This window comes from Melanaphis sacchari, unplaced genomic scaffold, assembly GCF_002803265.2.
Source record: "Melanaphis sacchari strain LSU unplaced genomic scaffold, SCAv2.0 Contig48_pilon_pilon, whole genome shotgun sequence".
NCBI lineage: Eukaryota > Metazoa > Arthropoda > Insecta > Hemiptera > Aphididae > Melanaphis > Melanaphis sacchari.
Genome location: NW_020271327.1, coordinates 1,785,076 through 1,857,164, shown reverse-complemented (window position 1 = coordinate 1,857,164; position 72,089 = coordinate 1,785,076). Strand labels below are relative to the sequence as shown.

At 29.2% G+C, this 72,089-nt stretch overlaps 1 protein-coding gene across 1 annotated transcript; it reads right to left on the bottom strand.

Annotated features, from left to right (window-relative positions):
• Nucleotides 1-21,902: 21,902 nt before the first annotated feature.
• On the bottom strand, nucleotides 21,903-68,831 carry LOC112598578 (uncharacterized protein DDB_G0283357-like). The gene is made up of 6 exons (XM_025345101.1): nucleotides 68,819-68,831; nucleotides 67,895-68,040; nucleotides 25,925-26,458; nucleotides 24,995-25,088; nucleotides 24,657-24,787; nucleotides 21,903-24,406 (listed from the first exon to the last, which is right to left on the bottom strand). Exons 1-6 carry the CDS (start codon nucleotides 68,829-68,831, stop codon nucleotides 23,396-23,398), a joined length of 1,929 nt encoding a protein of 642 aa, XP_025200886.1. The 3' UTR covers nucleotides 21,903-23,395.
• Nucleotides 68,832-72,089: the final 3,258 nt, after the last annotated feature.

The window sequence follows — 72,089 nt, the reverse complement described above, 5'->3', positions numbered from 1 at the left end:
AATGTATCTCCAATCAAAAACATTTCGGAATATAATTCATTGTGAAGCCTTAGGATTATTCCGTTATAATTATAATATTATACATATTCCTATATAAGATCACATAATATAATATGTTGTGTGCAATTGAAATATATTTTTAAAGTGAGTATCCGACTTCATGTAATTAAGTTACCAATTCACGAACTATGAATTTTTTCAAATAATATATACTTAAACACATTTCAATTTTCAGCATGGTTTAAAATAAAATTTGATTATTTTAATTTTGTTTATCTAGCCATATATGTAAATAATCCAAGTGCATATAAAAATAATCACAACACTACATTTTTTTTTAAAAAAATTCAACTATTTTTAGTTTTTTATTGTAAATATGTAGTTAATTTGAAACATCCATAAAGTATAACATAATACTACTTAAGCTCAATCCATCTACTCGTATAATGAATAAAACACCAATCAGAAAACGATAATTTTTTGTTTGACGAATTATTTCTTAGCTACATTTTTACGATTTGATAAATTTGATTATTTTATAAGTTATCGTAACTATGAATGTCAAAATACTACTATATATTTTAATTTGTTGTTTAATTGTTGGACTCGGCATACATAACTTTTGTCACATCATAACATAAAATATTCTACGATACCTAAACTTATAAATTATTATAAGTATTTATTCATCACGCAATTTATGAGAGACTTAGTTATTTAAGTTTTCTCTGATTTTCACATCTTGCAATTTATTTGGCTTATGATATTTTTATACGCACATTTATGCTTATCTGTATATTTATATATTACCTATTTACCAATTATATCAAATCGGATATTGTTTATTAATGTCTGTTATAATTTGTATACAAATTTAATAACAGTATAACAATTTTCGTATTTTGATCAAAATGTCCATATAATATCATTATATTATTGAATCAACGTTTGATGTTTTATATATCACCCCGACTAAATATTGACATTGTTTTGTAACATAGGTACGCCGGTACGTGTCTCTTAAACCTAACAAAAAGTAAATAGCGTTATCTATAAAGTAATGATAACGTCATATGATTTTTAATATTTGACAGCATTGTAAACGGTGACTCACGATCATTTCCGTCCGGTGTACAAAGATTATCCAAATATTATAAATTAAATAGTATATATTTTAGTATGAACTTTAAACCATGTTTTTCCTTTTATGAATTCCAGATAACTCAGATAAGGCATATTATGTTTCAAGAGATAATTGGAAAATAAAACCAATACTTACAAATGAATTTTTCATTCAAAATTTAGCACTGCTGTTTCAATGACGTAAGCATATAAGATACCTATGTATAATATGTACTATGGACCTTTTTTGTCCATTTTTGCCATTGGAGGGATCAGAGTGTGCGGTTGTACTCTTTACTTTTAAAATAATATACTAATTGGCTGTGCCCTGCTGAGATAATGCTTAAAATTAAATCTTCTTAAATTGTATTTTAATTTTTATAATGACATTTATCAATATTTGTATATAAGTACAGTTAATTATTTATTATATTTTAGTTTTTAAATTGATTTTTACTGACTATTTATATTGATGCAATGATTCGGTCAATGAGATGTATGGAAATAATTGAAAGCCGGATAATGCGTACACATACGTACATATATCTGTTTTTATATGGCCCGGTGAAATTTTAAAATGGCCTACTTGAAACCTTGCACACCTAAAAAATAACCTGAAATGACGCCTCTGCTATGGACGCTATGGTTAAACTTAACCCGACATAATAACAAAAAAATTTTTATTCTAACGCGGAAAAACTATTTGGCACATCAGTAATGCTAAAAGAATATTTAAATATAGATTATTGAACCGATTATTTTTTCTCCGCAATAATTTCATAAATAAGACGGGTGTGATATCCTTTTGTAAATGTTTACAAAAACCACCATATCAAAAATCAAAAAATATATTTTTATTTAAAAGTAATTTTTGATTAAATTATTTTTAATAATTGGAGAAAATCAGATGTAATTTTAGTAAACAAATATGTTAAATAAAAAATGAAGAAATAGAAACTATAACCTATTTTAAAAAACAGTCGCTCATTTTTGGAAGAAAATTTTTGCGTCCGTCTTTACAAGTTGCGCACTTGTCCAATTTATTTACAATGGCTTACTAATAGATGATAGTGGAACTAAAAAACTTTTTAAATAGATACTTAAAATTCTATATGGCTATAAATCAATCACTTACTTTAATAAAAATAACTTTTAAATTTAAAAAAAAAACAAATGTTTATTGAATTTCTATTTCTACTTTCGTCTTCAACACAGATATACACATATCTACAAAATATAATCTAAAATAAAAAAGGAGGTAACTTTTACGTGTGTATGTGATGGGTAATACGCTAACCCAGCTCACTATGACGTCATTTGGATTTTCTTAATTTTTTATTTCATAACTAAAATTAATAATTAATAACGTACTAGTGTATGTGAGGGTAGAAATGTAACACTTTTATTATTTTTTTTTTGAATAGAATAAACTTTCAAACAAAAATAATACATTTTTGTGTATTGTATTTCTATGAAGGGTTGAAAGTACGCCTTTTTTAAGAATTAAGTATTTGATATAGTACTATAAGCAATTATTTTAACGCGTGTAATATTTTTATCTATAACAGGTAGACAATAAAATATAAATCGCTTTGCGAATGGCGGCGTAATGTCGATAAACTAGGTTATCTGTAAATAGATGAACTTATACAACTAATACAAACCAAAAAACTTCTTCATTTTTTTCAGATTAAAAAATGATATGCAAAAAATAGCATGATACTTTATAAAAATAGCCAAAAAAATATAAAAATCCAAAAATATACAAAAATATTCACTAAAAACTTTTAAAACTGCATTCCTTTTAGTATGAAACGGATTTGTGGCTTACTCTATTACTTTTACATGCTAGAAATAAATATGCAAATACTAGAACTGTATTCGTAGTGTATGATTAATTATACACCAATTTACCTTGAAAGTTTTTATCTATACGTTATAACTTAATTGTGACCAGTTTAATCGTGGTTTACGGATGACAACCGTCTAATTTTCAAAACGAAAACATAAATATGTATACCGCAACCGTTTAGTCCAACTTATGGGATTTCATTGATTCAAGTATTCTACCACATTTGTTTTAGACTTAAACGATTGCTGGAAAGTGTATATAAACTACAAGAGTACAAAATCATAAGCATGCTCATTTTATCGACCTTAAGGAAAATATTGACAGTGTTATATTTTGTTATTCCGGAAATTGTCAAACCCCGGCACTTTTCATATTTTAATCATCATAATTTCGCTAAATCTGATCCTGCTTAAAAAGCGTTCTTTTTAACATTAAATTACCCTTCAAAATGTACGTTGGTACGCTTGCAAGCATTAATTTGAAACCAAAATATTTTCATCTTTTTTGTTAAAAATAATTATGAAACAGAATACTTAGTTCAATTAATTTTATCAACTCACTATTCCATATATTTAAATATCTGTTTATTTTTTTATATAAAAGAATATTAAAGTTTTTATGATTTTTTGGTTATTGTGTATGTAAGTATAAGTGTTAAAAAATTAATTAATTGCGTACCTCTTGTTTATTTTTAAGAAAATATTGGTGGTTAGGTACTTACTTAATGTTTCCGTTATATTATTCATGTTATTTTATTTCAAAAATAAGTCAAAAGTAAAAAATTTAAGAATTAAAACTTACTAAGATTATAGTTTTTATACGCACAGGATACTCAAAATATAATGGAGATTATAATACTTTTTGCCATTTGAAGTCGTTACTACAGTACTCTAAATATTTTGTACAAAATAATAATAAAAAAAAATTTATAGAAATTTACTTTAGTGTTTTTTGAGTATTTGCATCCTAATATAAATTATTATTATTTTATTGACTTTTTTTATTTACATAGAATTTGCATAAACATGATTTTATATGTTAAATATTTATCTATTGCTATTTATGTATAGTATATTGTAATTAATGATACGTAAATTAAAAACTATAATAATAAGGTGTAATAATATTACAATAAAATGATTTTATTAATTTAATTTTCATTTGTATAAAGTTGTTTTACATGTTTATTTATTATATTAAATCTTTAAAAATATTAATCGATATTTTAGACTTGCACTTTCTTATGAATCAAAAAATATTCTATTTAATGTTCTTAACTTTTTTATGTATTTGATGTTGATGTAAACATTTATTTTAACATCAAAGCTTTTATCGATTAATTATTAAAATTCGATTATTAATTTATACAAATATATTAAATCTGTTTTTTAAACATGTTAGATATTTAATTGGGTTAGGTAAAAAATCTCAACTTTAAAAATGATAAAATCACTCTTGTCATAACTCACAAGTCTAGTTTTTTTGGAAATTTTAAACTCTAACAATACAAATAATGATAAATAATTTGATTTATGATATTAATTTTTTCATTTATCTGCGCACGGGCATCCAATTATTCAGATAATTATTTATATAATTATTATATATGTTTGTTGTAAGCTTACTACTATTATTATTAACATAACGTCGTTAAAGAACGCACTCTTATCGACTAGGTTTTTTAAGATCAACTAGTCCATCAACTTTCGACTGCGTAACATCATTACATCTTCCTCTATCCATGTTTTATACATCGCTTGTGGTCAGTATAACGCCGTTTCGACGTTTAATGTAGCGTTCATAATTTATTGTGATCGGAAAGAGTAAAACATGATTTTAAGCATTTTATTTAGCAAACCTGTTTTTAACAATTATATTTTGTGATATGTACTGTAAAAATTATTATTTTTTGTGTATTTTAATAAAAACAAATTGAAGATTTAGCAAAGTATAATTTTAAATCAACAAAATATCAGTTTATTAGATTTTTAATAATGGATATCGTATCAAACAATTAATCATTTTAAATATTCATTGGATAATTTAATTAACCAAGTTTCTATTTATTAATTGTATATAATCAAATATTTTTATATACCAACCTATATTTTTATTGAAATAACACGCGTACTTTTCATTGATTAATATAAAGTCCCCAAGCGTTCCTTTATTTGCGTCAATGAGTAAATAATGATATGATTATTTTATTCTAATTGCTCATATTTGGGATTCAAATTAACTATACTTTGAATACTCCTTAATGGTTAATGCTCAATTTTGAATTTTACTACCCGTCAGAATAAATCCCGGATGCTAATGTGGTACATTTTTTGTAATAAATTATTTGATGCAATAATTATTCATATAATATAATATAAGATTTATGAATAATGGACCATTTCGTGCATTGTTTGATATTATTGACAAAGACGTTTCGGAGAGTATGTTAAATGAGGTTTTTTTTTTAGTGCGCAAAGACGACAACGTTGAATTTTCAGTGTCGCTCGATCGTCCCGTTCGACCGTCGGCGTTAAAGTATACATTATACGGTAAACAACCTCCGAAAACGTCAATGCACTCGGCGGTTCTCCCTCGTTGCCACCCCTCAGTCTACCATCGTACAGTTTTCCGTGTCGTAAAACAGATGCCGCGACGAAAAATTGATTTCCCAGACTAGTAGATATTTATATACGCGACACGCGTATGCATACAAGGACAGTATATTATATTTTGTGTAAACATACACATACGACATACACCTTACATATAATATAGGCTATAACTATATATACACAAGCATATCATTATTATTATACATATATTATACTGGACTTTATACAGGTCTCTCCGGAGTCATTTTGAAAAAAGGATTTTGTATTTGCTGTATTATATGCATGGTATTCTTGGTTTTAAAGTATATAAATTTAAATTTACATTAATACAATAATATAAATGATATTATTCGTGCAAAGTTTTTTATTCATGCGGGGAGGGGGTGCATATATTTTATCATCTATAGGTATATAGTATTCATGATTCTATTTCTATATTATATACTTATATCATACAATTATACAAATTTCAAATCCCTCTTAGTTCAGGTGATGTTTTTTTGAAACGACATAGTACGTCAATTAATCATTTTCGATCGCCTAATCGACTTGGGTTATAACCACCGAATAGACTTTAGATTCCAGACAACTAACAATAAAATAGAAATACACTTATCACGCTATCTAGCTGTCCGTTCTGACCGATGGCATTTTACAAATTTTTGCAGAACCACTTACCTAACCGTGTTAAAACTTTAAAGTATGTGTTGGTAATATTTGTTATTCATTTTTTCTTGGGCAGAGTTAGGAAGTACATAATACATAGCCATATACCTATATAGAATTTATAATATACTTATAAGTTATAATGTGTATACTGTATAGTATATGAGTACTTTATAATATTAAATATTATTGGTTATAGCCATTGAATAATGAGTATTGTAATTTGTAATGGCTTATGAATTTTCATGTAATTATTTATACCATAGACTAAGATACCTTAAATTAGTGTTAGTTAAGCAATTTATAAGTAACCAAAATATATACGCCATATACCTATCTATATTTAATTTTGTGAAGTATAAAAATATTATATTATAATATACAATGCAAAAAATTGCTTTATTATAATATCGCGAATAAATTATTTTTAAACTTCTATATAAGATTAATAATTATTAACATTTATGGCGTAATACAATTATTATTCTCAGTTACATTAATTAACATGATGAGTTATAGCTTATATAGACAATAGACATGTATATTATACACACACACATAATATATATTATATTTATTTTATATATATATATATATTTTAATGTGTTACTGTATTATAGTGTTGAAAACCTATATAGCTTCATATATTCTAAATATTTTGAAGAATAAGTATTTCTGAAATATTGATTGAAGTGTAGAATTTGGGGGTTTTTACATTTTAAATGACGCGCAAAAAGTAAAAAATAATTTATCAATTACAACTTACAGCTGTCCAAAGTTTTGCTAATTTCTTCAATTTCTTGTTGAGAACATTTCATAGTTCTAATTTAATAAATGCATTCAATGGATTATAAATTATTCATATTACGAATACTATTGATTTTTAAAAAGTAAATGATATTGATATATTTATTTATATATTTTATAAATTATAACAAAATATCGATAATCATAAGCTTACACGTGTTTTATTTTATTTTATTTCGTAAAAGTTCTCAATTTTTCAAAACTAAATTATGTTATAGATGAGTTATAAATTTGGTTACTGGAAAAAAGTTACAAATATACACCTGACACGTGTGTGTGCTAAACCATAGAGTAATGCTTGAAACAACAGTTGTAGATATATATAAAAGAAAATGTATATATTTTCTATTTTTTTTAAGCTCATTTCAGTTGGAATAATATCTTGAAACTTATACCCAATCTTTTTCTGCATTAGTCGATAAATACTCGTATATTAAAATCCTTGGATTATATTATAATATAATGATTGTTTTACTAAAATTACACGATCGTATGCATATTGTTATATGAATTATGATGATATGCAGCTGTGGTTTTGAGAGGGGGCCGATATGGGTATTCCCCCTTCCTGTCAATATTTTTTTTTATTCAAACAAGTTGACCTATAGTCACTGGCGCCTCACTACCAGGCTACAGCTGTCTTTGCTGTATATAACGACGACAATGCTATTAATATGCAGGCTAGTACAATACAGTTTACCAATTCGTAGTAATGTAATGCCTATCGGTAAAAAAAAAAAAAAAATTCTAGGTTAGGTAAATTGGATCCGTGAAAATGTGTGTACATTTTAAAAACAGTTAATTGAGTCCCAGGTATAAAAAGATAATAGGTCGATAAGTGGATTTATAGTCAGGATCCAAAATTATAAACCCTCTTACCAACTTTGCAATATGGGTTGAGAGCATATAGCGGTACATTGCTCGAGCATTAATTAATTATACGCACCGATAGATAACAAACAGATAATAATAACAGCGATGGTATATGTGTAACCAGCTATTCTTACCGGAGGTTTCATTACTCTGGCCGTAACCAATTTTTTCCAAAAAATGAAATATCGTAATGCTGTAACTTTGATTAAGCCTAATTAAAATATGTAAATTTAAATGCATACATACGTACATATACGTTTATCGTATTGTGAATCAGTTATCATTAATTCTAACGATGATTACACCTTACACTCAGACACACGTACGATATCTGGACTATTTCACTATATTTTCAATAGCGTGTTGTACGTCGACTTACGACTATATTGTGTTTTACAGTTATTGTGATTTTTCTTAAATTTTGGATAATGGAAATATGGCAAGTGAAAAACAAAATTGTGATTGTAAAATATGGTCATAACTCATAAGTTTAGGTTTGAAAAAATGTTTCTAGCGAGCAATACATAAACTGGCAAAAACTAAGTAATAATTTCAAGAGAAAAGCTGCAGTAGAAGAGATATAGGTGTTGTCATCGAAACTTATTTGCAGAGTTAAAAATCTTTGATATCAATAGCTTAACTTTAAATGATACTTTTTAAATAAATTTATACATATATATATATATATACGTAAAAGGAAAGCGCGTTTATCTGTTTATTCAAAATTTACCAAAAAACATAACAAAAACGCATGCTGCTATAAATGAAATTACAGCATTAATTACTAATAAAAATGATTAATTATTATTAGTTGATGTTAATAATAATAATGTCTATCATTGGGTTTTCAACAAAAGGTAATCTAGAACTGTTATGTGACATCAGTACAATATTTATTGATGGCACTTTTAAAAGTTGTTAAAAATATTTTTGTCGATTTTTTATCATTCATAGCCGCCTTGTTGGAGAATTATACATTTCACTTGTGTTTTTTTTGTTTTTTGTAACCTAATAAAGGAACTGAAACATACATAAGTTTGTTTGAATATATCGTAAATAATTGTGCGCAATACCAATTAATATTTTATCTTTTTGTAGTATTTATAGACTTTGAGATTGCTATGCGCCTGCAAAGATTGTTTGGTCTAAAATCGATATAAAAAGATGCTATTTATATTGAGGACAAAATTAATAGAAAAAGATTTAAGGTCTTGGTTTAGTAACCTCATACAAACATTTAAATACAGAAAAAAAGCAAATATTTTGTAGAAGATGATAAATAATCTAAAAATGACAAGTTGCAAGTACAATAATTTTGAGATTTTATACTAAACACTTATATGTTGTAACGATATACATGTTACGGACGCGTCATTTATGCCGCACTCTGCGATTTTGCTTAGGTCATAAGAACACAGAAACGTAGAGTACTAGTTTATACAAATAATTTTGATATAGCTAATCAGTCGAGTTTGGTTCGTGAAATAGAGACAACAGTAGTCTCTATATTTTTAAGTAACATTTTTAATTTGATTTATTATAGGTATTAAACCGACGTTTTTATAGCCCTCTTCCTAATATTTTTAATTTTGTTTACAAACTATTAGAAGTACAGTTAGATTCGTATGTAAAATTACAAAGCACAAAACAAAAAAAAAAGTATGCTTGATAAAGAACAACACTTATAGGAACAAATCACAAAGTACACTATTAATATGATAACCTGATTTGAGTTTGTTAAATCTTTATCATTTAAGTTTTTACCGAGGACATAATATTAAAAAAAACACATACCTATACTTTAATTTATACAATTTAAATCATGTTCATAAAATTTGACTTCTAATTAAGATTATTATGGTCTATGGATATTAAAAAAATGGAATAAACGTACTAACTTTTTTTCTGGGACTTAACTTACCTTATACCTTTTTTTTTCTAGGACCCAATTTACCATTTCCAATAAGAGTATTAAGAAATAATAGTGATAAGTAATAACGACTACGAAACCCTAAGTTCGGAGTAGAGCGGCTTATAGTAACAACTCCTCCCGCTCTCGCCGAAGTCTGCACGATTTGATATGTAGACATCGAGTCCACGTCCGTATATCATATTGAAATATTTATACCTATACCGGCTATACCAATGCTAAAAGAATTTGTAGTGGATCGACTCTTCCACGTTTCGTCTCTTTCTATATTATCAAACTATATATATATATAAATTAATATAAGTAAAATATTTATAATAGTACATCGTGTTTACTACATCTGTTACAAATATAAGTAATAGTAATAAATAATAATTAATAATGGCCAAGGTGTGTTTGGCAGTAAACCGAACTCACCTCCACCCACAAGCTTACTATTTACTCAATGGTGATTCTATAGCCAGCTGCAGCATGGTATATTTACATAATAACATAACATATTTTAGACCATAGATGTTACTGGTTTACTATAAGTATTAAAATTCGATCGTCCATTCACAGTCACGCGTGATGATAGGCAGATCGCGCGTGTTATACATAATATAGGTATCGTATATTGTTTATACACGATGTATTGAAATATATTGTATGTACATACCATAGGTATACCTATACTATCAGTTGCATTTAAGGTGATTTTTTTAATGGAAAATGATAAAAAAAATGTATTGAAAAGTTTACTACGAGGTATCGGTGGTCGCATACAATAACAATGCAATATATAAATACACATTAAAATGCTATAAACATAATTTTTATGCTATGCCTTGTACATAGAAAAAAATTTATAATTATTTACTGATGTATACACTATATAGTTTGATCACAATTTAACACAAAATATTTTAATCGGATAACTTGAAATTTGATTTTAGTTTTTATTTTTAATGCATAAAGGACTTTATACTTGTTTTTGAAAAACATTGATTTTAACTGTACTTCTCCAACTTTTATAAATTAAAATATTATTTTTTTTGAAGAATGTTAAAACTTGATTTTAAATTTATATAGTTTATTTCATCTTAAATTCGACTGATTGAGAGTGAGTTCAAGTTTCAATAAATTATATAGAATTTGTAAAATATTATATAACCAATATTGTTTAAAATGTGATAAATACATACATAAATCAAAAGTTTAACTCTCTCAATTAGTTAATTTTTACATAGAAAAAGCTCTACCTACTATCTTGTATCTAATTTATGTATAAAATATTATATTGTTTTAAAATCATGTTTTTTATGTACAGAAACGGTAAGCGTATAAAAAACACTCATAAATCAAAAGTTTTTGTAATTTTTGATTAAAAAAAAAAAAATTCATAAGAGGATTTATTCATCTATCCCCTCCCCAAATAAGAACACTTATGTCTAATATTAATAAAAATGTAAGCATATTTATTTTTTATTATATTTATGGTGGAGAGGCAAAGACAAAAAGCACTAATTAGGAACGAATTTTAATAATGGAATAACAATAGGAAAATCGGAATCGAGCTTCTTCGATGTATAGTGGGTCCTAGATAATTTTATTTATTAGTTTAGGATTCTAGCCTGAGTTAAAAACATTTAAGGTCGATTAACCAATTGTGTTCTGTGATTTTTCAGTTTTTTGGATTGATAGACAAATTACTCTAAATAGTATAGCCAGCCAATGATTATTAAAATTCAAACAGAGAAAAAATATTTTATTTGTCTATTACAAATTGTAGTGTATAGTTTGAAAAATAGATGTGGTATTAGGTTTTCATCAGTTGATAATATTTTCTAATGATATCTATAATATTCGATAACAATAAATTATTAAATTACTTTACTCGAATGCAATAAAAACATACAGTAATGAACACTTATTAATAAAATATAAATAAATGATGATTGTATATAAAATATAAATGTATCTTAATGTCGTCATTGTATTTCTCAACTATATCAAATAGTACCTAGTGTGAAGTATAAGTAGTGCAACGAATTAATACTAATTAGGCAAATAAATAGAGAACGATAATGAAAATTTGATTTTATCCATAAAGGATAGCCGTAAATGCATCACTTAAATAGTCAATTTAATACGCGTTCAAAATACTGTTATAAAACATTTGCTGCAAATCATAACCCAAAATTAAATTTTAAATCAAAAATATATTTTTTTTTTTTTGAAAATAAAATATATTCAACCAGTTACTCAATTATATAAATTCATCAATGCACAAGGTATTTGATTTTCAATAACTTTAATAAAATATAACGTAAATATGTCAAATTGATAATAATTCAATGTTGATGGAATTAAATTGGATAAGAACATATTTTTCACACCGGAAAATAAAAATCAAAGGTAGGATAATAAATTGGGCTCCAACCGAATTGCGTGCCAAAATAAAAAATGTCCGAATTGCATGTCATATACCTACCCACTAGTTTATCTTTATTTATTAAGCACTTATATGCAAAACTTAAAGTTTATTTTTGGTTTTTATAATTAAAAAAAAAAAAAATTATGAATAAAAACGCTTTATGATAGGGTTATTACAACTGATTAGTTTTTAGATTGAAATATTTTTATATCCGAGTAAACATTTAACCAAACTGTACCTAATGCAGTGTATTGTGGTCTGTTTCACAAACATATGTATCAGTCACTTTTATAATTGAAACTAATCAGTTTCTATTCATGCGTTATTTTTTAAAAAATAGAAAAATCAAAAATAAAGTTTAAGTTGTGCACAAAGGTGCATATGATATATAAAGATAAACTTGTGAGTACACGGCATGCAATTCCGACAAACCCCTTTAAGAGGTGGCATACAATTTGAACATTCCAATTTATGTTTATTTTTTTGGCATGCTATTCGGATGCCTCGATAAATTAGTATATTGGCCATAAAATATGAATTTTCTTTTAAACGCAATTAGCTCATGTCCTTCTAGCCAAAATACAATAACAAATTTCAAAATCGATACGCAGACACGCAGTAATAGTATATGCATCCATAGCATTCCAAATTTAATAATAAACATACCATATTAGGTAAGTAAAAAACAAATTATGCATCAATACGAAAATCATACCAAAAATACACACTTAACAATTTTTTACAAATTGGATTTTTAGCTTTTTTAAGCGTATTTTTTTTTTCCTATCAGAACAATATTAACATTGCGGGAGAATATAATACATGTTTAGTGCGCAATCGAAATTAAAATATTATAGCGTTTAAATTTTATTTGAGATTGTCTATCGGGAATTTTGTTTATTTGCTGTGTGGTGTCCTGTTGTCAGTCATGACCCCTGACCGCGCCCTTTACAACGTGCGTCATCATCATTATCATCACATCACACACCGCTCAACTAGACAAGACTATCATCAAAAATGATTACCGAATGATAAACAAACATAAATAACATTATGTATTTATATTTAATAATTAACAGACGTACTATAATAATATGTACAAACATAGTGACACACGGTGTGTACCGTGCACGCGAATGAAGTATTCTTACGTAACAACTAACATCGCCGTATAATGTTGTACCGGTCATAACTTCGATCGGCACCGAATTCGCGAGTAATACACATTTACCGTCATTCGTGCCTAACCGAGCGCGAGGACCCGTATAATTAGACGTTATGTATATATTACATTATCATAATATTCATAATATACTGACGCAGCGAGCGGGCAAACAAAAACGGCTGCGTATGACAACTGCCGCGCCAAAGGGAAATCCGCCGCCGATCGTTTAATGACTAGAGGTATAATGTGGCCATATTCAAGTTTCGGTTTGGTGCCATCGTCGCATACTACAGTCCACAATACGATGTAGGTAAACGTGTGCCATGCATATAAAAAGCCTATAAATTATTTATTTATTAATTCAATAAAATAAGTGTTTAAATTCAGTACGAAGATTAATTTTTTTGAAAATTTAATTTAATTTTTATTTATAAAATGTAATCTAATTGCATAAACATACTTGCAAAAAATAAATATAATTTTTTGACATTTTACTGTTTTGAACGACGACAGACGTGTACATTTTTAATTTTATATGTTGAATAGGTAAGTATAGGTAGATGTACATTATATAATACTTCGATACATTTAAATCAAATTTCACACGGATATAACAACACTTAGTTTTAATAATGATATTTAGAGAAGCGGAGAAGAATGGCATAGTAATAGTAGTACCTATCATTGTCAAAATGTTGGTTCGCTGTTCAGAAAAAATATCATACGTGAATATGATAAAATTATTAATGTATGTTGTCATACCTTTTTTTTAAATTTTGTTTTGCAATGACATCAAACTATATCAAAATGATATTTTCAAGACATTATTTTTTTAAATAATTAGTATAGACACTTAAAAGGATCATTCTGTATAGGATATACATATTATTTAAGTAAACATTATATTGCGCTAGCGAGTGTTTTATCCTCTGAGTAATAATTACTTTACACGGTTTTAACCGATAATAATGATATCTGCCCATATTTCGTAGACTACTTATACTACATAATATAGGCATAGATAGGCCGCACATACGTTGTTATATATAATGAATATAATATATCAGTTGTGCGTGTTCACCGAAACGTGTGCGTTGTGTGTATAGTCTGTAGAAAAAAGAAGAAAAGATACTTTGATCCCCAGACATTTCAATTGTTATCAACAATCGCGATATTGACTATCAATAGACGTCAGACACTCGTTTTTTGTTATTGAAAATTCATTATGTTAGAAGAACGTGTGTATAATATTATATAGGTACTTGCGTTAAAGGGGCTTATATGTATTGTACCTATAACATATACACAGTATGTATATTTAAAATATTATGTACACTCGGTATACGAAAATACTTTGCCGGAATAATGTCATGAACAAAAAGTCAAGGCAAAGCAATGATGCGATTTATGAGATAACATTTAAATTGTATATGTGAAAATAAATATTTAAAAAGTTTCCATTTTCTAATATGATTTATATTCTCGACAAAAAATAATATGTACGAGTAAACTCATGAAAAATAAATAAAAACATAGGTAGGTATGTGGTTACAGACTTAACAGCCAACGCGATATTAAACCAGTACATTTTCCTCGATTTACATTTGATATTTATTCACATAATACACATCTCTGTCTACATATTATACAGTAAAATTAAAAGCGCGTTCTTCGCTTGTTAGTAGGTACCTAAATAATTGAATTCTAGACGCGATAAGCACAAAAGTTCGACGAGGGTAAAATTTAGCAACAGATGAATACATTATACATTTATATGACTTATTATAACAATATATAATAGGTAGGTACATTGTAAGGTTTACAAGTTAGTAATTAGCATATTTTCTATATGTATAACAAAAACTATACGCAACAAGATTAAATGTTATTATATGGTTTTATTTTTACTAATGTATCCTTTTTTATTATTATTAGATTTAATTAGATTAATTTTTAGCGTATTATTTTTAATTATCAATTAGCCTGATAATTATAAATTATATATAACTCGTAAAATTGAACTTGAATATTTTCAATACAATTTCAAGAAATAAAAATTACAAAAATAATGAATATTAAAAATTTTTTCGTAATAATGTACTTCTACCGTTCTAATAAGTATATATATAGCAGTATAGGTTTAGATGCTCTCAAATAAAAAAAAAAATAAAAAAACTTCGTCCAGTTTCACCCCTCCCCTCTTCACAAATTCAATCATTGTGTTAAAGCTTTGAAATAAATTTGTCTAATACTTTTAAATTTTTATTTAAAACAAATATAGGTATTTTATTTTTCTAGTAGTCTAATCCCGGCGATTAATGTATTATAGTTTCAAAACTATTCTGACAGAATAGTAGTATTTGTATGATAGCAGTGTCAGTCTGTGAGGTTCGAAAGTTAAAATAATATATCTCATTTAAAAAATTGATTCATTTGCTAACACATACTTATACTTACTAATTACCAATTAGTCAAGTAAGTTCGTGAAATTGCAAGTAGTGAAAAGAATATTCTTCAGTTAAGAAATTACATACCTTTATTATTTTTTCGTGTAGTTACTAATAATGAAATTATAAAAATCAATATTTAAAAAGTATATAAATTAATTTGGGAAAAACTAACAAAACTTAACAAGTTAAAATTGAATGTAATATTATACATTCGGCAAAATAGTTGGTGAATTGTAACTTTCATAGACATATTGAATTTAAATAATAGATTACAAAAACTTAACCCACAGTTTTCTTTTTTCAAAGACCTTTTTCATCTTTTCTACTTATAAGATGAGTCGATGAAATTCCGTAAAACACATTCTTAGAAACCAACTGCTTAAGACCAGCAAATCTAGGTAATACCCAGTGGTCAGTAGCCAAATGTGTAGAGATTATTGGTCTGTCTTGACTCTTGAAACACCTAAACGAATAAACCTACTGTAAAATTTAAAAATAAATCTTATCTTTGAATTATATTATACATGACCACTAATCATAAAATATGTAATTATTTTCTTGGAAGCTAATGGTCTAAACATATTGTATTATTAAGTTCACTAGAAAGAAATATACATACAAAAACATATAATACTCAATATATTTATTATATTTTTATAAGTAATTAAATAAATTATGAAGGTCAGCTAGTGGCGTAAATAGGGGATTATCTATCTCCCCTTCCTAAAAAAAAAAAATTATAACAAGTTCTCTATAAAAAATACACTTGCTATTCACTGTAATACTGTATTATATTTATTTTTAAAGATACTTAATATATTTCTACTGACTTTTTCCTATAAGGTTATTTATACATTAATATAAAAAATACAATCTATTTCAGAAGCAAACTTAAATTTACTGAACGTTTTCGAGGGTAAAAAAAATCTAGTGGTAAATACATTATATTTCAGACAGTTGATTCGTAACAACTTGAAACTTGATACCACTATGAAGTGAATTCAATTCACATAAATCAATCTTAGTCACTAATACTAATTTAAGTGGATAACAATATATTAAGAAAACTTATTTTTTTTTAATAAATAAAATTCTATAGTTATTTTAAATAAATGTAGTAAATATTAACTAGATATGAAATATCAAATTAAGTTTTTTAATAACTAATTAAAATTATTCAAATACTTACTACCTACTTTTATATAATGTGTATTAGGCAAAATAAAAACATTAACGTTCTTTATAACCTGCTAATAATGTATTACGAGTACACATTAGCTTTGTTTTTGAAAATTCGAGGATGATAGATTGATAAATACAAATAATTAATGATAGTGTTAATAATTCTAAAACAATAATTTTACTTAAACATGTAAATATAATGTTTATCAAGGCTGGATTAAACGAGGATATTTTAGAAATCTAGGTTTTGAAATATTGAAGATAAAAGGATTAGAATTAAAGAAAAAATAATTTTATTAAGGCAGGATAAATTAAAAGTAAAAAAATTACAGTTATAATGGACAAATTATATAGATGACTGCTAAAATGAGTCGAGCAGTTCAAATCTATAGATAAAAAGTTTAGTTTTCTTACTTATTTTAAGTTTATTACAACAGCCTTAATTGTAAGTTTCTCCTGATAAATTATATATTTATTAGAATAAGTTGATGATCTGAACGAAAAAAGAAAAATTAAAATGCTACCAGCACTAAAACTATTATATTACATGATAAATGCACGCAAATTATTGTTAGAATATAAGAAATTATAATACATTGTTTCGTTTTAGGGATGAAGAAAATGACAATTCAAACGGTTGGATTTAAAATATATATATAAAATAGTTGAATCGACATACGAGTATAGTAAGAAAAAAGTTATTTATTTATTTCTCGAGAAACAATAATAATTTATTAATACACATGTATTTAAATGCGTGAGCTGTACTAAACTCATTTATGGTGGAATCATATAAGATACATAACAAGTACCTATATAACATTATACTTTTAACTGCAAGTATACCTATTTAACTTGATTATTATTTTAACTTTAATAGATAAATCAAATTATTAGACATAAATATTCTGAATTTCAAGTTAAAGCATATAATAATTTAATCAACCAAGTAAAATCGGTTAAAAATGTAAATACAAAAAAAATATTAAACATTACATACCTGCAATACGGAAAATCTTCTTCGTTGTTTTAGATTAGTTTTTTTATTATTACATTGGAGGTTATCCATTCGTCAGCTGGGGAATGACAAAATACAGACAAAACGTGTGATATATATTTATATACAGGCCAAAAATATTATTTACATACTTTTTTTATAAACGCCAACATAATATATTAGTATGACGTTTTAAAATATTTCTGCTCTTTCGTTATTTATCACATAATAATTCATTATTTAATAAAAGCTCAAAAACAATTTAAAATTATAATAACAATTATATCTTGCCCACCGATATATTAAAATATTGCAGACAGTTGTAACGGTAGGTTTATATTGCGTATACATTGATTAAAATTATATTTAGTATTGTGACTATTAACCTCTATGTCTGAAAATTAAGTGACCTTTATATACATTTACAAAAAAAATTTATTACACAACTGTTAATTATAGTATTATCATATATATAAACACAAAAATCGTATTAAAAATATTTTGTTTCAATTATAGGACAAGTGGCGCCGTTTCTTAAAAGAAAAAATAATCATAAATATAATTATAAATTGATACTGCTTCAATGGTAATTTTTTTTCAATCATATACATTTTTATTATCCATAAAGACCTAATATTATTATATATATACTTTTTTAGTCATCATCATAATATTACTATGACGTTTTTAAAATCTTTATTTACACACATTTTGTTATTAAAAATTTACTTTACTATGTAGGTACTTAAAATTCAAATATTTTTTAAAACCGACGCATTTTGCACTTATGCCCAGTATTTGTAAGTAGGTTTATAGTTACAAGCAATCAATACCCGAGTTATCGTGTGATTTAAGCTTTTGTGTGTTAGCTTGGATTTGTTTAAACGTATGACATTAGGTCGTATACTTATATATGTATTACTATAACTTACATTGAATATTATATATAAAAATATATTTATTAAAAAAAAAAAGTTATGTAACACAATTACTTAAGACGACATTTTACATTGTATAAGTATTAAGTAATGAAATTTCATAGGCATATCAGAGTTTTGAAAATTATAGGTATAATAGTACACTATTAATAATATATTAATTTAATGTAATATATAAATAGTGAAATTAATTTCCAAAAAAGGTCAGTTGAAAATAATAAAATTATATACAATATACGGCAATTAATCATCGTTCCATTTTTGTACATAAAATACGTTATTGACGCCATTTAACTGTTGAAAGCTATTACTAAATGTCTACATAGCTATATGCCTATATATATTTAAGCTATAGCCTCAGGTACACTCATTACTCAACTATAAATAATTATTTAATTTTTAAGTTTATATGTTGTAATAAAAGTTTAATAAAATTATTTCATTTAATCACGAACTTCTTTGAGTAAACGAATTCGAATTTAAAGTGTATAATGTTTTTTTTTTGTAACTACAAAAGACATAAAATTTGTCCTTTAGTCGTGTCTCTAAGTGTTGTACACAGTACTTAACTACTATATATTTATTAATATGATTGCAATTAATTGAATGATGTTACTTGTTGTAAACAAAAATATAATATATTATAAACATGTTGCGTGATGATAAACAACTTGTTTTTAAACAAAAATCACAAAAATGCATATAATATAACTAATCACAAATTATATTTTTCATCGGTATACAAATATGCAATATAATTGCGTGGACCCATTAAAAGCAATTAGGTTTGATTTCAGATTTAAGAAATATATTTACCCTAATATAGTAACATTATTTTACACAGGTACTTACGTATTTCAAGTCGAACGATTAACAGAATTCGAGTTTAGTCGTCGAAAACAATATTATATAATATAATGTATATTATGGAAAACAATAATTGTACAAACGTGATAACAGTTTGCAGTAACATAATATGTTTATTTCATTTGTCTTTTACAAAAGTCAATAATATATAATAAGGGTTATAATAAATTAATCGAATAACTATATAATATGCAGCCTAAAACATATAATTTAACATTATGCAAATACCATCCCAAATTTTTTGTGTTTTTAATTCCATAAAAAATAACCAAAGGTACATAATAATATAATCGATATTTTGTTCCGATACATATTCCGCGTAATTTAAATAGACAACTTAATTTTTTTTCCTTAACTATTGCAGAGTCTTCTGAAATAACATAAAAATAAACGAGTCATTTTAACAAACAATAATAATAATACTCGAAATCGAATTATATAATAATAAAATAATATGTATCTACATCGCAGGGAGGGGGGATAAAATTAACATAAAAAACATAATAATAATAATAGTAATGTTAACAACACTTTCTATAATAGAAAATAATAATATAAAGGAGGACTGTATGCACAACACTGCAAAGGAGAGCCAAACCGCAATGTGTGCATAAAATTATAACAATAATAATAATAATAATAATAAAAAAAAAATAGTCACTATTAAAATATAACATATAGTTATGATTTTTATTGGTTTTATAGGCGACCGCGATTACCCAGTTGTCGGTATCCGGTTACCGATTACAGCACATATACAGCATGATATTATTACTATAATAATTATATATGATAATACATATATAGTTCGTGTGCACATCGATCGTCTTCGGACGTTCGTGTGACCCTGTAGTACACGCTTCTGACGTCGATGTACGGTTATCACCTGTGCTGTCATCGCCGGATACTACGACATCAAGATGTATCTCGAACAGAGGGTTAAATAATAATTTTATGAGATAATCAGGGTCAAATGGCGAAAAAAATGTCGTTTTAAGTGTGTGCAATAATAATTAATACATCACATTGCGTGAGAAGATAAAACCGTAATAGAGGCAAACATCGATATAATATTATGGCACAGTCACATTTTGAATCTTTTGATATGATATTATCTATAACATAATGGTAAGTCTTGTGTGAGTGTGTATGTGACGAGTGTTGTAAGAAATAATACAAATCATTACGAATTTACGTTCTACGTGTATGTGGATGACTAAGGGGTCGGCGGAGACAAAACGGGAAATAAAACGATTTTCCACAGATTTTCGTGATTCAAATTTCCGCTGTCCCATAATATATAGTATTATTACGCAAAACGTGTTACATAATATTATATATTATTATATCGTGATGGAATAACGCGGCAATGTTAATAATATGTACCTTACGGGAAGTGTTCTCTACTCAAAATTTAAATTTACTTTTTTATACAGAACATAGATTGTTTTTTTTTTTTAGTTTAAATAATATATAGCTAATAATTACTATAGGTTAATTATAATTTTATTTTCTCACGACTTGGCGAAACTATAAAGGAATATAATGGCTTGTCGTTATTTTTTTAAAAATATTTTCGTATAAAGATCAAATATGATATTATAATAATACATCATGGTTTGACATGATACTAATGTGTAATATATTATATTACTCGATCACAGTGACAGAAAACTCGGTTTTGGAATATTACATAATTAGGTAGTAGGTATATAAATCAATTATATTATTGGTCCGGTTGGTACATAGTTGAGCCAAAATCCGTTTTTAAAAATAAAATAAAAAAAACAGTTTATGGCCGTACAAAAATACATGATAATAATAATAATAATGATTAATATTATAATTAATTAATCGCGGTCTCGCAAAATCCCGTACGCGATTGTTACGATAAGTTGTTAACGGAGGAAGCTCTAACGCAGTATTATCTCATTCATCAACATAATAATATTATTATATTATATGACCAGACCTAATAATAATATTTTTGTATAATATATAATGTATTCAGGAAGACTACGCATGTACAAAATATAATAATATCAATAGTAATAATAATAATAATAATAATAATAATAATAATAATATAATAATGATACAAACAAATCGGACAACTAACATTAGTAGGATTAAAACACTGCTGTAGGCTCTGTCTTATCGTCTAAAACAAAATAATATAACGTACAGCATTCAAAAAAAAAATTGTATCATTGCTCCCTCTTACCAGCAATACAGATACGATATATTATTATATCATAAAGTACAAACGGAATTGGAAAACAAAACTAAACAATAAAATAATAATCAATAAAAACAAAATGTAAATAAAACTACAGGCGCCGGACTTTTTTAAACACGGCTTAGCTCGCCATTTATGTTTTATATAATATAATAATATATAATATATATGTAAGAAAAAAAAATATGTTATCGATATAATTTTATACAGTAATATATAATTTATTTATAATATAATAATAATAATAATAATGGTGCATTTTACAACATTAACCGTTAATTAATAAGGCACAACGACTTAAACACTATATAATGTAAATCATACGATTATAAAACGTCGAAACGAGACAAGACGTCCGTCTCCGTGACTTTTAAGACGATCTGCTCCCTTTCGCGTTCGCGGCAGAAGAACGCGCATGTCGTTACGTGTAATTATAAACAACACTATAATATATCGTATTATAATGTACACGGACTACACACGCCGGCGATCATGGACTCGCAGCCGATCTGACGCGAAAGAACGGAAAATCCTGTCTGGCACCACGTCGTTATCTCGCATTAACAATATTATATAGATCTCCCGAGTCCTGCGATTCCTTCGGCGCGCACACGACGACAACGACGCTCGCGCCGTCTGCAGTGTCCGCGCGTGGGAGGAGACCGCGGTCGCGCGGCGGTGGTTTTTTTTTTTTTTTTTTTGTTCGACATAATTATACCAACAATTGTTTTAAACAGTTACTGTTGAGTTAAACGGTTATCGTTTTTTACACGCCCGGTGTTGTTGTAAAACGCGACACGAGAAGACGAATAATGTACAATTCGGGAATTTCGTTTTCGACGTTATAATTGACTCTCGTTGCGTGTCCGAGAAATAATAATAATAATAATAATAAAAAAAAACTGCATCCTACGACTCGCATTTTAAGCCACAAATTTTGTTGTTGCACAATAACGTGGTGATGATAATAATACACATCGAATAACCGTTATACCGTGTATTACCATCGTCATCGTATCACAGATATATAGTGAGTTAAAAATATTAATTTGATAAATATTATTTTTGTATTTTTTGTATCTGTCGGGAAACGGGTTGGTGGGTGTGGGGGGAAAGGGTTGTTTGAGAGACGCACCCGCCGTTGTTGGTGCGCACAAACGGAACATACCTTTTATAATTCTATAATTTTTTTATTTTTTCTTTAGAACGACGTTGAAAACGATATTTTATGACACGGCGGCGGCGACGGTAGCGGCGATGAGAATTACTGCTCATCGCATCACCACTGGTTGTAAGTGTTGTAATCCGCACCGTAGTACTGGCCCGAACCACCGTAATTGTGATGATGACTGGGCCTGGCTATGTGCTCGGTAGAACAACACGAGTGAAACCGGTTGTTGTAACCGCCGGCGTACGACTGTTCCCGGTTACCGTTGTTGTTGTTGTTGTTGTTGTTGTTGTTGCTGCTGCTGCTGCTGTTGCTACTACCTCCACCACCGCCGTTGTTGTTGCCGTTATTGCCGTTGTAGTACTGGCTCGGTGGCAGCGGTGGTGGCTGTTGTTGCTGGTAGTGCATCCGGTCGTACGGCCTGTAATACTCCTGTTGGTGGTTCTGGTAAGGCGTCTGCTGGTTTTGGTGATGGTATTCTTGGTGGTACCGCTGCTGTTGGGCGTGATGATGATGGTTCCGGTTGTACGGGTCTTGGTGGTGGTACGGAGGTACTTGGTGCCTGCCCACCGCGGCACCGGTCACGTCGTAACCCGCGTACTGTTGGGCGGCCACGGCAGCAGCCGCTGCGGCGGCAGCGGCCGCCGTTCTGGTCTGTTTGTTGTTGCGCCGGTTTTGGCCGCCGCCGCGCTGCGCTCGTCCACGCCTGTTCTGCTGCCGCGGCGGTTCGAACGACGACGACGACGACGACGATGACGACACCGCCGCTGCAGCGTGCTGTTCGTCGGATCTCTGCGACGTTCCGACGCCGGTTTGTTGCACAGCGCCAGACCGGCCGACCGACTGGCATTCGCCGATGGCCGCGTCTTTCGGCGGTTCGTAGTACTCGTGCTGCGAGAACCTGCCTATCTCAGTGGATCCGAAAGCTTGATGAAAGTTCGGTAACCGGCCGTTGGATTCCCTGCCCTCGCACGGCAAGTCGCCGACGAGTTTGCCGCCGTTGCCACCTGCGCCCGCCACACCATCACCACCACCACCGCCCCCGTCGCAAACTTCAGGCCGGTTACCGTGGTCGACGACTTCGTCGTTTATGATGGTCGAGAGCCAGTCTATGGACTCCTCCTGTGAAATCGGTATGGAAAAAAAAAAATAATGTTTTTCTAATTTTACAAACGCATTGCGAAACATGGGTACATAATACAAAGCATGATAACGAGACGGATGCTAGAGCGGGAAAAACTGACGAGGAAGAGATAGGCGGACGAGTATGAGGTATAATATAATATATCGTTATATATAGACGAAAAATATGATATTGAGTGGATTGGAAATGGATGTACAGATTATTCGCATTCGGTTTTGTCGGACTTACCTTGATGATCTTATCGTTTTCGGCCATGTTTTGGTGGCCGCCCAAGAAGTCTGCCATGGGGTCTGTCATGTCGGCCTGGGACACCGGATGGTTGTTAGTGGCGAACGATTCCGCTGAAGACGTCGACGCTCCTGTAAAAATTAAATGACGTACGCACATAAATTATACAGATAACGTCTTTTGCACGACACATAAATGGAAACAATATTGATATTATACAAGTACGAGTATAATATAGGCAACATCGTATGTCTGTAGGGCGAACACGATTGTGTGTGCGCGTTTGCGTGAGAAATAGATAAATATGTAATAGTAATATTATTTAAAACGAAATTAACCTGTCGACGTAGCCTGATGATAACCATGGTTCAGGAAGTTTCCTGTACTGTCGCCGATATGTGTGTTGCACGCGTTATGTGATAAACCGGCATGCTGAAATACAAATTTAAACGTATAAACATAAGACGAATAATTCAACGCGTTTCTCACATTTTATAGCGAACACTGCGCGATAACACAATACATATTATAATATATATTATTGTTATCGCTAAACATTCGGGCGTATTATAATAATATAAATTACAGCGCACAGGTGCGATATTAAAACGTATATGCATATCATATTATTATTATGCTCGACACGATACGTTATAAGATTATGACTGTGAGAAAAGGTTCAATGATACAAGATCGAGAATGACAGATCGAACTTAACTTACAATACCTTTGACGAATACTGCAAACATAGCGTATCGTCTGCATCTTTAATAAGGATAACACGATAGATTTGTATTTTGTAGTCATAGCTGTCAGCCGTTGACTATGTAAATCAGAGTGAATTGACTATCTATACAGATGATAGCAAATCTCTATGACTATGTTCTTTTTTGGTTTTTACGACATTTTAGTTTTTAAGCGATTTACGCACATTTATTAATACTTATACAGTCATAATTCGTTTAAAATTAAAACATCAAAAAAACCAACGATAGAACATAGTAATATCCTTTTGTTTGACAATATAAGATCTATTCACTCTAATATTTAAGCGTACGACACAAAAATTTGAATTGCTTAATATGTACCTATAAATGTTGGTACATTATAAACGTTAATAAGGCAGAGACAACTTCACGTGAGCGTGCGCGTATAGATCCTTTTGAGATATACGTGAACCTCAAAGTATCTAAATATTTAGTGCTTATGCTATTTTATTACAGCTGTATGGCGGTACCTACGTTTAACAATTGCTGATCGCCACTCACCATTTGCGCATGATCGGCGGCCCCCGATGACGGCGAACCGTACCACGAGGACTCGGTGGCAGTATAGTTGAAGTAACCGGCGTTGGGCTGGGCGCCGTACCCAATGCCGCCGTAGGGCGTGTAGTCCGGTTGCTGCTGGTATTGTTGTAACATGACTTCTTCCGGTCGGGCAGAAGACGACGTCGTCGATCCTTCGTTGACCTTCGGACGCTGGTAGTCGTGCAACTGGGGACACTGCTGCAGGCGACTGGTGGTGATAGTGGATGTAGTACGACTCGACGAAACGCGGATCGCCGGATAAACGGGAGACGGACCAGCGATTAACCGCCCCCGCGGTTCGTCGATGCCTGCAACTTGACCGTCACGGTGACCAAGAGGCGACGTGGACACGTGTTCCGCACTGTGATCTTGATGTTCCGATATCTCACCGTGATCTTGTCGCAGCTTTTCTTCACTGAAACCGTCAACTTCGTCTTGGCGCCGACGGCGCGCCGATTCTTCTTCTAACCGATCAACGACGACGTGTTGTAACTTCTGAAACACACGCAACGACCAGATGAGAAATGTATAAAAAAGGTAATTCACACCGCAGAATATTTTTTATGGTACCATAATGTTATTCAATAATATGTTAATACGATCTTAAAACGAACCCTCCCCTATAGCTTATATATACATGCAACATCGTTATAATAATACCAACTTATATTATTTATAATAAATACAATAACTATGTTGTAATAAATTATTTAAAGATATCTTCTCCTACTGCAGACAAAATGTTATACATTCTAGGTGAATTTTCGTGGTGCGAAAACTCGGTTCTTAGGTCACATTTTTTTTACTATAGTTGTTTTCGCCAAATATTCTCTCATAGAAAACGTTTTTATAGAATCCTTAATTCAAAACTATTTAGTTTAAAGTTGTATCATATAAATCGGCTACAGTAAGTAACGTCGTTAAGTATCGTTTTTAAACTTAAGGTAAGAATTAAGAGGACTGTCTGTCTTACATACATACCACATAGCAAATTTTTGTTCAGCAGAATCCATTTTATGTTGTTAGGTTTAAAATATATTACAGCAATATTTAGATAAAATGTGAAATGTATATTGAAAACAATTCATTTGGCACTATAATCGTACTAACCAACTACATAAAAAGAAAATATGGCGGCATTCGTGGCAGGAACTTTAGTAACGCACAATTTGCCAAATAATAACATAATATATCTTTAAACTTTGTTTTTTATTGTACATAAGCAATACGTTTAATACGATTCATTTAACATAATGTAGTGCAAATCTTTTTTGACAGATGACGTTCCGCGGTGTATATACTGTAATCCCATCGATCATATTTCGTTTCCCCTCTTTATATTTTTGCCTGAAGTAGATAATTTATAAATATCGTTTAAAATTAAAATATTTTATTACGACTATCTGTGCAGCCGATTTAAATCCAGAAAAATCATCGTGTGTTTAATAATTATATATATACATTTAAGAGACTTATATACTTTTAAAACTTTCAAACTATTACTTATTAATGAATCTTTCAAGATTACCGCTTCAATATACATTTTCCCTTATAATCTTTTTGATTTTTTTTTTCATACAAAAATATTACTTTACATTATACATTTATGAGATTCTCGCCTCGGTATTTCATTAAAATATTATAAGTACAGCTGTTCGTTTCATAAATTTTCACCCGACTCAATTAAGTAGTTGTCGAGGGATAATATTATACAATTAGACGTGTGATTAACCAGTGTTTTTACCTACCAGTCGGGTAGGCGACGTTTAAATCTACTTTGATCCTAATTTAATAATTTAAATCTCAGGTTACATCCAAAAAACTATTTTAAAAGTGACTAAATTAAACGTTTAATAAAAATATACATTTATAATTATAAAATTAATTTCATTTTTTTTTTTTTATACAGTTTTAAGGCTTTGTTATACAAACTGTAATTAATTATATTAATTATGTTTAAAGGTTATAGCATTCATACATATATATACAGCAATTTAAATTATAAGTAAAAATATATAAAAATATACATAAATGTACTATATAATATTTTAAAATTTATTAAAGTAATACTTTTATCTTTCTGAAATGAACTAATTCTAACAACTAATTATTATTAGTTATCATGGAGTATTCCGAAAATGATCTGATTATAATAATTATTCAAGTTATTATAACATTGACATTTTATAAAGCTAAAATATCAAGAGTGCTAAACAAAGAAAACACGTGATCAGAAAATTTTTTTAATTTTAATAGAAGTTGATTTTAATTATTTCTTAGCTGTTATTATTATTAATATAAAAATCGCAATTATATTTTATTTATTAGTATATAATAAGAGATAAAGTTAGAAAAACTACTTATTTATTTGTACAAAAAATAATAGAACATTATTATATTCATTAAGTCTTAAATTCCGAAACTTATGTTCTTATAATATAACGTATAAACTATAACTAAATAGTTATGTACAGGACGTATCAGAAAAAAATCAAAGATTTCTCAATTAGGGTTTATCAAAAAAAAAAATTATTCAAACAAGTAATCTCTTTTATTTTATTTTATTTACTTGTAAAGTATACAATTTATTTCTCGAAAGATATAGTCTATCAAAAAAAAGGTAACTGACTGAAATTGGTTAAAATATTTCATCATATTTTATTCAATATAATATATATATATATTAAAAATTAATTAAAAAATAAAAATTAATATTATATTATACATGTTTATTAATAAAAGAGAAAATAGATAACCTGTAAGTTAATCTGGTTGATTGCCTATATAATTTACTAAATAACTATATAATATTATATATATTATATTTTCAGTGAGATGGATTTTTGGGTAAAATGTCGAGACTTTAACGGATCTGGTGTGCGTGTGAAAAGTCCCGCCACTTGTAAAAATCAATCCGACCAACCCACAGAGAGAGAACATAAGTGTGCATACAAAAGGGAGAGAGAGAGAGAAAAGTGAGAGAAAAAGGGAAAGGGGAGGAAGAAAAAGGAAAATCCACTAAACCGCAATATAATATATACGGATATATCCTGTACGATGAGAGTGTGATATATGTTTAGAAGAAAAAATAAATTCATTATTTTAAGTGATAGGAAAATAAAAAAAAATAATCGGGTTTCAAAAATTCAAGAGCAAATCTTTCGAACTACACTGTTACGATTTGATAGTATACATAAGGAGGGAAGCATATGATTTTGTAATCACCTGATTATATTACATCATTTCTTGTGACAGTATACCACAAATATATTTACCGGAGAATACCTAAACGAATTTATAAGAATAAACATATTTATATTGACGATTCTTAGCTATAGAGTATTAAGTAGGTATAGTATATGAGTAACTACAGTTTATAAATACACAGTAATAAGGCATTTGCACGGTAGGAGAATAATCGAGATAAAAGTCACACCCCTGCAAATTATTATTTTATCCAATATTATTATTATAATATGTAATTATATCGTCTATAGCCATTATAATATTAAAACTAAGTAATATTCACATAAATCAACCCAAGTTTATGATGACATTAAAAATTCCTTGAATTACAAAGTGTATTGTGTATATATTTTTTATTGATAAATGTATTAGGTTTTTAGCGAAGTGGTTAATGTAGTCGTATCTATCTATTGCAACTAAATACTAAAATGTTATTTTTTTTAATTTTTTCTTTTTTGTCAACGCTTTTTGGAGCGATAAAAAGCTTTAATCTTCAATTTTGAGAATAATTTTTTACAAAAAAAATATATCTTGTTGTTACTGTAGTGCTAAAAATAAAACAATTCCAGTATTTTTTAAAATATATTTATTTATGCAAAACATTTTTTGAAAAATCAAATTTATTATTTGATGATTTATTAATGAATAATAATATTAAAAAATAAAATAAAAATACTTTATGATTTATATTAATAATGTGAATTTAAACAAAATTTTAGTTATATTCTACTATTTTATAAAGAAAATATTCAGTTACTGATTTATTTTTATGACGAATAATTATAATACAGCACTACACCATACGCCAAGATGAGAAAAGTAAAACTTTCACCAGATTTCTGTATATCAAATTGGATTATTTTCAAAACTTATATATTAGGGATCACAAAAAATACCGTCACAGAATACTTACAATTAAATATATTATTTTAAAATATACATTATACACAATTTAATGTTTGTATAAACATAATTTATAAGTATTCGTACCTTAATAAGTTTATTTTTCTATTAATCTTGATTATAAAATATTATTCAAATATGTTATTCATTTATACTTATTACTTATTAAAGTTTATGTTGATGAATCGGTAACATGGACAAACTCAAAATTTGGCTTTACTTTGATTTCATCAATTTTTTTTATGTTATTTATTATACTAAATAAACACACAAACCAGAAATGGATAACGAAGTTTTAAATCATTTTTTTTATTATTGCTGATTTTTTCCTCATTTGTCTAGACCATTTAAATCGAAATTAAATTTACGCATTAACCGAATCGACCAGGCAAATAGCTTCGTTAACAATTATTCCAAAATATTCGAAAAATATCGCATTAAGTGTCTAATGGTTCTAAGCATTTTAATGGAATTTCAGAATATTATGCTCTAAAAAATATAAACAAAATATGATCGTAAAATTATCTTTTTCACTTGACCAAAATATGATTAGGTGTATCAAAAACGATCTGAATACAATTTGCGACGACGGCGACCGGCATAAGCTACGAAAGAAAATTTGCAGACAGCTGTAAAAATAAATAATACACACTGCCAATATATTATTATAAATTTAAACATAATAACACGGGTGCGCTTTGGCCTCGCGTAAACATATTTCCGGTGTACAAACGATATCATATTATACATTCGTATAACAACAACATTCGTACCACACAACCGATAGGTGTTCAGGAAAAATGTACATTTATTTAGCCGGCCAGTTAAAACTGAATAAAAATACGCAGACGCCGAGTAACAATAAACGACACTGTTAATAGATGCTACGATGACAGGTAAACAGAACGAAAAAAAATCTGATTTCTGGGCGCATACTGTATAGATGTATTCATTTTGCTCCAATAGTTTTAGCCACAGTGAAATATGAACGCGAAGAATAAAACCGAGTCCACGTTTATAAAATATTTTGCTTACTTTTACTAGCATGCGTTATTTTCTGCGTACAATATCAAAATGATATGAATCTAAACAGTCAACACAATACTCATACAAGTTTTTGAATGTATGTATCTTACAATTGCAAGTCGTCCGACATCAGATTGAACACAGCAAATTGCTATTAATAATATGTTTTTTTTTTTTAATATTGCATGAGAGCAAGTAAAGTTTGGCTTTTAAAAAATTGCAAATGCGTAAGCTCCGCTTAAAGATAATGATTTATGCCCGAGTACATTGTAACGTTTGGTGGAGGTACATATAATACTACAATATATTATAATATATTATGTGCGATGCAAACTCCTATAGCAGCAGCAGCAACCGCATCAGTTCGTCAGCCCCCTGTCCCCTCCCCACACGAAACACTCACTGACATAGAATGACGTTTCCGCAACCGCCCCATAGTGTTACATCATTGTCGTTGAAGTCTTCTAATTTAAAATTAAAAAAGCATCACGTAGGTACTTTTCATAACTATTATATGTACGCCTTATACGCTAGATATAATATACTGTATATATATATATATATATATATATATATATATATATATTATATGTACCTATATATACATGCGGAGTGAGTACTTACAACAACTATATATATATATATATATTATAAGCAATACACATGCAATGTATATGAGCATATATAATATAGTAATAATATGCGCCGACAGGCCGAGAATTATTAACGACGTCGCAAGAATAAGAGACTCCATATAAACATTTTTTTTTATACATACATACATATTATATATTTATTGTTATTTTTTTCCTTGCCCGTTTCGTCTCTTCCACCGCCGTGAATTTAACACCGCGCGGCGTGTGCGCACACTAAAAAAAAGAAAAAATCGCTACCATATTCGTCAAACACCACACGTCCTAGTAACGATTATTGTTATTATTATTATTATTTTACGCAAAACGATGTTGATCTACGCCATCGTCATGTATACATATTATATAGACAATGTTATATATGCGACGTGTGTGCGAATTCGAAATTGCATGTTTTTCGTCGTGAATAAAAAATCGCCACTATATTATTATAGTATATATTATCTTTTTAAGTCAAAAAGCGATCAAAGCTTTTTTGCACGAAAAAATACACACGCCAAATAATAGATCAGTGGCGTTGAAGACATATCGCATGTTATATGAAAAAACTTTGTTAATCACACGTTTGGCGACGACAATAATAACCATACTGCGATGAATAAGAAGATAAATTATTTACACAACACATATGTTATGATGACATAATGGCATAATAGATGCCTTTAAATATTAAATCCAATCTAGAGGTTTAAGTAGGCGTATTATGTTAATAATGCATATAGCTGTCTGAAATTATATCCTTTTAAAAATGCTCAAGCTTTCGTGTATACCTACTTAACAGCGTTAAGTTATTTAATTATTTCGTTACGATTATGTACATATAATTATAAATACGAAAGCAGCAAGCTATCATAATAGGGTGTGGAGGGCGTCCACCGATCACTTTACTGTTAATAAATCTAACCACTGCACTGTCCCTCCTCTTTCTAACATATTAAACATAATATACGATTCCTATCGCACGCTATGTAAACAACCAAGTGTATAATGACTACGATTTTTTACTTTTTTATTTACCTTCTAAATTCGTCGATTTGTATACATGCTTATTATAATATAATACCTTTATAACTGCGTACAAGCGACTCGGGAGTCCGGCGTTTGTGCAGTCGCGCACTACACAGCACGGGAAAACGGAAACGTGCGTAAGTCGGAAGTGCATCAGTGCAGCAAGTTGGGTAATATGCCCTATAACCAATATGGAATATATTTTAGATATAGAGGCCACGAAGGCTATTATAGCGACCGGAAATATATGAACTGCTATGTAGCTCATCATCGATTCACACGGTTGCCCCCAGTCAGGGTGCGACGATCATTATCGGTGTTGGTCAATCATTTAAATAAAAATGCATAAAATATAAATTAAATTTACAAAATATTATTCGATTTAAGCTTTAAAAATAACACAATACCTATGGTCAGAACTACATTGTCGTGATTTAGTGATGGCAACAATTTTAATGTTACGGTTATTTCACTACGAAAATATTGTATCTGTTCAAAATTGTATATTACGTATTATAGTTTATGTTTTGGTTTTGAAGGGTCAGTACACTTTCCGTACATACGCTACTACGCATTCTATATGTTTATATGACGTATAGTATTGTATAGTATACATTTGTATAATGATCCAAGAAAAAAGAGAAAACGACAGTTTTTTATTTACCTAGAATGAGAACCCTATTTTAAGATCGTAAAGTGTATGTTTTTATGTGAGAATGTTGAGATGGTTATACGTTTCATAATCTTTACACTCAATTCTTTTCTTACTATTGTTAATATTTTCTTTAGAACCTAGTCGTATGCAATATTGAGCACGTGGTCTATCAGATTTCAGAATAATATATTTGAAGGAAAACATAATAATATATAGTATGTATATAATAAATTATAATAACACAATATGTTCCAATTGTAAAGAATCAATAAAAAAAACATTCTAGAGAGCACATACTGCAACATACATGGACAACATTATACCCAATGACGTGAAGCTGACAATAATTTTGTTACTGCACTAAATGATGAGTTCTCTCTCCCAAACCTTTTATTGCCGACGTTTCTTTCTATTGACATCATATCGCGTCACGCTCCACAAGAGATCGGGGTCAATTTTACAATATATTATATAATTTTACTCACACCTTACTCGTTTATATACAAATACATATTGTCATACAACGTCAATCCTTACACTATAAGATGTTACACCGCATGCTGAGAGTACAAGGATTAAATCACAAAGGTGCAAATTACAAAGGGGTAAACGATTTGATGTTCCTATTTAGTCTCATCGCAATGAATGACGATCTGGTAAGTGGCGTATAATATGATAATAGTATCATATTTTTTTATTAGCATAATAAAAAACATTTGCGTTAATACTGGCGTTTTTATACACTAAATAATGATGTAAATACATTTAATTAAATTTGTACATTACAGTTAAATACTTCTGTTTTATAATTCTGAAGAATAAATAAAACTGATTTAAAACCCACGTTATTTAATCAATTTATATAATAAAATCTAATATTACTTGTTATATTACATTACAATGAAACTCCGGTTGATTGTGAATGTGAATTAAATCTAATTTCAGAATACCAGAATATAAACATACAATAATTTATTACTAAACATCTGATAATGATAGTAATTAACAAATGAATTTTATTAAGACAATTAGAGCAGGCAATTTGAAATATTGGCATTTTTTTTATTAATAAAGAATCATAGAATTTCTATGTATACATTAATGTAGGTGATAAAGATTTGTATTTATTAATTTTTTTACTATTTGTTATAAAATAAATATTCAATATGATTTATAACTTAATATTATAAATATATAGGTAAAACTAAAAATATTTTTCTTACATAATCTAGAAAATAAGTTAATAAATTTATACAAATATTTACTAAAATAATCGGGAAAGATATAAGCTAACCTCCCATTTATTGGACTAAAAATAAAAAAAAATGTAGTATTCAAACAATCTTAAAGTTGCGACTTCTAAATGTCAAGAAAAAATTTAATTGCGTATTTTATAAAAATATAAATATATAATGTATCATTATTATAACAATAAACTTAAAAAACATATGACTGTCAATTATGAAATAATAAAAGACACATAATAATTTATTATATTTAATTTCATAAGTACAGAACTTAAAATATATTATTTATCAAATTACAAATTATGACGACATAATAATAATAAACGTATTGATAATTTTTTTAATAAATGCTTAGGCACCTAGGTAATACTACAAATTATCTGCAAGTACAAATGTACACACATTTGACAATACACATGCTGTGAACGAAACACCGTCCGTTTAAATGCTAAAAACCACATTCAAATAAATTTAAAAAACACGACGACTAGCGATAAACATAGTATAATAATTATTATGCCGAGCTGCTGAGTGTCTGATAAAAAGAAGAAAACGAAAAAAAAAACCAATGCCCTTTTCAACTCGGACGCAGTTTGATTGCACAACCATAATAATATGTACCTACAACAGGCGGAAGAGGAATCCAATCGAGAGAGTTCTTATGTTATCGTCAATTCATCAATATACATAATATTATATTAAACAAATGCGTAATAATCGCATTCCATACAATAGACTAAAGTAATAAATTATATATTATAATAATGTAGCTTATAAAGTTTTAAATCATCGACATAGAAAAATAAAATGATGTCCGTAGTATTCGCAAACGAGAGGTTCTTTAGTGAGGGGAAGATGCATGTATAATGAAATATTATAATGATGAAATAGTAAAATATTAACCCTCTTCTCGATGAGAAAATCTTAAATCTGCCACTGCCATCTATGAAATATACCAACAACCGAGTTGATATTATTGGCTTTGCAACATAATCGTCCACGTTGAGCGTCAGGACCGGTTGCAAAAAATCTTTTTGTTCTCAACAATCATCGCGTCATCGCCCTCGATGATCATAAATGTGTAAGAGCGCGCCCGATCGTAATTATTATTATTATTATTATTATAGCCTATATATATAAGACAACTATACTTGCCCCTCTCAGCATATGAAATAGCTATACGTATGAAAAATAAACATAAATTTATTATACAATATTGTAAGCACTCAAGTTGTAAACCGAAATAAATACATTAGTATTATATAGAGCGATTCGCACGTATACTGTCATAATTGTTTATCGATTCAATACAATATAATAATATCATATATACCAACATTATATATATATATATATATGAGTAAATATTACATACAAAAACACTTTCAATAATATTAAAAGACTGTCAAGGAAAATGTAAAAAGATTATTTAAACCCGTTTGAAAAATTAGTTTTAAAAGATAATCCGATTGAACATAGCAAATCCACAAAATGTTATGATTATATTATATTTTTACGACAAAAAAAATCTGTATGTATAGCGTTTTCGTTAAATACGCATATACAAATACCTGGCCTAAAATGTGTTGTATAACTTATTATTATAATAATATTTCAATAAATAGGTATAGCTGGCTGCAGGAGGGTAATACTTGCAAACGATGCGAAAAAAAAAAGCAACTATACTCATATCAGTACGAATCGAGAACCGAATAACATGTAGAAATTTTAATACTTTTACTTGTACTGCTAATAATGACAGTGAAAAAAAAATGCATTCGCCGCAGCACAAAACAGCGATGTTTTTATTTTAACCGTATAATATGATAATGAGTAATAACAATAATGGAACGCGGTCGTCACGACATTAAGTTATTATTGCTCGCGACGGTGCACACACACTATACACTTTAGGTAGTATAGGTACACGACGCAAATATTGTCGTTTACCACAGCAGAAAGGCTGTTTTTTCCATTTCCATCTCGCAGAAACTGTGTGTCCGTCACGCACGTCATAGCGTGAAGACGACTATACACACACACTTCACGCGGGCGTGCTGCGCGCGCGCGCATATTGCTCATGAACTCCTCTCGTGTGGTGCACTGGCGGCGACCGGCTACACGTGACTCAACACGTGGCTCACCGCATATAATAATAATGATAGTAATAATAATAATATATTGGATTGTTCAGATGGCGCTCTATACGCGGCGCGTTGAACACGACGTGTATAATATGATAATGTAACGCGCCACCACCGCCGCCTTTTTCCCGCGCTTTATTACACAACTCTATCCACTCACCCACCGCCGAACACCGCATTCCCGTTTTGCCCGAGGGAGTTGCCCGTTTCCTTTTTTTCTCGGTTTTTATGGATTTTCCGCGTCGGACGACGACCGCCACCACCACTACTACCACCTCCACCACCAAAATAACGACCACCATTCCACCACCACCACCACCACCATCACACACGAGCCTTGGAAAACATCAATTTTTATCCACGGGGGTTCTTCCTCCCCGACAGCAGGTCCCCACCATCGACCAAAAAATGGAATAGAACATTATATATATATATATGAATCCACTATACAAAAACCCGTAAACAACGTAATCCACATATACACAATACCCCCCCCCCCAACAATCCTGGAATATAGTCATCACACAAGTTTAGTGGATTTCCATAACCGACGTCACACGATTTCATGGTGAGCATATACGGTTGATAACTACAGATCGCACGAAAAAATCCCAGATATCTGACGCCCAGAACAGTTGTAATAATATATAAATACATCATAATCGTATGTCAAACGCGATAGAGGCGACAGTGACCTAAAGAAAATAAAAAGTTACTCTACGCAATAAAAAAAACAATTAGGTTTGAAATTTGAACTTGATAATATTATGTACCAATAAATTGGTGGTGTACGTGACCACATAGCGTTTCTAATATTCTTAGATTCGTACGATTCCCCCTTCCCGAAAATACGCCCGTATACTATTAAGACGGTGCAACAATATTGATAATAATAACGTACATTATGTATACATATGAAATACGGCAGGTATACCAGCGAAAGACCCGAGGAAATCGGTTGATTTTGCGCATTTTCTTATAAAGTACGATTTGTCGACTTCTATAATAACAATATATATACGCACATCATCCATTAACTTCAAACTAAACAAACAGATATATTAAATAGGTTTTTGTAGAAATGAATTTCAATCGACCGACTACTATAATATCGCGTAGTGCGTCGTGCGTGTACGGTAAACACTAACCACGTTTCGATGTCGCACATATGCGTTGCCGCGGTAAACGAACCGGCGGTGGCGGCAGCTAACGAACCAGACGCGCGAGAAGTTTCTTAACCCTATAATTCGCTCAGCAGAAACGCCTACGTTACCGTCGCCGAATCGATACGGACGCTCGGCGGCGACCGACAGGCGACAGGCGCGTGTAATCGAAAAACTGTCCTCTTAGTCGGGGTTGACGTCGCCTAAATTCAATTTCCGAGTTGGTGTACCCACGGAGGTTATAATAATATTATTATAGATAGGTTATATATTATATACCTATACAAACACATATAAAACAATATATATAGGTGGTGTGTGCGTAAATGGGGTGGAGGAAGCCAAGAATAAACAACGACGACGACGACGACGGCGGCGGCGGCGGCGGCGGACGGTCGTCGAAGGTGGTAGGGGGAGTTATATGTGTGAACAGTTTTAAACGAACACTCTTCGCAAAAATAACTCAAGAGAATATATTTTAAACCTCAAAAATACACTACTTTATGGAGTTCGAGTAATGTAGTATAATAATAATAAATAATATATAGGTTTAACATTTGACATTAAGAATATATATATTAAATCACCCAAAGAATACGGATACTCAACGCTAAACATACGTTGCACAAAATTTATTTTTCTTCGACAAAGATTATTATTTATTATATTATCAATATACATTATACATTTTGAACAGCGATATACCGTAACATAAATGTTATTTTAAATGATATTTACAATATTGATATATTATATACATGGGCCCCTACCCGAACTAATTCTTGGGAGTTGGGGCCCATTATTTCCTCAAAGAATAAATATTTGTAAATAAACTATATACACAGTATTTATAACTAACAATTAATCGTAATTATAGTTTCGTTTTGTAATTAAATTAACAATTAAATCGAAAAATTTTATGGACAGAATTGTGTATAGTTCTTCATTACAGCGCATAATAATTATTATTACAGTCGACCTTAGCGTTATTGTAACGACATTACGACAAGAAAATTGTTATTTTACCATTGAATTCATTAATTATTGTGATATCTTAATGGCGTTATGTCCTATTCGATCCGTCGAAAAAAATCATATCGAAATTATTTTCTAATCTAAAAAGAACATTATTATTTTAATGGATTCATTAAACTTAACTACTTCAACAATTTTAAATGTCTTTTTTTTTAAGTTTTATTGTGTAAATTATATTATAGAATACGAAAAACCTTTGAACTAATTTATCTGATAAGTGAACACTAATTAAGTTTAACAAAGTAAGACAATGTTTAATATTTTTAATGTCAGTTTGAATTTTAACTTGATTAGTCTTCTTGTTAACATAGTGATTCATCAAGCATTCTCCCTTTCAATTCTGATTTTTTAATTTTTTATGTATATTTTTAGATCATATTTTCAAATACTTAGATTTTTTATACCTACCATTCAAAGCCCTGTGACCTATGTAAATTAATTTTTTTTCCAAATGAAAACCACTAATTTATTTACTAGTTTATAATTTTATTGTTTAACAGATAACTGAATGCTTTATACATTTAGATGTATATAAATCGAAATTTGAACAAGTAATTTTTGATTTATTAAACTTTATGTAGATACTGAAAATAATATTCATTTGTAAGAATTGACTAAATTTAATAAGTACTTAACTAAATATTGTATTTATTTTATACTTTATCTAAAACCATTATTAAGAAATACTATACTTAGTGCATACAATTTAATAACTCAAATATTAATTGTTCAAATTTTGATTCAAATGCATAAAAATAATTAGCTTAGTGCGCTTAATTAATTAACAGTAAAAAAGGGTGATTATTAGTTGAGAAAAACATTTTATATCACCATAGTATATTCTATAAGTTACATAAATAATCCAAGTATTTACCTATTCAAAGAAATAGTATTTAAATAGGTATACTTAAAAATTCTAAAATTCAATGAAAAATTCGTATCCATCATACTTTATCATACTGTTAATGGCACGCTTTTCCACGGACAAATTGAGAATTTATTTTAACGAAACGCTTCATAACGTGTAATTATATAACATTGAAACATTATACATAAAATATTTACAAGCCTAATGATTTATTAAATATTTTAGTTATTTGACAGCAATGTTAAATACTTTTAAAAAATAATATTATTTTTAATAAATTAAGTATACCTAAAATGAAAACATTTAGTTTTTCGAGGATACATTATTTTAATTATTACTCTAATTATATTTTAAATATTCATATTATAATTATTTAATATGTTTAAACTCAAATTATCTTTAATTTCACCAGTTTATACAAATATATTAAAATAATAAATCGATAATTATTATTTGTTTACTCGTACAGCTATATCTTGTGTTAAATGATAATTTTTAAATAACCATGTAGTTAAATAATTAATTTTTTTTTTAATGATAAATAATTATGATTTTTAAGTGTTAATACCACTTAATAACATAAACTTTAAAATTAGTTCGACAAGAAATACATTAATATGTATGAAACATAAATATAATGGGTAGGTACGCAAGCTTATATTTTTGGATATTCAACTGAGAATTACAAATACAGAAATACAAGTCGTTAACCGCTACATGAACTTGGTATTCGATGACAGGTAAGTGTGTATAATATAAATGTATAATTGTATTCATTGACCATCGAATATATATGACTTACGCACAATAATAACGACATGCACACAAAACATAATAAGACTAATTTTAATTTATTTTACATTTAAAATATGATTTTTGAAACGCGTTGACCATAAATATTGATACGAATAGGTTTTTAATTACGATGTTTTAAAAAGTAACTTAACATGGCTCTTCAGACTTATTCAACGTGTATTTTTAATTTAACACTAGATTCGTAACTATAAAAAAATCAATTATTCGAAAACTCATTAAAATTATCATTTACCTACCCCTCATAATTGATAGACTTCATAGTTTAAAAATAAGAGTATATAATATATTTTTTAGTTATTAAATATATTATACAAACATTTTTAGCCATTTATAGGTATACATAAAGTTGATATAATTGTCACTATAAGCTATAAAGTAATTTTCAACCAAGTAGTTGTTTTCACTAACATCATGTAATTTTAAATCAAGATGTAATACCGACTTAATATATTATAATATGTACACAGTACATAACAGTATACCACTATCTAATGGAAATAATTTTCTTAATTGTACAAGTTTGACGTGTAGCTTTGAGAGGATAGACCTTCGTGTTTATCAAGCAGAATAATATGATGTAATTACGCACGTACAAGGTAAACAGAACTGTAATTTAAGCACGTGTAATGAGGATAGTATTGTTTGGATGACATTTGAAATCATAAACTCTAACTTTTCCAGAATATGCCGAAAAAAACTTTATTGTTGTAAGTGCTCGCGGGTCATATAAGTTATAACTTCGAAATAATACATATTAAATATACACATGATATTACGGAATATGCACAAATCTTCCGTCAGAGATGACGGGATGAAAATAAGTGCGTGTAGTGTGCGATCAAAAAGAATACTCGGATACATTACATTTGACCCTGGGTAGTGCGGATACCAGCCACTTATTGTAAAATTCGAGTAATAAAATTACAAAGTAGATTGAGTCATATATATTAACAATAACAACAAGTTTGTGTTAGAATGCTTACAAATGTTTAATATGACTAAGTCAATGGAAGGGGACAAAGGGAGGCTTTACTTGCACAATTGCATAGGAAACATCTAAGTGATATTAAAATTGCTCATAAACCTATTAAAGCATAATATAATTATTGCTTTTTATAAACTACTAAAGATAAAAAAATATTGAAGATCGAAAGATCTCAATAAGAGGGTGGTCAAGAACAAAGAATTCTAAAACTAATGGTCGACATTACAACAACAATCGATCAAAGCCCTTCACAAGAATCAGGTGTTCCTCAACACAACCTACCAGCAGTTGGAAAAACTTGATAATCCCTTTTTCAGGTAGTAGGTTTTTTATTCATCATCAACAACGGGTTCGAGATTTATAGCCTGCTATAATCGGATGAAGCATTTTGGAATACCCTGTATACTTCTATTATAGGTATCATAATATTACTTGTATTACGTCAAGTCTTAGTTAGTGTATACAAATAATATTGTGAGATTATACGCGCAAGAACTCTCTTCGTCGTGACGACGACTTGAAATCGAATTGGCGGCGCACACACGAAAAAAAAACAAAACAAAACCGTCCCCTCTTCCACAAACAGAATTTTTTTTGTTTTTAAAACATAAGCATTATTCGTCGTACGCAAGCATGTTGTTATAATAATAATATTATACATCGTCGTCGCAGTATGTGTATATGTGTGTGTATTATTGTTATAATATAGAACAGTCCGAATCAGCAGCGCCGTTCGGTGTACGTGTGCGCGCGCGTGTTATGCGTTCCACAGGTGGTAAAAATCAATTATTCGTGGTAGCGCGCACGCGCCCGTCGTCGGTCGCGCTAGTGGAAACGACACCACACGAGTATTACACGACTATATAACAATATATTATTATTATTATAATTATTATAGTAGTAGTAGTCGAATTATTATTATTATTATTATTATTAATAGTAGTAGTGGTGATAGTATGGAGAGATATTATACATCGTAAATTTGTACACGGATAGAGGTAGAGAGAGAGATAAAACAATAACACTTCATTGTAGGGTATACGTATAATATAACGCGTTGTGTACATGTATATATGTTAACGTAGGTATTATGTGTAGTAGTACACTGTACTCGGAGTGATACCGTACAACGTACGCGACGCGTTAACAGCAGCAGACGTCTACATAACACAATATTATAATATTATACATACACAATATCATTACATAGGTATATGCTGTGCACATCGCGGTATACCGCCTATCGCCCATGCCAGTAACCTAACCGGCCGGTGCGCGTTCGCGTAACAATACTTTGCGCGTGTTACCGTCATAATTTATATTATTATTTATTAATATTACTGCTGGCGTGTAGTAACAGTGATAATTGTATTTTATCGACGGTTGTAATATTACGTGTGCTTATGACACACGTGTGCGGTATACGCCGTGATGTCCGAACGTATTTATACGAGGCGGAGCATAGGGATTCCAGCCCGCCTCGTCACAAAGTTTTAAAATTTTTTTCCTAAACTGACTTCAAATTTCGGGTATCAAAAAACATACTCAAAAATTAATACATATATTTAGATTTACTATTTACGAAACACGCAGCTCGCGCCAAATTTGACGTATTTGTCCTAATGTCACAATTTTCCTTCTCTTAAAAAAAAAAAAATAAATAAATAAATAACTCAATTTTTAACTACTTAAATACGCCCCTGATGATAATACGCGTACGTGTGTGTGTGTGGCGTCGAGGGATGAAAATTAACCGGTAGACGGTGAGTGTCGAAACTATACAGGAGTTATTTTCGATATAGATACGATCCGAAACGATTTTGTCTTTTCAGAATCATTCGGAAGCATTCCACGCGCCGACAACGTTTCCTACCCCGCCGAATAAGGGACAACGAATGACATAGGCCATACTACGTAACAACTACTACGAAAATCATAAAATGACAGAGAAGAAAAAATGGAAACACGATTATAATAGATATTAATACTATGATATGTGTTCGCCGACGACGACGACGATAACGACGAGGCCCGATCGACGGTGGCCGTGATAATATGTTACACACACGCCTATGTGTAGTCTCGTAGCGCATCGTATTGTCGTTTTCGTCATCGGGACACGCACCGCGCGACAGAACAAGCAAGACGAGGGGTCACACGCGATATCACTATATGCGCGCACACACGCACAATTACTATATACGTGTATACTGTATATACGTCAGTGGCAAAAGCAGCAGCAGCAGTGGCGTGAATGTTGCGTAATCCGTCACTTCTGCGAGAAATCGCCCGGAGGACTTATATATTACACTAATATTATTACTTATATACGTACGAAAAGTACTATAGGCCATCGTGTGTACGATGTATCTAGGTACGGAAAAAAGGGTCATCCGAAATCGATAACGTGCCCAGGAGGCGTGCGGTCACCGAGCCGAAGTATAATATTGTGTGCGTGTGTGTAGGCTTATATACCTAACTACAGTTATATATATAATATATATATATATACATGCAACTATGCAAGTATATAATATGTGTAGTAGTCGCAAGAATATATGTATATAATGATGTACGCAGCGGGATTTCGCGTGTTCGATACGACCGGGATAGGAACAACAGTGGCGGCAACGACAGAACGCTTATATATAATGTGTGTACGAGAAGCCAGTCGTTGGCTGTATTGTATTATTATTATTATTATTATTATGGTTATATAGTGCAGGAGTTAGAGAAATAAAGAGAGAAAATAACACTAATAGGATTTATGAAACAACGTGGGGCGACTTCAGTGGCACCGTGGCTTTATGTATTTTGGAATGGAATAAAAGCTCTGCTGTTGTCACACGGCTAAATCCTAAGGACGTCGTTGAAAATATCTCTTCATTTTTTTCTTTTTTTATTATTCAGCTTGGAATTGATTCCAGACTTCGTGCAACCGGTAAGAGCAATTGTGGCATATAAATACACGCGCATACCCGTCGCCAATACTGCCCTTAATTGAATTTTCACAACACGATTTAATATTTATACAGTTTTCCGTTCGACGGCGTGCGAGATACACACACGCGACGTATCCATATTATTACAGAATAGGGATCAAAATGATTGATTTTCTCGGAAAAGAATCAAAAATCACAAGTCCCAACGAATAAATGTCATAAGCAAGCATACATTTTTAATAAATATATACCTATATTGAATTTATTAATATCTAAAACTAAAATCTACCCACTTTTTTTTTTAATTTTTCGATTCATTCAGGTTCAAGTTTAAGTACAGACCTACAGCAGTGTACCCGAACAACTCTTTTTCTTATAATAGTACAAATTAAAATCGCAAATACAAGTATTTTATGGCATTTAAAAAAAAAAATATTGTAAGGTAAGTCTCTAAGCGTAATATGCAATAATATAAGTAATGTAATTTGTTGCACAATTAGATTTGCGTATGTTTATATTTATATATTTACAGTTATGATGAAACTAAAAACACCACACATTTTTCGGATTTAATAACATGAGAAGTAATATGTTTTTAAATTTAAAAACTACTTCAAAGAATATTGTGAAAATATTACGATTATAAATTATACGGCAAGAAATAATAGATTCATTTCTGTTATCACATCGAACTTTTTACTATCATAGTACAATACAATAACTTTTATGTATAAGCTATTAATTCTTCACGGCAGTATAATGCTTTACTAAAAATAGAAACAATTGGATGAAAATTCTTGATGGAAATTATGAATAGTTTTAGAGAAGTGTCAATAACCGATTATCATTAGCAAATTTTTTATTGGAGTTATTAATATAAAATTCTGCAAAGCATTTAAAATTTAATGATCTATATATTAATGCTATTGAAAATTTGTTTTAGTGCATTATTGATTCTATCAGACAACATTTGGGTCGTAAACCTAAAAAAACAATTAAAGTGATGATGGGTGTATGGTTAGGTTAGACACTACCTACGTAAATGTTATGTTGTGATTATGTTTCAAAAATGTACTTAGAAACCAACTGTTATAATTGCTTTAGTTAAAAAGTTCATTTACACAAACACCAACTGTAGACCACTCGCAGACAATTGGAGTCGAGTCATTTTGTCTATAATGTATGGATAATTATCCTGAAATTACGTAATTTGAAATGTGTTATTATGATAAATAGTTAAAACGCAATATTCGTTGCAAGTGCGTATTATAAATTCTCGTTGCTGGAAAAACATATAAATAGGTACTTATATTCACGTACATCGTTACAGATGAAAATCACTCAAATACACATAATACGAGAATATGTATAATACGAAATTAACTATAGTGTCATTTTACGGTAACAATATAAAAATCATAGAGGATATTGCATATTCATTTTTAGTGTCCACCACCTACGTCACATGTTAAAATATATATTATAATAAATATTTGTGTGTACGTGTATCTATATATACGCACATAATATTATATTATGATATATTCGTATGTACAACACATTTTAAAATCATCGAGATAGGAAATGAGTCGCGCCCGAGATAATTTATATAATGATACTTAGACTTGGCAACAATGCGTAAATGCGCGTCGCGACCATTGTATACTAACACTGCACTCGTGTACACATATACATATGGGAGGTAGACGAACACACTTACTTACGCACACACATACGCACTCACACACATACAAGCACACACACACACTCGCGCACGCGCACGGGTCCAATAAGTTTGATTTCCGGTGTTATCCGACTGACAATAATAATTTCACTAAATATATACTACCGAAAAATGTCCTATTGTTTCGGTTCCCCCGTGTTTCACCACTGCTGCAGTTGGCCGAGTCGCGCGCATACGGTAAAATCCTCCGCCCGGCGCCGGCAATGCCGTCCGCATGCAAGTCCGATCGCCACGACGATCCGACGCGACATATACACGACCCGCTGGGGCCGCCGACCAACCTCTTGTAAAACTTTATTCGATATTCACCGGAGGGGTACCGACGAGGTCGCGTCATTGACACCACGACGGGACACGAATCGTAATATCGTAATAATATAATGATACAATTATTGTTAGTATCTACTACGGATAAAAATATGAGTAGCACGCACGTGCGTTAAACTCGAAAATATTTGATCGCGTGAGGGAGAAGACGGGGTGGTGATAAACGAGCGTATATTCGATATTGTGATATAGGGTAGTTTTACCGTCTGTATGATACAATCAATGGTATAGAGTCGTTGAACATTTCAACTTTATAGGGTGAATACGGTATACCTGGAGGGTAGATTTGACGATTACAAAAATAAAACTAAACGAGCAATTATTATTATCGTCAAATCCTCTAGGTATGACCCGTAAACCCTTCTATACCGTCAAGTCGAAAAGGTTTTTGCGTCATACGCTCACGGTTTCTGTCCCGCTTTCTTACGTTACACTCGCGACGTCATCGTCGAAGTTGTTATTGTTTTAATACACGACCGCATGTATTTTTGTCACCCTTGCCGCTTCTACCGCTAGTACCACCACTACAATGAACATTACTACGACCTACGACGTATAGACAGAAATGTGTGTAAAAAATGAAAAAAAAAAAAAAGGAAAAACGCAGATCTCTACGCAGAAATAAAAATAATAATAAATAAATATTAAACGGTAAGTATTCGTCGTCACCATCAATGCCGAATAGTATAATGGGCCCCGATGAGGTCAGGCAGGAAACCCATGAGAGACGGAAAAATGTAAATGTTACAGAAAATGAAATGATAAATATAAACGAAAATGAAAAAAAAATCATAAAACCGTTGGACGCCACCGCCGCCGTTTACGTACGCGGTCTATGTGCAGACGAGCGCACGCACTGATACGCGTATAATGTAGTGCACACACACGCGTGAAACGTGGCAACGTGCGATATTGAAATCAACGTCGTCGGCAGTGGCAGCGGTGTCGGTTTACGACGGCGGTGGCAGCGGTGTCTCGGTGACGACAGTTATTTATTATATTGTTATTAGGAGGTATTTTTCTTCTTTTCATTATTTATACTGCATTCTGGGTAAGACCCGATCGAAAAGCCCAGCGAAAACTTTAGGTTTAGGAGAAAGAAGACCGCAAATCTGAAACCGATTTCAGGGCGCCACGGGATGGTGTGCGTCGGCGAAGGGGTGCTTACCGGTATGTAATGTCTCCTTTAAGACGCTTGTCCTAACCTAACCGAAAAATGTTTATTTCAAAAATAATATTATTATTTCAATTATAACAACAATTATTTATTGGACTTAATACATAAGTGATGCGCAAGCTAGGGGAAATCATTGTGATTAAAAATTTTGATTATTTTTATTTTTTTCGAAACGTTATTACTACTGCAGCTGTCTTACGTGATTGTCGCACACGTAAATATTGTATTAAACAACGCACAAATTTAATTTTAGACGTGAACAAGGTCCGCACATCGCCCAAAGGTAATACGGCAATACTTTATTTCAGGAGCATACACCAGGGTTTTTTTTAGAAGTTCATCCCCTCCCCAAAATTTCAGGAAAATTATGAAGTATATGTTTTTATAGTGTAAACGTGGTTTTTGACTTTTTGTCGATTACATTTTCATTATATAAGTATGAAAAATGCAGAATCTTAACTCCTCCCCCGAAAATGAAAAGACATTTTTATATATTCGCTTGTTTGAATTATATTATTTTCTTTGTTGGGTTACATATTCGTGTCCAAGAAAATGATTTTGAACGTTTCGAATAAATATTGTATATAAGTACTACGGGGAAGAATAATCATTGTTGTGGATACAAAACGATATTTTAACCCGATTGCCTTTTATTCGTATATAAATGATCGACAACAATCGTAATATGTCAGGTTTTTATACCGAATTTGAAAGTAAAATGATTGTATCTTCATAATATATTATTACATATTATTATAGTGTATACGCTAGTAAGAATTTTAAATGTAATTTGTTTGTATTATACGTAATAAATGTGTACAGCCGATGTGCATTGTACATACACCACAACGTATGAAAACATACGTAATAAAAATAATCCCTTATTATTATTTATAAATTAATTATTTAATAATTATTATTTCGTTAATATTAATAACTTTGATCTACAATTAATCTAAATTTGAGTACAATAAAATATTCAAATTTCGTATATCATTTAATGTTAATTCAAGCACACTTTTATATTTTTAAGCACTATATAAGTAAATCCTGTATCATGTACAGCTTATAATTATACGTGTTTCTACCTATTACATCTATTTAAACATAGTTAATTTATGACGTGGATATGAATTCCACAAATTTAATTATAAGAAAGAAATAACAAACCTCGAAATATAGTTTCACGGGTAATATTAAAATTAAGTTTAATATTGGTATGAAAAAATAACTGTATTGGAAAATAAATTTCTGTGTTCATTAAAATATCCATCAATACATTCCATCGTGATATATATTCGAAATTTGTCATTAGTAATATATTAGGTATATAAAAATAAATTCGTTTTATATAATATATTTCCAAGTAATAGAGGAATACTATGCTCACTTGTAAAGTTTAACATCTAACATTTTCAGAAAATTATTCGAATAAGTTTCAGCTAACATGTTAGGGCTGCATCCCAATTGGTTTCCATACCTAAAAATTATCATGTCAAGTTGGATTTTGGATTATTTTGGGTATTTACTACTTAGGCTTCAAATGTTTTTCAATAAGTATCTAGGTATACTGCACCGTATCGTGTTATTTACAGACGTGGTAATTCAGATACTTATCTAATTGGTATGATGAGTTCGACGCAAAATATAAAGATGTTCATAAAACATTTATAGATCGGTGTGAATTTGACGTAACTACTTCAATGTATTTTTTAAAATGGACATATGTTGGAATATCGTCTAGTATTGAAATAATTTAACCAATCCTTATCATGGTTGTATATATGTGGTCTACACTTCTGTCTGTCACACTGTGATAAATATATTACATAAGCATATGAAATTTGCGAGACTACATAATATAAAATGTAGTAGGTATCTAAAATAATTTAGAATCCAATAAGAAAAAATAAAAATTTAAAATTTGGGACCCGACTCGAACACAATGATTCCCGATATTTTTACAGCATAAATTTGCAATGGTCCCCATTAAAATTTCTTAAATAAATTGAAAATTTTAAACAGTAGTAAATTTCTATGGAAAAAAAAAAGTTAAAAAGCAAGTCTATAATTTTATTTATGTAGATTATTTAATAATATTTTCCATTATTTATTATACACAGATATAAGTAAATATGTAATACAAATTTTAAAAAATTAGAAGGAATATTTAAATTGCTTTTATTATCCAAGAACCAATAATTTGAATACATCTTTAGTAACGGCCCTGGAAATTAAGGGAATCCGGGAATATTATTATTGGTTCATTAAAAATGTCGCTTTCGATATTGAGACCATAAGTGAACACAAAATAAGTTCTATGTTCAAATATACATAATTATTATCATAATTGATTTTGTTTAGTGAACCAAAATTCTTAACGCATTTAGTTGTACCTCCAAACAAATATTATATTTATAAAATTATAATAAAAAGTATATTAGCATATACTATCCTTACAAATTTTAATTCATACGAGCAAAATAATGTTACGAATTCTGCGTCGTCAATCCGTGAAACACGTATACTATGCAATAAAATATATCAGAACATATAATACTGATTAGTAGTGTTTAACATTGTTATTATTATCACTATTATTATGATGATGATGATGATGATAATAATAAAAGCAAAATATTGTACTGCTTTAACCGCCAACGTGGTATGTTTGAGGGTTTGTTATCAATGTCGCGTTTTATCTTAAATCTAACTATATAGAACATTCTATAGAACGGTTCGTAATAAATATAGTTTGACTATGGCAAGCATAATAACATAATATCACAAAATATTTCAGTACACGTTTAAGCACTCTGATTTAGTATGTGTTCGTCGGTTGCAAGCATCATCACTACACCAATATGTACAAATGTCTGTGTCGGGGAGACGGCGAAATGATAACCTTTGGCTCCGTTACGATAAAACAAAATAAATACTATGATATACCTACCTAACAATCATTCTAAATAGACGTGGAGTCGTGGAAATCTAACGGATAAGCGAAACAAAAAATATAAATAACAGTACAACGCAATAAAATTCTCATGGTTATTTGTTTGAAAAACAAATAATTAAACGCGTCGTCTACACAACATATTTACATGCAAATTAATTAAATCTACAAGATTATTATTGCCGATATTGACGATAACGTGAGAAACCACGTGCTAATTAACATTAATAAACTTTCAATCACAAAAATTACTCTTTTACACTCTGTTGTCAAATATTTATTTATAATTATATATTTTTGGCGTTACCACGGTAACACGTCAAATAGTACCATTACATTGTATTGTAATATCCGATTTAAATATTTATTTGTTGGTGACATACTCAAATTATAAATATCATAACAATTTTTGAATGATACATAATGTTATTCGATATCAAGCAATTCGAAATCCAATTATATTAAACCCGAAAATTTCAAAATATACACCAGAATCGATAGTCGATACGTATCTATAAGTAATACTAGCAACACCTACATAATAATAGAATAATATTAATTATATATTATTATGTTGGGGTATTAAAATTATTATTTTTTAAAGGAATTAAATGTCGACTGTTTTGCAATGTTGCCAAAATAAATTATCATATTGTTATACAGTTTAACTGCTGTTCGAAAAATGACTACTTAAAACAAAACAGGTGATGTATATTACAATTGCATAGGATGAACTGCACTCTATGCGTCGTGCATCGAACAAGGCTACTTAAGATTCCGATTAATAATATATTATCATCAATAAAACACGTCGACCGATTAAAATTTCTTTTGCGATAAATATAAAATGACATATTTTCTAATTAAACAAGGTGTGGTGGATATCAACGGTCAAATATCGTGTTAATTAATAGTGTAATAAACACCCGTCAACTATACGTGAGAAAATATAAATAATAAAAATAATTCGATAGAAATCATCATTTGCTGCATCGTGACAAGTATATATTCCATTATTCGTATCAACGGATTATTATGCGTAATTATTGTTAAAAAGTGTACACTATATAGTATAGCTGTAATATAGGTAGTGACTATATTATACGACTTTAATAGTGAGTTTGAATAATAAATCATTTACACCAGGCTTACACATAAAAAAGAAACTATTACTTTGATAAAATAAAAACATTGAGAAAAAATACACTGTACAGTTAACAGTTAACACTACAGCTCATTGATCGCAGATTTTTATTATTTTAATGAATCAAATCGTTTTTAGAAAATATTTTTCACAACCACGGTAATAACTAATAATAATAATTACGCTTGGTGTAATTGTGTGAACCTTACTTGTAGAAGATGAAAAAAAAAATTAAAAAGATATTAGAAGGACCTTAAGGTAAAGATAAGGTTCAATAGTAAAAACTAAAATGACACACTTGAAATTAAGGTCTTTAGCTATGATATTTGCTATTTTTAAGAAATGTAGGTACAAATAGCATAATAGTAATATATACATTTGTTTCATACATAAATTATTGCAAATAAAGAATTAAAAAATTCATATTTTTCATAATAAGAAACAAGTATTTTTAATTTTTAGAACCATTTTTCTAGCATTGATGATATTTCTTCAAAGTTGTGTTTGAAAACAGATTTATTTAATGTTTTTATAGTTCATGAGAAAGTTGCGTAGATAAAAAAATAAAATCGAACGGGTTATAAATTCAATAGTATTTATTTTTCAAAAATTTTTATTGTAAACGAATTATTTTTAAAATCGATTGAAAATATAATTTGTAACAATCTAAATCTAAAAATCATATGTCCAATATTAAGCTAATAACTTATAAATCATCTATTAATTGAAATAATAACTTTTTTGATTAGTATTTTTTGTATTAGATTATTAAATATGTATATTATAAGATTAATTAAGTTTAATTTTGACACACTATATAGTAACTTTTAATACTATAGTGTCCGAGACCCTGATAAATATGTGATTATAAAAACAAACGTTTAGCTAATCAAACAAGAAATATCAATAAACCAATTTTCTTTATATTTTATAGATTTTATAAACTGAAAAGTAAATCTTATGATTACATTATGTTATAAAACTTTGATAATAATAGATTAACACAAAGTTAGACAGGTCTTATTAGATTTTCTTCACTTCAGATATTTTTTTATAATTTTAATAATTTATTGTTCCATTAGAATGTATGTGTTTATTATATTTAAATTATTTAAATAAATTCAGTTATTTTATAAGTACTCGAACGTATATTACGTGTAAATATAATTTTTAAATAACTAAATAATTGATATTGTTTTTTATGTTTATTAGAAATATTTAGTTTATTTAGAACTAAAACATTTAATAGTATGTAAAGTTATAAATAAAATTGTGTTAGCGGAAAGTTTAAAATGAGAGAACTACAAAAAATCTTGTATACTTAGCTATGGATAAGTAAATTATTAAAATTTTATCTTTTTCATACTTGTGTTACTTTCTTAAGACTAATATAAAATATATTAATGTACAATTCTGGATGAAAATCGTACTGGTAGATAAATGCCGGTCTAATGCAGTAAAGCAGAAACCACTTGTTGACAATACAATAACAATACTAAGGTAAAACGTTCGTATCGTTAGGTTCACGTACGTAATGTGTCGTCTTGTCATACAACACGTGTGAATCTAAAATAGTCACATGTGCCGTATATATTCACCAATACAAACAGATTATTATGATTTATGATAAATTAAAAATAATAAGTTAATTGTTAAAATAATTCTATCAATAATAATATAATATAGTATAATATGCCCATTGTGTATTATATTTGTTCGTAGTTTTGTGAAGAGATTTGGAAGGAGTTAAAAGTGTTTTTTTATGGTATAATAAAAGAAAGTAACGTAATTTTTACATTTTTGTATAGTTCGCCATCAAAGAGCGTAATTGAACTTTCCGAAGTCCGTCCGCTGTAGTTAGGATTCATTCACAATAATTATTGGGTTCACTCTCATCAATGGGGTTATGGTATTTTTTTTCTCAAAAAGTTTTCAACCATATTTAAAGTGAAGAAAACCTCTTCATATTTAATCATCAGTCTTCACTAATTGTTTTAAATAGTTTCTTAATGGTTTTTCCAGGAAATGTCTAAATTTTAAACTCGTCCCAAGTGATAAATATTATATACAATATATCTAAACTATATTTCAACGGAAATTGGAATTCGGTTATCTTTATAAATGTTTGCACTTTTGTAATAGTTATTCATTAATACACAATAATAGATTTTTGTTACTCGTTAATAGTATACTAAACATTTGCACTATAAAAAAAAGAAACTACAAATTTAGAATTTATATTAATTTCGGTAGTTAAAGCAAAAGTAGATAATACGTTTTTAAAATAGAAAAATTTAGTTTACAAAATTTCGTATTGCACTATTTTCATTTTATAATCTTCAACAACTAGTAGTTATAAGCTAATAGGACATACGAATATTTAAAATTTAAGAGTTGTATTAAAGATTATTAAATAGTTTTTTATTCTTTTTTCTTTTATCGAGATATTATATATTAATGAATGTGGTTCTTATTTTATGAAATAACTGAATAAAAAATTGAACGTGAAAATAATATTATTTAAATTTTTACATAACATTATAAAGTATAATATAAACAAAATTTACAACTTTAAAATCATACAATTCATTATATCTCTTGATTAATCAATTAAAAATTTCTTTCAAAGAAGAAAATAATATATTTTTATTTTTATTTCTATTATTATGGAATACCAACTATACAACAATGATAATGTCAAAGAATAATGTATAATAAATCGCGAGTGAAGTTTGTTTTAAAAAATAAAAAGTTGCTTTAATAGCAAGTATATTATGTACACACTCAAGCTCTAATATTAATACCCTATCGCTAGTAAACAGTATATTTTTAAATCTAATAATGTAATATTTTTTCGGTTTACCTCGTTAAAAGCCGATAATATTAAAAATTAAATTAGATAAAACATACAGTAAATCTAAAAGCCTAAGACTTCTAACTTATTGGAAATTCTCCATTCATACAGTATCTATGTAAAGATAAAAATTTAAGAGTGTTTTAGTAGATGTGTGTACTTACTGTTTGTGGTGCCGAACCGAGTCGAGTATAACAACCAATTCTTGGGCGCGAAAAATTTATTCAAAACCGAAATTTCTTCGGACGGTGCGAAATTGACAAAAACTAAAGCGAGTAGAATAATAACAAACAAAAAAAAATAGAAATTAAAAACGCACTCGGGGAGGCTGTGGAAAAACCACTAGGCATCGGTTTACAATACGAATACGAGCGAATTTTCGAGGCAAACGATCGCGGAGAAGAACACCGGTGCCTACGACGATAACGACGAGTGTGGAGTGACGACGGCGGCAGCGGCGGCGGCGGCGGTACGGCACGACACCACGATAGACACACTGTGTGTGAGTCGCGCACGGTGCGGCGGCGCAGCGTCGGAGGTGGTGGTGACGACGACGACGGCGACGACGACGACGACGGCGGCGGCGGCGGAGACGAGCCCCAAGGCTGTTACGCGCGTTAAGTGCCACGCCCGCGCCACCTACCCCACCCCATACTCGTCCGCGCAGGGAGCGCGCGCGCAAACCGCCGCCGCGCTAGACACGCGCCCGTCCGCCCGCCGACAAATTTCGTCGCTCGCGTTATCATGATATTTTTCACGCGGGCGCGTGTTATCAGTATTTGCCCGAAATAGCGCACGTGCTCGCGTGATAACGGCTACGGCAAATAATAAATAATAATATCGCCGTCGGTTATGGACGTTATAACATGGCCGACGACTTCGGTCAATGGTTTCTTTTATTTGATTATTTTTGTTTATTTTCGCACTCTGTGCGCTCTCCTTCTCGGACGTATCGTGACGGTTTTCGACGTGACAACAGTTGCCAAAGATCAAATATTTTTCTGTTCGGTCGTTTTTTTTTTTTTTTCTTTTAAATTTAATTCGAGACTGCCCGCCGGAAAGGTCGAATGACGAGCAAAACGTCTTTTCAGGCGACCGAATGAAATAAAGGTTACATTGGCGTATTTATAGAAATGCTACAACGGAGAATTGTCACTCGGCCGCGGGTGTCGTAGACGGGCCTATTATTACTTCCACTGCACCTGTTTATATATTGGGAATCGGGCTCATTTTCGAGTGTATAAAAATATTCCCAGTACGTCTGCAAGACAATCACCGGTGCAGGCCAACGCTGCAAAAACGTTCGGTTTCACTCCCCGAGCGTTGTGGCGCGCGCTACGAAAAAATGGCACAGTTGTTTCCTCTCAGAAAACATAGTGTAATCTTATATTTTGATGACTTTATTCGCGGGACGCAGTATTATTATTCCCGGACAGTGTAGCGTTTTATAGTATAATCGATCGAGGTCTTTGACGGGAACATTGCGACGCGACGTATATTGTACATTCTTAGCGGTTTTTACCTGTCCTGGACATTGATTAAAATGATCCGGATATGCCACGGTCATATATCAACCATAATAGTATGGAATCGAAGTATTTTTTTTTGGAAGACAGAAAGAATATTTTATATAATATTTAGCTATTATTATCTATGCTTTTGGGTGGTTTTTCTTTCTAACATAGGGTATATTTTCATCGACCAGAAATTCCCTCTCGATAAGATCGAATAGCTAAATCATTATTTTATTATCTATGGCCCTGGATAAGTATTAAATGTAATTATCGCTCTAATGCTCTATGAAAAACAACGTTTATCGTTTATCTTATCATCGTAATAATTACGATTTGACAATGTTCGAACAAATTAATGGTCACGTCACTATGTCGAAGGAACTACACATAAGATGTGACACATTCGTTTTCATACAATTTCAATAATTATATTTAAAATGATTCATCAAATAATAATTGATAATATTATTAATTTGTAAAATCATAATCTATACGTTAATTACGATATTATTATGTATGCAAATATCCCATACATTTGGAACGCGCGCGAGCTGTTTATTTATTTAATATTTACTTACAGCGATTGATCGTGTCAATATTCGGTTACATGTCACACATATTATTATTACTGAACACACTGTGTTTTGCTTATAATTGTTAATTGTTTTGAGACGGCCAATTATTTTTTAAGTGCTCACACAGTTTAGTGCGATGGTTCCCATTACACACCATATCGTCCTAATAATATATTGGTGGAGCCGATCAGATTATTCCTATACCCTTTTGACATTTTTTCCTCTATCGATATACTTTATGTGGTAGCATTACTACCAACTTATATTATATTTTAAAATTGTTAAATAGGTGACGCATGAACGTTAATCAAACTCAAGGTCAACTTACTTACGTACAAACTCAAAAATATGTAAACTATGTTTGTTTATTTATTAGTACCATTCAACACATCGCGGCTTAATAATAAATAAACACAGCTAATACAAATTAAAATAATAATAATAATAATTTAAATTTGTAAATATTCGTGTATTAGGTAATAAACAAAATAATATACTTAGGTAGTCATGTGTATGGGTATATCTAAAATATTGCCATATTGGTATGTTTATATTGTGTCGGTGATCCGGGAAATTAATGGCGCCACGTTTTCGTCAACATAGTTTTGTAATGATAAATTCGTATCCAAGTGCGTTGAACGTACATATTTCGTCATATTATAATTATATTATAAACTATAAAAAAATGATAACAATTCAGTTAACTAATGGCAATTAAAAGAGTAACCGTACGCGTGTATCACATTTTTACCCATTGCTATTTAGCAATTTTAACTTTTGTTGTTTGTGCAAGTTAGATTTGTTATTTGTTTTTTTTTTTCATCAAAACGAAAGGTAAATAGGTTGATCATGAATATAAGTGGTAATAGGATTACTTGAACAAAAATTTTCCAAATAACTATTACAACCATTAATTATTAGTTGCTATTTTGACCACCGTTGACTTTCATTTGAATCTCGTTTATCTGAATATCCCTACTTCAATTAAAGTTGCAAGCTCTTCTACTAAACCTAGTGTAACAAAACTACAAAAGTTATCGCTCATATTACACACGTACATCAGTCATTAGACAGATATCTTAATTTCATTCTGTTCGGTCCATTAATCGTTATCGGTCTGAACTTAGATGCATATATAGATTACATGTTTCGCATGACCTGCAGCCCAACCAAGATAATATTATCGTTATACGAATGTTGAAGTGTACTGTACACGTAACTGTGTAACACTAATATTATTACGATATAATATGTTTACCTAAACATGTCTAAGGCGATAATTTTTAATATTAACTTCTGCGACAATCAACTAACGAATGAGAGTTAAGTATTTAGTACAGAACAATAGAAACGACGAAACGAGCCCATATCATACTTTTGAATAGTAACCATATTGCCTGCTGGCTGTAGCAGTTCCCGGTTAGGTTAGATGCGTGTATATTACACTACCGTTAAGATTTTTTTTTTTAATATTCTGACCATTCTACTTTACTACTTTAAGAACAGTCGTTATTATTTTACTAAACTTTCATGGCCGTAATGATAAAGCTATTTATTTATATTATATGTTTAAATAATTTAAAATGTATAAAAATTTAAATTAATACGTACTTTTAACGTTCTATGAGCGTTTTTATTTTTTTTATAACGTTTTCTATGAAATTTTTTTATCAAATACAGACATAGTACGTGATAAAAAATATTAAATTTAAACATCTGTGTATGATTTATTAACTAATAGTACCTAGCCAGTATAAGTACAATTAGGGATATTTAAAAAAAACTTAATTTCACATACTTAAACCTAAAGTACAATAAAATAATTTGGGTTATAAAAACGTTTATAAGTGTATTATAAATTTGATACATAATTCATAAAAATTCAAGTTAGGTATTTATGAAAATATAGTTTTTAATTTTAATATTAAACTCATTAAATACTTTTATGAGAATATAAAATTTCTTTCTATTCTTTCTTAAAAAAAACTATTTCTAGTCCATTATATCTTCAAAACTTGCTTGCTTATAATAATATATATATATTTTTTTTTATTTACGATATAAGTAGACTGCTATATCTGCTTTATACTTTTAATTGTATCAAATCAACTTCTTAAGATACTTTCATAATCACAACGCTGTTTTTTTGTTTTAATATTTATTGCACATAATATTAATAATAGTAAATCATCATTGAAGTAGAAAAAACTAACGTAAGACTTATAGAAAATAAAGTTTATCAATAGATTTAAACTTTAAAGGTTTATATTTTTCACAATGATTAGTGATTTTTAAATCTAAATTGAGGAGAGAACCTCGGCCCATTTCTGTGGGGCTCACCTATGTTAAGGTCTTAAAGTTCTAGATGTTACTGTAAAATATTAAATCCATATTTTTAATTTATTGTTTATTTTTTGAGTACTTAATTTTTTTTTCACATGACAACGATAACATTACTAGTATATTGCTATAGTATTAAATATCTTTATCATTGATATGATTTTTTCCATTTAGTTATAGTTAATTATATCGAAAATGACAAAAGGCCTTCATGGTCCCTAAAAACAAGTTATTCATTATAATATCAATAGACGATAAGTATTATCTGAAGCAAAAAACTCCTCGGTGGAGCAGAGATAAAAAAGAAAAAAAGAAAACATGAATTATTTTATTTTAAAGCATCCAATAATTATAGGATTATTTTAAATGTATAGGTACATTTAAAAAATGTTTAACTGGAACAAATATAACACTTTATTTACAATTAAAGAATAATTAAATATTAATTAAATTGTTTGTGTTTTCAACGAACGTATTAATGAAAATAAATGTATTTGATAATTTTTTTACCTGGCAAATTTAACTTTAAATTATATTATTTTATTAAAAATAATCATTTGATGCATAGGTGTATTATACTCGTATAGGTATAATGTATTAAATTGTATGTTATTTTTCTATTTCATTTTACTTTTAAGGAATAACTAAGTGTATCCAATCATTTCAATCTATTAAATTGTACTATAAAAATAAGTTATAATTTTATTTATTATTTTAAATTTAATGATAATAATATAATTTGATTAAATATAAATTAATCAATAGTGATTATAGTATTAATTTTAACAGTAGGTACCTAGAAAATTATAAAGTTATGTGTATACCAATTACCAATGCAATACACCAATATTATAATTTATAATGTTCAATCTGCAGGGATATCAATATATTGGAATGTTAATGTATTATTTTCTATTGATGGTGGCCTACAACCAATTATCGGTCCCTTTAGGTCTTAATCTAGATTAGATGATATACAATTTATCTGTATAGATATACAATAGTGTAATAAATATTCTGTTTACCATAAATACTCTTGTATAATATTTACCTTGTATTTATATATATCATAAAGATTGATTGTTTTATTTTTATCTAGTTAATTTTAGGTTCCTAAACATATATAGTTATGTCATATTTTTAGATTTGAATGTTATAAAATTTGGATAAATGTCATAAAAGTATAATAAAATATTTAATTAACAAGTAATCATAATCGCAAAAAGAAGAATTCTAATGATTTAAAACCAGACGTGTGAAAAATAATGTAATAACTAATAATGTTCTAAAAATTCTCTAAATTTTTCAAATATTTAGTTTACACCTAGATGATGAACAATAGCCTGTACTTTCCACAGTAACGAGTCAGCTGTATACGAATATATACATACTATAGAAGCAAGGATGTGTTTAATGTTTTTTTTTACAGAAATCCCCTCCGGTACTATGTGCGTTCGAAAGTCAGCCACGACAATAGACTTATTATGTTTTAGTTTTTTTCTCTCTTTTCTTTTTTATTAGAAATATACATAATATAAGGCAAGCGAGTTGAATGTGTGTGTTGTGGAGATGCGAGAGAAGAACACAAGTGGGTGTGCCATTTGGACCGACCATGATCGTCGCTTTCACAGTTTCACGTGTTGTCGCATTGCCGAGAGTGAGAAAAACTAAACAAAAATATTATTAATAATAATAACTGTCTAATATTATATGTAAGGTAATTTGCAAAATACCAAATTTTTTAGAAAAAGAATCCCGTGAAATTCAGTAAAGCGTTTATGCTATCTATATATGAGATATATTTGCACACGTTTATATCAAATTCTCTAGAAATATCACCCTTACCTCCTTAGACCTTAGATTAACTCAGATTAATTAATTTTACATATAAGTAAGATAACTTTTAAAATAACCATTGATAGAATGTTTTAAAAGTACCTATTTTTAGATTAATAAAATACTGTCATAAAATCTACTTAAAAGACTTCACCTGATGTATTTTATCATTATACTTCATGCGTTTTAACTTATTAAGTAATTAACGTAAAAATTTTTTAGCTATATAAAAATTATAATACATAAAGTATTAGCTACATTTAATTTTTAAGTTTTTAGTTTTTAATTTTTATATTTTATTTAGTGTTACAATAAAAATATCATCATATTTTTATTTAATGCATTATCAAGAAGTTATTTCCCTTAAACTTTAAATAAAATAACTATTGCACGTATGTTCTTTTATTATTCTATGAAATCTCATTTAATCAAGCTAAAAAAAAAATTATTTAGGTATTCATATTTTGAGGATTCCAGTCCAACTCTGTTGTTTTCGCAAGTATAGAAATCGTTAAGGTATTTCTTGTTGTTATATCTTCAAGTAGGTATCTATATAATAATTTGAAAATATTTGTTATAAAAATTAATGTAAGTATACATCGCATAAAAATTGGAAAATTACCAAAAATTGCGCTAAAGCATGTAGCGAATTATTATAATTCAACACTTTTGCACGTAAAATACTTAAATATTAACTTACTTAGTATTAAAATCACAATCGGAGAAGTAGATACTAAAAAGTTGTCAATACTTATCTAAACCTAAAACAAATTAAATAATTCAGCCCAAATCCTATCAATAAATAGAAATAGCATAATATTTATAAATTATTACGCTTTTTTTTTTTATTACAACTTTGATATATTTTGAATAGTAATAAATACTTTAAAACATTTAAGAATAATATAAATAATAATTATATAAAAGTACTGTTGTATCTTTAAATTAACTTCTACATTAGTTTTATAAAGTTATAACTTATAATAAGTTGATTATTTATAAAATTATTCATATTTGAATAAGTATTTCTTATATACTGTATACATGTATAAATGTATAACGTACTTCTTTGTTTAGAGTTTTAGGTATTTGTATATGAATTTATGTATACTATGTTGGAATTAAATTACTTCTATATCATCATAGATTAATTATTTATGTATTGAGTTTGGGGAACCATTATAATATGCGTATGTCCAAATTCTATGATTATTTCATTCCAAAATGTTTCTTACATTATTAGTTACTCATATATATTTATACATAAATACCTATAACCAGTAGTGTATTTGAGGGTTTACGCAAGTATACGACGTATACCCGGATTGGCCGAATTGCTATCTTTGTGTATACTTTATAAAGAAAATTTGTCTATTACGAGTATACGCCAACTGAAAATGCATGCATTATGGGTAAGCGCAAGCTTCTAGTTTATCGTCAGTCATAATTAATATCACAGTATAAAATAAATAATAATATTAGTAAAAATATATAATTATTATTTTATTATGTACACTATTTCACTGTCCAAAAAAAGCCTCGACCCCGTACAAAGTTCGGAATTTGGAAACTACTGAGTGTATACGCGTATACTGTTTAGTGTAAATATTAAATATTAGCGTCAATATTATTAAAGTTTAAAATGTATGCGTTCATAGTAGATATTCTATTGAATTTTATGCTGTCATTAAAAACTCACATTCAAACCAAATTTACCTGTTTATATCCTGTTTATCATTAAAATTGCAATTTTGGTTTTACTTAAAAAATTCACAATTATGCGAATATTTGTTGGATAAAGTAAATACATTTAAAAACTATAAAAAATTAATTACCAAAATTAAATTTCAAAAGTGTGCTAGTTAAAAGTTATTTACTTTGATACATACATACGTGAAAAGTAAGTGTTTGTAATAAAACATTATTATAAGCGTTAAGATATTTCGAGCACAGCGAGAACATTTTTTTGGGTATACTTATTTAACTACTTTTAAGTTTTAGGCGTGTTTCTTTATAAGTTTATTTACCAATACACCACTGCCTATTACGTATTTATGAGATATTTTAATATAATTGATAGATAATTACATATCTGCTTAGATACGTATGTACCTATATATAAAATGATCGAATATTCACACTCCCAACACCCGAAATGTTTTAAAAAAAAATATTCATATATTATACATTATATACAAAGAACTTTCTAATTTTTATAAAGATTCATATTAAACACTTTTATGATAACATATTAATATCTTAACGATAAATTGACAACATTTATTTATTAACGATAGAAATATTAAGTTAATTTCTTATAACCTCCCTCCCCTCCTCTCAAGCAATATTATTTTCTGTATAAGTTTTTGTTAATCATTCTTAGTCATTTTTTTTAGTTCATTCTCTATAAAACTTCTATGTAAAACAGTTTTATTATTGCTTACATAAAACACTAACATAAATGCGAATTATATTCATATGGTATATTCAATTTCGGGACTATGTATTATAAAATATGGTCATGTAATATGAGAAAAATAAGAGAATGGTTAGTGTCAAATAAGAATCACATTTTCGATTGTAGTCGAAAAACTGTACAGAACCTCACAACAGTATATAACATTGTAAGGCTTTGATATATATAAGCAAGTACATACAGAGGAACTTAAGGAGTGGGGGATCAATACGTTGACGTGCGACCACTCGTGTCGATGATAAGGGAGATCACCACCACCCCGAAGGGTTGGTAGCCACACTGAGGGGGCGGTGATCAATACGGTGCCGTGGGTCAGTAAACCTCACCTACTACACCGACCTCCACAATATCATCCCTTCTCCTCTTTAAACTTCCCACCACCACTCTAGTATATATATATATATATATTTTTTTTTTAATGTATAAACTTTATATACACAGCTAGACATACGGTACATACTCAGAGGCTACATAACAAGCACCTGTAAGGATTCTTCCGTTCAACGTACCCCGAGCTCTTTTCTTGCTCACTTCAGTGTGTGTTTAGTCAATATAAGAGTCCCCTATTCTTTCTCATCCACTCACTCATTCCGACACTGATGGTAGGTATATATTTTGCATCAATGGTAAACGGCTGTACTACACTTTTTTTTAATTATGAAGTGTTTTTTCCGTCTCAATTGTAATCGATACCTATTATAGCATTTTAGATATATGTGGGCAGAGTATCAGATAATTTGATAATTTTATTATCGTAGCCGGTTGAGAAATAAGCAGCTTTTATCAATTAAAAAAAAATAAATTTTGTTCCTGAACCCAAATACGTTAGATGTTTTTTAAATAAACTTGTTGCGTTACTGAAACGAATTTTATAATTTTCTTAGTATAGTAGCTAGATGACTATTTTCATTTAATTTAAAAAACACTCCCAGATAGCGCTAATGTTTTGAATTTTAGATTTACTCTTCTCTTATTAATTTTATTGTATTGTCTTCCAGAATGTTAATTTATTGTTATACATTAACCTATTTAAGCCGCTATCTATAAAACAGGATAACACTACACAAGTCTACACTTTTGATAATAGTAATATCATTTCATTTTACAAGACATGTACAAATAAATTTTCTTACGGTATGTATGATCGAATTTTTATACAATTTATCTTGTATGTTTAATAAATACGTTAATGACAGTATTGTGAGCTGTTACATTGTTAGCAACAAAATCAAAAGCTTAAAAACAAATATCGATTAAAATCATTTGAGTTATAATTTTTTTTTAATATTTAACTTTAGATATATATATATATATATAAATGAATTATTAATAGATAATGTAAGTTCAATATTATATTTAATAATATAGGTATACCTACTTAATAATAGAACATTAACTTTGCTATCTACATTATTTTATAAATTCAGGCAAATCACTATGCTGCAGATTTTTAAAAAATGTATATTTAACTGAAATGTCTAATAATAAAAGTTCAAAACAAATTTATGTATAATGTATTGAAACAGTTATTATTTATAGTGACTTTATTAAATACTAATTGTTAAAAGATTATTATTTTGTTTAGTTATGTATAATAAAATAATTTTAAATATCTAGTTAAATATTAGTTATTCGAAGCATTCCAAATAAGTTTAACATCAAAACAATTTTAAAATTTTAAAATTTTAAATTTCTTTCCATTGTATATGTATCATAATATATGTTACAACTCTGACTTACAAGTATTACAACAATTTATTTTTAAGAATAAATATTAACTGAAACGATATAAATAATGAAAAAAGAGAAAAGAGTTAATAAATTATTAAATCTTATCAGTATAATATATTATCATCTCTTCATTTATCATAATATTGTCTAAAATTTAATACAAACTTTTCGCATTATTAAACATTCATAAAATCATATTATAGTTCAAATAGCCTGAGAAATACCTGTTGTCTATCTTAGCAATGGGTCTTACCCCTTGTTTGTCGAAACATATACAGATGCAGTCAGAGAGAGAGAATAATCAGAATTGTACGCGTGCGGTTGGTGCCGGCGTAACTACTACTACCTGTTGATTTAAATGAACTTCCTATACCAATGAAAAGTTTGGTGCATTAGAATTATTGCCTCTTAAATCTATATTGGTTAACTTATTTTGTACGAATTGCTTAGAATTCAATTATGCTAATTAGATGTATTCCCCGAATTGCATTCTATCCCATATCCATATTAAAAATCAACATAAGTATCGACTATTATACTGATTTTATTTTCAAATTATTCGTGGAGATTCACTGATTATTGTTGCAGATTATATCAGAAAAAATAACTTATTACGTTTGGACATTTTAACATTTATTTATCATAAGAATATATAATTAATATTAAGCAAAGGAGGGAAAACATTTTAATGTATTTAAATTTGATAAAAAAAAATATATATCAAATAAGATAAAATAATGGATGTTTTAATAATTTAAATAAATTAAGGTTGGTACTCTACGATTAACGAGCTTTTTTCTAATGTGAAATAATTATTTAAAGTGAAATAATATTCAAATTGTGGATTTACTATATTAATTGGAAGCAATTCGAACTACCAAAAAATCCAAAGAGATAGTATGAGCGCGACCGAAAAAGTCGCTCGTCTTATAAGTTACTTGATAAATTTAAAAAAAAATGATATGTTAATAAAAACACAATTATTAAGATAACTAATTTTGAATTGTACGTTATTTATGGTTAATTAATAAATAAACAACTTTAGAATATTATAATTTTAACTAAAAAGTATTTCTTTACTTTTGATTTTTATACATAAATAATAACTATATAAATAATTTTTGATTTAAATTTACAAAATATCATTTATACTAAATATTTTGTAGATTTTTTTACAAAGATTAAAATTAAAAATATAAATAATACGAAACTTTAAACTATATACCTATGCCTTATTAAGTTAATACATAGAAATTTAATAAGGTGTACAAATGTCTTATGAAAATAATCTACAAATATTTTAAATTATTATATTATATTGTAGTGATGTGGTATAGTTAAACGATGGTAATTGCTATCACAATATCACTAATCGCTAAATTCACTATTAACTTACTAACTTGAATAAAAATATTATACTTTTCTACTAAAAATACTTAATGAGACTACTAACAAATACGTTGGATAGATTTGCAAAAATAATAGCCATGAGAGGAATAAATTCTTTATATCCTCACTTCAATATGCCTCTGGTTTCAATCATATTTGTTGTCTCTTCTTATACATGCATAACATGGCAAATCTACACACTAGATTAATATTAGAGAAAATGTACATATTAAAATCAATTTATAGAGAACATATAATTTGGATTTGATCAGTTTTTCATGTATTTATTTTAAATCGTTACATTATGAATTTGAAAGTAATTATTATTATCATTAGTACTTTTAACTCGTTTTAAAATTAAAATAACAAAAATACTTTTTTACTCGGGTTCAGTATTTTTCTTTACAAGATTGATAGTATATACATTTTCTCTTTTATAAATTATAAAAAAAAAACCATAAGAATTTGACATGTAAATTTATCATGTTATGCTTGTGTAGAGACAACACATACAGTTGTAATGGTTCTCTTTGAGAAATTGTATACTAATATATTTAGATATTTTTGTTCTATTGCATGAAAAATTATATTAATTAAATATTTTTAACTCGATAAGTTATAGTTGCAATGATACTATAGGTTTTCATTAAATAACCTACTGTTATTGAGTTTTAGTCTATATTCCTATACAATTGGTTTTAGAAGCAGCCGTTAAATAGGCGTTGATAAATATACAAATAAATAAAAATATTTTTGAATAAATCTTTACATTTATCAATAATATTAAGTCTAAGCTATAAATTATTTTACGAATATTGTTTATAGTAATATCACTATATAATTGTTTATCGCTTAATCACGTAATAATTGTTATTACAATTAAAAATACTCCTTTAATACATGTATAGGCGTACACCAACCTTCGAATAGCTGACTATAAAATGTTATAAGTAATTTTCAGTTGCATAATTAAGTTACTGTTATATTTAAGAGATTAGTACTTAATAGGTATATATTGTTTGTATATGATGGATTAAAAACATCTAAGAAACCTTTATTAAATATTTAAATTTTTATATCTTTTTTTCGTATTTGCTAATATAATTCAAAAGTATAGTTGAACATATTTCATTCATTAATTATAAATGTATAACATTAATCAAAACTTACTACTTACCAGAGGCGTTATGATTGGTGTGGTGCATGATTTTGAAAATTTGACTTTAACTAGTTTCCCAACTACTTTTGAACCACTGGAGGTTTTAGGTTCTATGCTATTACTATTATTTGTAAATGTATATGCTAATTTTTCTTGATCATTTTCTAAAAATTAAACAAATTTATTAATTTAAATTCAAAAAATAATATTTTGACAATAATAAGTACAACAGTTAATTATTGATATTATTTTAAATTTAATAATGTCTATATTTTTAAATTCATACTTAATGCGTTTTATATACATATTTCAACATTTTATTTTATAATAAGGTAATATAGGTATAGTATTGTAATCTGTGTATAGTATTTTACATTATTTCATATAGAACGTAATAAATAAATTTGAATTAAACAAACTTATTTATATATTTCTACTTTAAATAATTTTTATTGATAATTTTATCAGTAAAATAATATTAATTAAATATTTATTAAACTAATTCTATTAATTTACAACTAAACTGACTAAACTTTCATTTTTGTATATCTAACAGTGTTAACGACCAATATCTTATAAAAATAAAAATATATCTATATTTAATTGTTTATTAAATGCGTTTTAAAATTAATTAAAATCTTTAAAATTCTAAAAAATTAGAACTTAAATTTTCTTAAATATTGTTTTTTTACTGTATTTAGCTACTTAAAAATTAAATAATACTAAAATTTCCTTAATATTATCTTAAACTAAGTAAAATGTTTCATAATATGTAATCATCGCTATAACTTGGGCTTGGCATTAGATGAAAAAACACTTAATTTAAAAAGGATATTGACTATGTTTTGTTTCATTGATTGTTTAATAACTTATATTATAATATATAAATTATGTTTTTAAAATTGTTGCAATTAATCGCATTATATATATATAACTTATAACCCATCAAGTTCATCTTGGCAGTCAGCAACCGTTACGATTTTTTCAAAAACAGTTTTCAATAATTATATCATATTGAAAAATATTTTATAATCTCACTCTCTATCTTTGTACATGAGATAATTTTTTTTCAACATAATATTATAATATTTGGACCACTATTTTTTTTCAAATCTTAACGGTTGCCCACTATTAATATGAACTGAATGGATTATATTGCGATTTATAGTGTTTATTTAATTTATGTGAATAAAATGACGTTTTTACAACGATTTTTGGAATATCTTATCGTTAGTGTATCTTTAGTAAATCGTAATATTACCAATTCGCCGTTTGAAGAACTAAACAAATGTTCCGGTGTTATTGCTGGACTTTCACCGTGAATTGTGGTGAAATCAAAAACAATGATAACGGTAATTATTCTTCACTGGCGCATCATCACAATATTATGATATTGTACAATAATTATGACGAATTAAAACGCGTCTCGTATTCGATGGGAAAAATTTGAAACACTTTCGATAACAGCATGCATAGGTACGTTGGTTATTCTACATGCACGCGAATATGATAGGTGTGGGTAGGCGTGGGTGTGCAGTGGTGTGTTGCAGTACGCGTACGTGTAAGCATAGCTTCATATGTATGCGTGTTGTCTTGGAGCGTTAGCGGAGCGTATTGAGCTTTCGCGCTCACGTGCTGGTCGCTGGTTGCCGGTTGTCACGTATATACTGCGGTGCGCGCGCAGGTAAGAAATACACACGCGCGACTGCGCGAGTCGGATTCGGCGGAGCGATACAACAGCCCCTCCCCCACCCCAAAGGCAGGGCTGGGTGTGCAGGAGGAGAGCAAACGGGAAAGGAGTGAGAAACGTTTACGGTTAGGCCGTCGCTCTATACACCCCACACACATATGCGGTGGTGTCGCCAGGAGTCTTTTCTCGGTGTGCGTTTGCGCCCGCACCACCGTCACACCGGCGGCGGCGGCGTGTGAACGTAATAATAATAATAATAATTGGTATATACGTGTGGCAAAGGCTGGTGCGGGTGGATGTGTTTGGTTGCGAGGAAGCCGTATATTAGAAGTGAGTGGGTGGGTGAATGGGTGGTGGTTCTGGGGGTGAAAGAGGTTGTTCGAAGCGCGCGCGGTCGGCTAACGCGTGGGTAGCCGCCGCCACTGACGCCGACGCCGGCGGCCGACACAGGCGCGCGCGATTCAGCCGACAGTGGCGGTGTTCGCGCGCACCGCCAGTGGAATCAATACCGTCGCCGCGGCCAATCCATCGGTTTTCGACCGCACGGCGCCGAGGCGTCGTCGACACGTCGCACCACCACCAACACCGCCACCACCACCAATCACCCGGTGAGCGTATTGTTCAGGTGTGTGTGTGTGTGTGTGTGTGTGTGTGTGTGTGCATAGGCGAAAATCGTCCATCAAAACTCTAAATAATTGTTAATTATCAATTATTATTTCAATATTGTTATTATAATTACACTTATCTGTATTTTCATCAATATTTTTAATTTTTAGAAAAATATCATACTTCAGGCTATGAAATTAAAAATATAAGTTGCGATTTAAAAACCAAGAGTTGAGATATGGATTACCCAACGTCTAATAAATACAAGAATGAAAAAATAAACACAATATGAAAATATTAGATTTACATGTAAGTATAGGTAGTATATCTAACAGTTTTCAAAAAGAACATTTTCGAAAAGATTGTCTCGTATTGTTAAAAAAACTATCCTTTACATAATAAAATATATATATTTTTTAATTTTAAACGAATTCTTCATGACAATATAATGATAAAAGTACTACCATAGGATTTGTGGTTGTAGAGTTCAGGGTGCTATGTGGTAAGCACCCTTATCGCTTTTGCGCCTCTGTGTTTGCCGTGTAATATCCTGTATGGATTTTTAGTCGAGGAGGGAGCGGTAGGCGTTGGTCGCCCATGTAGTATTCCGAGGGTTTCGTGGCTGATATGCCCCTGGAGCGGAGGGAAAATAAAACCATGCTCGGTGTAATAGGTTATACCAGGGTCATGAAGAACGGTCTGGGTTAGTGGTGACAGGGTAAACGTGAACGCGACAAACTTTTTTCTTATATAATATACATATAATATATATATATGTATCGTATTATTATTGTATACGAATTATTAAATTATCTTTTCGCGTAATAGATGTGCAAGGTGAATCACGAACGGGTGCATATCGTATTATACCATTGGTAATAATTATAATTTATGATTTATTATTATATAGTAAAATTATGTATCAACGAGTGAATTTTGAAATTGAACATTCCATAAATAGGCAGTAGGGTAGGTAACGTGAAATTATATTAACTAAATTTTATATTGTATGGTGTATATTTCTCCGTGTCACGAAATTTTAAGTCAAGCCAAATTTGTAAGAGATTCGAAATGTAGAGTTTTATTCCATTGTGACCAGAAGCAGATTTTCTAGGCAGAACGCTGAAAAAAATCCCGATGACTTGTTATAATAATAGATTAAATAGCTTAATAATATTTTTGGAACTAATAATTTAGTACATAAAATAATATAAAAATATAATATATAAAATGCATAAATAAGTACTTAGCTTATCTGTTCGTATGATTTTAAGTATTGTAATAATTGATAATATAGTAGCATTATGCAAAACCGCAGAGAGGTCCACCAGTGCTCCTGGCCAATTAATATATTTGCGCCCATATACATTTTTAACCCTCCCCCTACAAACTTTTTACTTGGTTTTAAATAACATATTGATATTTAAATGTTAAATTAAATTTTATTTAATTATTATTTTTAAATTTGTCAACAGACTAGTTTTTTTACATTATTTAAATTCAAATTATTTGATCGATAAAAACCAACAAATGGTAATAGCAACTTTTTAAATATCTACAGGTATTTTAATTTTCATACATAAATATTTTATTAAAACCTAAATTTCAATTTATATTAATATAAATAAATTCATTAAATTTTGTATAATGACAATAAAAACATCTCACCGTAAAATTTTTTTTAGGATTTTTTTTTTTGAACTTATAAAATATAAATGATTTAAGTATTGAAATATCTATCAACTAATAAATATGAATAAATTGACGGACGGTGAAGTTGAATTTTGAATTATATTTCTAACTTAACATGACTTTTGTTATATTTAGTAGTAATAATGCAAAAATTTAAAAATTATTACTGTAACTTGGCAATTTGGTATAATATTATAACGTCGTATATTTTATTTCGTAAGTATT

What these genes read in the sequence shown, in the direction of transcription:
- LOC112598578 (XM_025345101.1), bottom strand. An exon ending in CACCAATCATAACGCCTCTG is followed by an intron (nt 26,459 to 67,894) that starts GTAAGTAGTAAG and finishes CGTGTGTTTCAG; the next exon opens with AAGTTACAACACGTCGTCGT. An exon ending in CCGCCGATCATGCGCAAATG is followed by an intron (nt 25,089 to 25,924) that starts GTGAGTGGCGAT and finishes TTTGTATTTCAG; the next exon opens with CATGCCGGTTTATCACATAA.